Source organism: Zootoca vivipara, chromosome 7 (assembly GCF_965207765.1).
Source record: "Zootoca vivipara chromosome 7, rZooViv2.hap1.1, whole genome shotgun sequence".
Classification (NCBI taxonomy): Eukaryota; Metazoa; Chordata; class Lepidosauria; order Squamata; family Lacertidae; genus Zootoca; species Zootoca vivipara.
The window spans coordinates 74,684,600-74,738,333 of NC_142590.1; the positions used below are offsets into that span (position 1 = coordinate 74,684,600).

The window sequence follows — 53,734 nt, forward strand, 5'->3', positions numbered from 1 at the left end:
TCCGCGCTGCCCAGGGCGGGCACGCTCCTGAGCAGGGCCGTCTTAAGCCCATCCAGCGCCCTGGCGCTAAGGTCCCTCCAGCGCCCCCCTCCAGAGCCCCTACAAGGACCCAGGAGTGCCAAGCGGACCACGGCAGCAGCGGGAGGCCACCTCCGAGGACTCCGCACTGCGCCTCCTTCTCGTTTCCCCAGCGCTGGGTTCCGCTCAGTTAAGCTTCGCCACCAGCGCGCGCACCGCGGGACCAGCAAGAGCTGCTTGGGCGCTGTGCGCGCGCTGGTGGCGAAGCTCGACTGAGCGGAACCCAGCGCTGGGGAAACGAGAAGGAGGCGCAGTGCGGAGTCCTCGGAGAAGGAGAGAGACGCGGCGCAGCCTCTCATCTCGTGGAGCGCAGTCCTGGCCAGATCGCTGGAACCCTGCGCTCACTTGGCGCCCTTCCAGCACCCTCCAGTGCCGCGGTTCTCCACACCACTAGCCTCTATGGCTAGAACGGGCCTGCTCCCGTGGGGGGCATGGCGTAGAAGGTGCCCTCCCAGGTGCAGGATAGCCGCTCAGGTGCTATTTGGCATGCCGCCCACCCACAACTCCCAAGCCTCCCTCAAGCTGTCAAAATGAAGGGGGAAGGCCGCCGGCAAAGCGGTGCAGCTCCCCACCCTTACCCCGACGACTCGGGGTAGGCTTGAGAGTCACAGGCGTGTGGCGCACCAAATGTCACCCCCATCAGTGACGGCACCCGGGGCGATCCGCCCCCACCCCCTATCCTATGCCCCTGGTTGGTGGTTCATCTGCTCTCAAAGGCACTACAAAACAACAGCAACTGACTTTTTGCAGTTAGGGAAGTGGCATGATCACATCCACACCATATGTTAAAAGCACTTAGCTTCTACCAAAGAATCCCAGAAACCATAGTTTGTTAAGAGTACTGGAAATTGTTGCCCTGTGAAGGGAAAACCACAGTTCCCAGGATTTGGGCGACAGCAGAGGGGGGCAGGAGAGAGAGCCATGGCTGTTAAAGTGGTATAAATGTGCTTTCAATGTATGGTATGGATGTGACCCATGGAAATACATGGAAAAGTGGGGGACACAGATGAATGATTATGGGCAACATGTATAAACACTCTGCAAGCGACTAGGGATCAATGCAGGGTGAATGCTTATGGTCATATAACTGCCCTACAAACAAATCGGAATGAATGCTCAATAAAGAGCATTCCCCATGCAATCTAACCCCTGTGTAAGGTTTCTGCAAGCAAACCAACAAGAATGCTTAATAAATAGGTTGCCTGGAAGAGCACTGAAGTAGAGGAAAAAACACACATCTCTTCGTTAATACAGTCCTACCTTGGAAGTCAAACAGAATCCATTCCGGAAGTCCGTTTGACTTCCAAAACATTCGGAAACCAAAGCATGGATTCTGATGGGCTGCAGGAAGCCTCTGCAGCCAATTGGAAGCCGCGGAAGCCCCGTCAGATGTTTGACTTCCAAAAATAGTTTTCAAGCCAGAACAGTCACTTCTAGGTTTGCGGCAGTCGGGAGCCAAAACATTCGAGAACTAAGCTGTTTGAAAACCAAGGTACGACTGTACTTCCTATTCGTGGAGTAAATCATGGCAAATTCTGAGGCTAAGCCAACCCCTGACTACTGTACATTAAAGTAGAAAAAGGCACAGTGTGTGCAGACACATTTACTCCTGGAAATGAGTCAACCGATGCTAAACACATTTAGAAATGTAAAGCCATTACTCCTCCCATATGGTTTATTTAGGTTCTCAGAGGGATTTTAAGCATGAGTAGCAGTGATGCCCATTACTCTTTCCAACATGCAAAAGGCACAAGAAAGTGAGAAAGGTGATTTTCTGTGCAAAGTGTTTCTAAGAAAATACACAGCAAAAAAGTGACTTAAAAAAAATGCTCCTCAAGGAAGGAATGATGGGGGGAAAGGAAGAAAGAAATGAAGACACATCCTTTGGAAATGGCTTGAAACTTATGAAAACAGTCATGTTGTTAGAGTCCGGCAAGGCTCCTTTGGTGAACGATGCTTGGCAAATTCATGAAAGGAACTCGAGGCAAACACCTCAGTAAGACAGAAATTCATCTGTGAAATCAAGGATACAATCAGAAGAAACCCACTGGCTGTCAACAATTAAAAAAAGCAAATCAAAAAAATATAGAAGTAGAAAGTGGATACATTCTAAGCGCAAGTCGATTGAAAATGCTTGATTGAATGGAAATGATGGTATACAAAGAGAGAAAGAGACACAAATAATTCATTTCCACCTTAAGCTAGAACTTCACAAACTACTGTGGTCTGACTGACTGTGTTCATTCTATTCCTGTTGTGTGCGTGTCTGTGTTTTGTTAAAAAATAAGCCTATGTCGTCATCAACACAACCACAACAGCTCTTAGGAGAGAAAAGTCCCCGCAATTTGCACCTGTGGGAAAAATGTGCTATGTGGCCAACAAACATTGGAAAAAATGTAAAGGTGCAGAAGATCTTCCCATTTTGCGTTGCTGGGGGCATTTGCTGCTTCTCTTCAAATGGCGCTTTCCTGTGCTAGAGGGCAGTTTTGCTCCACAGCGGTTGTGTAAGCATTAACACAACCACTGTTTACAGTTGTATAATACTTAAACCTAAAAAAAACGGCATTGTACAAGTTGAATTTTTGTTGTCGTCGTTGATTCGCTTTCCTTGCAGTATAGGTTTCTCTACTTCTAGACTATGGAATGTTACATTAATAGTATAGTTATTCATATTGGTTTCAAATTTCATTACAGTTACTGAAGATTCATCATGGTTTCACACAGCACAGAGACACCAAACTAAACACCAGAACAGCCAGCGTTAGATGTATTTTTTCTTTAGATACCAATACGCAAAGTACCCCATCCCCCCTAGAGATCCCATGAGGAAGGAGGCTCCGAAAAAGGACGGTGGTTTCCGCTTGACCAGCCTAAAGGCATTGGGTACCACTGCCGAGAGGAGGGTGGTGTGTATGTCTCCCAAAACTTTCCTGAAGGCAAAGCGTTTTTGTATCCTTTCAAAGAAGTTCTGTAGGTTGGGTCTACTGCCATCTTCCCAGTATTTCTTAGAGAGTCCTAGAAACTTGAGGCGATGCAGCGTGGCTCCCAACAAGATGTCAGCCAAGGTGAAGACGCACCCACATAGCCAGAGTTCACACTTCTGCCCTGGAGAGCAAAGACAACACAGAAGCAATATATCAGAACAGTTTCGTCTCACCTAAAAAACTTAGGGATGGAGACAAAGTCCAATCTCGGAGCTTACTGACTTCCATTTTTGGCTGAAATAATGCATACCCTCCAGTTTTGTAGTTTATGCATTGGATCAACTCTACTCTTGTTTCCCGCTGGATAGTCTTGTGTCCTACTTTACAGAGGACAGTCCTCTGGAAGGGTGGCCAAGGGGCAGTTCTCCATGCCAAGGTCCGTCTGCTACAAGGCAACTATAAGGAGGCAGAGCAGCGGCCAAATCAACAGGTAGCATACTGAGCAGGCACCTAGGGCACCCAGTTATGGTTAGTTATGGTATTTCTATCTGAATTACTCATATAGGCATATCAATTAACACAGATATTTTATGTAAATTGGCACCCACTTTTGTCTTCTTTTTGGCCAAGCCTAACTGGCCAAATTTCACCAAATTTGGTACAGAGAAAGAGAAAACCAGCCGTTCCTTGCAGCCTACATGGTGGGCAGCTCTTGAGTTTTGGGCCAGTTGAAAAATGCAGGGGAAGAGACAGGGGGATTTTAATTTGCCATTTAAATTTAAATTGAATCAGGGGTCATTTGTCTGCTGTGAAAACTCCTTTAACCTGTAGTACCAGAACAAGAAGAAAGGAAGGCAGGGCAAGGCTTCCCTTTCCTGCTGTGCTGCCTCTTCCCCTGCTGATCTTAGCAGAATTTGATGAATCTACCGTGAATGAAAAACCTATAGCAACAGCAATTGCAGGAGACTTTGAAACTGTGAAGTCATCCATCATCAAAATCTTTGTGGCATCCAGTAGCAACTCTGAAGGTTATGGGCCTTCCTAATCTCCCCAAAAGTGGGATGTAATTTCAAACCATTGCAACACCTTGCTTGTTTGTTTTGGTTCTCTGAGCTAATCTTCAGCCCAAAGAGAAACCTGCAGTGAGGCAGTGGAGAGGGAAGCCTTCAGGGTGAGTCATATGAGGACTCAATAACGTTTCCTCTCTTTGGAATGGAGCAATTAACCCCACTGTGCTGGCGAATTTGTTGGGCTCTTTTCTCCCAGCCCAACCTTGGCAGCTGGAATCCAAGCTCTCTATTGGTTGACAATTAGCTCCCCACCCCCTGCAAAAGTGAATACTAGCCTACTGCCTGCACAGTGAAGCCTTGTTGTCAGGTTTCATTCCCAAAGGGAGAAAAGTCGCCATGTGATACACAGACACCCCACTTCCTGAGATTAAGGGTACCTCCGTACTGTACTGTACTTTAAAGCAAGTCACTTTCCCCAAATAAACCTTAGCATCCTTAACAAGCTGCACTTTCCTTCTGTTTCAATTTACAGTGGTGCCTCGCAAGACGAAATTAATTCGTTCCGCGAGTCGTTTCGTATTGCGAAAATGTCGTCTTGCGAAGCGCGACGGAAACCAAGGAAACCAAAACAAAAACATTTTTAGAAAAAAGGTTGTCTTGCGAAACACGGCCATAGAAAAATTCGTCTTGCGAGTCACCAAAAATCGCAAACCCCTTTCGTCTTGCGAGTTTTTCGCTGTGCGAGGCATTCATCTTGCGAGGTACCACTGTATTAATTTTTTGCAATTTACATAAATGTCTCTAGAAAGGAGATACTGTACAGTCATACCTTGGTTTAAGTACGCTTCGGTTTGAGTACTTTCAGTTTAAATACTCCGCGGACCCGTCTGGAACAGATTAATCCACTTTCCATTACTTTCAATGGGAAAGTTCGCTTCAGGTTAAGTACGCTTCAGGTTAAGTACGGACTTCCAGAACCAATTACACTCATACTTCGGGTTAAGTACGCTTCAGGTTGAGTACTGTGCGGACCCGTCTGGAATGGATTAATCCACTTTCCATTACTTTCAATGGGAAAGTTTGCTTCAGGTTAAGTACGCTTCAGTTTAAGTACTCCGCAGACCGTCTGGAATGGATTCATCCACGTTCCATTACTTTCATTGGGAAAGTTCGCTTCAGGTTAAGTACGCTGCAGGTTAAGTACAGTACAGACTTCCGGAACCAATTGTGTACTTAAACTGAGGTAAAGGTAAAGGTAAAGGGACCCCTGACCATTAGGTCCAGTCGTGACCGACTCTGGGGTTGCGCGCTCATCTCGCATTATTGGCCGAGGGAGCCGGCGTATAGCTTCCAGGTCATGTGGCCAGCATGACAAAGCCGCTTCTGGCAATTCAGAGCAGCACATGGAAACGCCGTTTACCTCCCCGCTATAGCGGTTCCTATTTATCTACTTGCACTTTGATGTGCTTTCGAACTGCTGGTACCACTGTATAAATACATGATGATGATGATGATGATGATGATGATGATGATGATGATACTAATAATGTTATGAGTTTGGTGTGGGGAGAAAGCTGAATGCCCAGACTCTTAATTCCTGGATCCAGCAACTGTGAAAATTTAAGCAAGGATTCAAATTCCAGGAAGAGCCGGACTAGCTTCCTAGTGGAGGTGGTAGCCTGGGTAATGGGCCATTAAGGAAACAAAGGGAGTGGCTCGGTGCCATGAGAAAAATGGGTGGAGCCCCCTTCCTCAACTGGCTGGGAGCTAGAAAGACAAAGGTCAGAGTTGAGAGTGGAGTGATGTGAGCTAGAAGCAAGGAAGTAGCAGGCTGGGAAGCCAGAGAGACAGAGCGATGCTTGATTTCTTATTGAATCCAGCTATGGGGGAATCACCTCTTTGGGTGATTATGCTGCGAACCCCTCCATTGTGGGCTCAGGTTATATATATGTGTGTAAATAAAGCATATGTCATAAAGACGCCACAGTCTCCGCTGTGCCTCATTCCAAAAGGAAACACGAACCTTGATTCGCTCGTGGCAGGAGAGGGCCTGTGGGGGGGGGGGGTAGGAAAAGATGGAATATGTCTAAGAAGAAAAAGAGATAAGGTTTAGGAATAAGGATTAGCTGTAAGAGTGTTTATGTTAAAGAAAATGAGTTGAAATTGGGTCATATGGAAACTGTTATGAAAATATAATTTGGTCAAAAATGAAAATCAGTTGGGAGGTATCTGGGGAAGTCATCAAAGCAATGTTAAGCAAATTATGAATCTGAAAATGGGATATGTTTGTTTTTCTTGTGTTTTTTGTGTTTTAATCAATAATGTTTGTTTAGATAGATAGTTGGGTGGACACTCGCCTGTATCTCTCCCTGTCATACTGGAGCCTCTTGGTGGCAGGAGGAGGTTCTGGGGGGGGAGTGGGGGGGACAAACCCAATTATAAAATGGACCACCTTCGACTGCCCACTTTTCATGGGACTCTCTCGTGGCAGGAGAGGGCTCGTGGAGGGGGGGGTTAGAAGAAGGGGGATAATATGTTCTGTATGTTTTTTCTTTCTTATGTAAAATCAATAAACATTTATTATAAAAGAAAAATAAGAAACACGAACCTTGAATGTTTGCCTGGAATCTCGCACCACTTGGAGATTGGGTGGCAAGCCACAACAAGGATAAACAGTCAGCTGGCACAGGTGGCAACCCTAGTTCTCTGCCACCTTTTTCTAAGGAACCTTTCAAACAACCCTCTAGGTCTAATGCCCCACATTCACACAACGCATATGCAGGTAATGGAAATAGCTGCACATTCTTTCCCAGTTTACTCCTGCCTGCACGTCTCACTGCTTCTTCTGTAAAGTCCACGCATTAACACGGATGCTCACTGCACACAACATTTATCCACCGCCCACTCCGGGATCTAACTTCTAGAGACAATGAGGAGGAAGCTGGACACTGAAGAATGAAAACATGAGCAGCTCTCGTTATTATAACAATGGCACATTTTTAATGCATAAAATGTGGTATCCAAAAATAGCTCTTGAGACCATGATCCTCTCTTTCTCCGCCTCCTACTTTGCAGCATATTGCACTCATAATTACTGGGTGCCTCTCACTGCGATGTCTGTCACCTTGGCACTTTTGCATGTAGCTCGACCAAGCCTGCTAGGATATATATATTTTTTCTTTCCAAGCATAGCCTCTGAGAGAATAAGAAGTGGCTTAAGAGATCAGAACCTGGCTGACTTTCAAAGCCAAAGAGAAAAAAACCCTCTGCAGGCCAACCCTGGGATACATTGGCAGGTGGCGCAATTATTAGAAATGTCAGGCTTCTGCAGAGAAGGACTTGTTTTTAATAGACCTAGCCATTCTCTCTACCGGAAAGGCTGTTAAAAAATGTCTCTCCTGTGTGAAAAGTTCCCTGCTGCTATTTATTGGGCAGATATCTATTCACAAACTCTCTTCAGCTCAAATCTACCCATATCTTTTTCCCCAGTGGGAGCAAAAGCAGCAGGGGGTGGGTGGGGTTTTCAACAGAAAAACTGTGCTGATCTTTAACCTCAAACTGCAAGCTCAGTGAGTACATTGTGTTTTGCCATAAACTGTAAGATTCTAGGAGTGTGAAGGGAGCTGGCAGAGATCATTTTTGTTTCAGAACTTTTGTTTTCGCTTGGTTTGGGTGCTGTTTTTTCTCGATCTGAAGTCACTTGCTGTATTCATATGAATAATCCCTGCCCCAATAGTCCTCTTAAACCCAGTGCTTTGTTCTTCCTCTTCCTCTCTCTTTTCTGTTTTTTTTCTGCCTCTTTTGATGCCTTTGATTCTCCAAAGATGCCCGTTTCTTACTGCAAGTGAGTCAGTTGTCAGGCCCTAAATTTACACAGCTGTCTATGACATCAGAGAATCAATGCTAGGGTTGTCATACATCTGAGATTTCCCAGACATATCTTGTTTCGGGGGGGGGGCAGCATCCTCATCTGGGTGGATTTTTGCATTTTGGATTAAATGTCCAGGTTTGGGTTTTTTTTCTGTTTTCGTTTTTTTGTGGGGCACCTGCATGCTCAGACCAGGGCGCTGTGCCCCAGAACAGGAAGCAAGCTTGCTGGGGGTCGCGCTATGCCTGGTGTTGTTCCTGGTGGTCGCCTGGCCTTGCATGACCTTCCTGGGGCCACTCAGCCTCCCATTGTGAACAGGAGACTGAAGACAGCAAAGGTAAGAGGGGAAGGAAGACGGGAGGAACAGGTGGGCAAGGAAAGGGTTAATGGCAGGGAGGGGGTGAGCAGTGGAGATGCAGGATGGTGAGGGGAGTGCCCCAATGATGGGGTAGGGTGTCTGGGTTTCGATCCCCAGAATATGGCAACCTTAGTCAATGCTGCACTAAGGTGTGAATACATCTTTGACTTCAATTGGCTCAGGTGACATGACATACTGTAACATCACAGCCACCAGTGCTTTGATGTCATATGGGACCCTGCAACTTTGGACCTGAAGTGAACAGAGGCAGGGGGCAGAAAGTTAGATTGATTTTAAAAAAACCACAAAAAACCCCAAACCTTACAAGTACCACCTGTTTCATGAGGTTCTTCCTGTCCCTCTAGTAATATGAATTTTGGAAATGATGCGTGCAAGCTCCCTAACATTCTGATTAAATTGGAAGAATCACTAAGTAAATAACCACCCATAAAACGTTCATGTTGTAAATCATAGTATAAACTCCTGGCTGAGTATATATCACTGTTTTTTATCCAGATCAAGGTCTCATTGAAATCAACAGAACAAGTTAGTCACAACCAGCATTTCAAACTGATTTCGTTGCAACTAAAGTGTGACTAACTGGGTGTGGATTCAGCAGTATGGCAGGCACAGCTGACATTAACTTAGCACTTGGGATGGGTAGATCTATCAATTCTGGCTTCTCATTTTTTTCCAGTGTTAAGTACAGTTCTCCATATTTCCATATCAGTTTGCAATGTATTTTTCTTAAGTCTTCATGAAAATTCTTCACGAAATTTATCCTAATATACAATTTTTGCAAAGAAATATAGGAAAATGTGCAGGTTTTTTGCAAAGCAATTTTGCCTAATATAACTTTGTTTTTTTTTTTACAATCAAGCAGTGTGTGAATTTTATGAAATAAAATGAATAAAAACAATATGATGCATTTTTGTAGTTTTCACCAACATAGGCATTTTTATGCACCTTTTACCCTAGTATATGCATTTGTATACACCACAATATTTGGTGAACTGTGAAAATTCTGAAGGACAGTTGTTCCAGTTCATATATGCTTTTGTAAAGTGCAATTAAGATAGTTTTGCCTTTAAATGTGAATTGAATCAAACTTATCCGTGTCCTTACTTAGCACATTAACAGAAGTGTACATTTGTACAGGAAACTCTCACGATGTGCCTTCCATCTCTGGGCTTGAGCCTTTAGCTGGTTCACTATGTTAGGGTTGCCATATTTCAAAAAGTAAAAAACAGGACACCCAAAAAGCACTGCTCTTTGGAAATCCCCCCCGGACATGAATTCCACCTTGTAGTGTCTGGTAGTGTCTGGTAAAATCTGGACGTATGGGAGCCCTAACTAAGTATTATAGGTGCCCTCTTTGAAGCATGATATGACAATGTGTTAAAGAGTTGCTGCAGTCAGTGCAACAATCAAGATTCATCTGGGAAATGCAGGAGGACCCTTGACAGAACATGGAACCCTTCTGAGCCATTCTCACCAGGAGATTTCCAAAGCATACTCATTGCGTTTTCTCTCTCTCTCTCTCTCTCTCTCTCTCTCTCTCTCGTTCCTAATGTATTTTTCTTGGCATGAATACACAGTCAAACCTGACTCACAGCTGGACACTCACAGCATTGGAAACAAAACAAATGCCTGCTGGTCTTGATCGAAGGAAATGTGGACCTGAACTGAGGAAGAGGCTTCACATGGTTTTGATGGGGCGGGGGAAGCAGTGCTAGCTTAATGCAGCTATATTGTCCTTGAGATGTCTACACCAGAGGCGGATTTCGGGCAGCATGACTGGTTCCCCCAGATCGGGCACCAAGCCTAGGGGGCGCTGCAAGGTGTTGAACTATGATGTAGTGCAGGGATGTCCAACAGGTCGATCGGGATTGACTGGTCGATCCCCGGGAGGTTCCAGTTGATTGCTGTCGATTGCGGGCTCCTTTTCCTTTGCTATTGCCTAAGAGCACCCCCTCTCCCCTACCTGCATGTTCTCCTGATCTCTGGAACGTAAGACGGAGATTTTGCTGTGAGGCAGATTGCTCCCACAGCGATCTTTTGGTGAGTAGCAAATCCCCTTCCCCCTTAAATTTAGCCCGAATCCCCCCCCCATGGAACTTTCCTCCCTGAATCCCAATAAAACGGGACATAAAATGGGGCATTCCCCCCCTCAACAACTTAGTCCTGAACCCCAACAAAATGGGGCTTACCCCCTCTCTTAAAAAAGCTCAACAACTCTTTGACCTGAACCCCAATAAAATGGGGTAGATCACTTCCAGATTTTAACTCTGTGAGTAGATCACAGTCTCCTGGAAGTTGGCCACCCCTGGTGTAGTGAATTGAACAGAACGGAAGGAGAGACGCGGCGGAGCGGAGCCGAATTTTGGCCTCGCACAGGGCACCACACACACACACACACACACACACACACACACACCCTCCATCCAGGCAAGCAAAAGCCATGGTTCAATTATATTTTCCAACCAGACAAAAGTACTAAAGAAGGGCACAAAGCAAGGTGGTGAGGGGAATGACCTGGGGAGAGAGGGTGCAGCCTGGAAAACTCCAAGCGTGGGATCTGAGGAAACAGCATTTAGCCACAGGGTCTGAGGTTCCCAGCCGCTACCTTCAGTCTTTCTTTAGATGCAGCCACTGCACTTCCTGTTTCTTTGTTCCGTGAGTCACTTTGTCCAGTCGTCTGCTATGGCCAGCTGGACTTGCCAAGCCTTAGTGATGATAACATCACAGCAGATAATGATACTACTGTACTGCTACTAATCATCATTAATAGTTGACAGCAAAATATCATTTTCATATAACATCCTTCTGATAATGGATTATATCTCATCTAACAAAATCTGCTCTAGCTTTACCTGCCAAATAAGGTTTGCTCTCCAACAGTCTATCACAGCAGACTTAGAAAACAATGTCCGCCACAGCATGATGCCTACCTTGGTATTCAATTTTTCTTTTCTCCAGCTCGGCTTCAATCTGATCTAGCACCATTCCCAGATCACCCAGGATTTTCTTCAAGTAGTTCACGTTGTCATGTTCCAGGATCTTGGCCTAGATATAAACAGTAAATGTTTACATCAAAATCGAACAAGAAGAATGTGTTTTCTTGCAAAAAAAACAAAAACAAAAAACCCCTTCCTTATAAACCAACATTCACACAATTTGAAAGCAGTGGATTTTATTTTACAAACAAATGACTTTGAAAAGCCTCATCGTTGTTTTGATCAATCTGCCATGAGAAGAGGTTCTCGGAAGGCCAAATATTCAGGGATGTGTTCATAAAAGCCACTTCCAACCTCTGCCAGGACTGTGCTAACAGAGGCATTGTGTCTAGGTCATGAGAAGCAATATTTCCATTTTTTTATTATGTGCTGGTCAGGTGCTATCTAGAGCACTGGGCCCAGTTAAGGGCACCACATGTTAAGGAGGATATTGGCAAGCTGGAGCGTGTCCAGAGGAAGACAACTGGGATGGTGAGGGTTCTGGAAATGGAAGTCCTATGAGGAATGGTTGTATGAGCTGGGTGTGTTTAGCTTGGAAAAGAGAATATCAGGGCAGGAGAGCTGTCTTCAAATATCTGAAGGGCTGCCAAAGATGGAGCAGACTTGTTTGGTGTTGCTCCAAAAAGCAGAACTAGAACCAGTGGGTGGAAATTGCAGGGAAACAGATTTCAGCCCAACCTTAGAAGGAGTTTCCTAATGGCAAAAGCTGTTCTACAGGGCAGCAAACTGCCTTGGGAGGTGGGGGGTGGGCTCTCCTTCACTGGAAGTATTTAAGTAAAAGCTGGTCAACCACCTGTCAGAGATGCTGCAGTCGCATCCTGTGTTGTAGATCCTGCATTAAGAAGGTAGCTGGACTAGACCTCCAAGGTCCCTTCCTTCCAACTCTAAAATTCCTTCTTACATGCATCAGAAATCCCCCCTTCTGTACAGCTGTTAAAGGTGTCGGAGCCTTGTCCTCTTTTGAATCTGCTCCCTCTGTTAGGGCAGCGATGGCAGGCAAAATGACAAGCAGCAGCACTGGTAATGCATCTGAACTGACAACCCCATTTGCGAAACTTTAGTTTGCTAGAAAACACTCAACTCCAGCACAACTGGATTCAGCTAAACATCTGTCATCTTCAGTACCAATAGCCATCCAAAATCCACATGCCACTTTGTTGTTTAAAAACCCCCAATACACCTCATAGACGTTTATGAAAACAATAAAAGTATCATTAAAAACAGTTATTTAAAACACTCAAAAAAGAATTAAAAACAATGATAAACTAAAAACAGATTGAAACAGATTAAATGTTGTGCGTGTGCTGCTATGCTATGAGCATCTCACCATGAGCTTCTTCTGTTTGGAAAGGTATGGCTCTGTTAGCTGTGGCTCCTCTTCATGGTCTAATTTCATCAGGTCTGAGCTGGCATTAACTAAATGTCCTGCGGAAGTTGGAGAGAATGGATTGGAGTTAATTAGTGACCTCTCTTTGCTAGACCCATGGTTCCCAAAATTCCCCTTCCCAGCGGACCACATGAAAATTGCTGAGGGTCTCGGTAGACCACTTAATGATTTTGTTTCTGCCTATTGCAGCAATTGTAATGCGCTGTGCCAGATAATCTTCAAATTGGTTTTTGTGTGTGTTTTTCTTCTTCTTTTATTTCTTGTATGGAATTGCATGCATTTTATTGTGTTACAATTTGATTTCTACAGAATTCAAATTGTAAGCATTCTTCACAAACACGCTGTGGGCCACCTGCATGAAACTCACGTTGTCTGCAGACCACAGTTTGGGAACCTCTGCTCTAGAGACATGGCTAACAAAAATGTCAAGTGTCTAAAAACGTCTCACCCTTCTAAGAATCTGCCTTACTGACTTTAATTATGATCTTCAGACCACAATATGGTCTGAAGGCACATGGGACTACCACCTTTCTAAAGCTAAGCAGATCTGGGATATAAATATATTTGATTTCATGCAGTATTTTCACTGTCAAGGGGTGGGAGAAGTGCTTGTGGGATTTTCTGCCCCAGCGGGTTCCCAAAGTAACTTCACCAGCCTTGAAGAGCAGGGTTCGTGTATAGTTTTGGAAAGTGCAAATCTGGTAGATTTGCCTTTAAATGCAGACAGAAACAAATTTCTTCCACAATACCATTCAGATGAAAAACTTAAAAGTTACAGAAAGAATCTCCAGGTTGGGACCTGGTAGCTCTACCTCTAATAAGTGCAAAAGCAGAGATGTGTCCTGATTTTTGTTTGTTTGATATTTATAAGCAGCAAACACCAGTATAGCGCGTTGCCTCAGCCTAAATCCTTGTGACTGGGTTCCACACTCAGGACTGGGAGGGCTATTGCAGTGTTTCTCAACCAGTGTGCCTCCAGATGTTTTGGGACTACAACTCCCATCATTCCTGACCACTGGTCTTGCTAGCTAGGGATGATGGGAGTTGTAGTCCCAAAACATCTGGAGGCACACTGGTTGAGAAACACTGGGCTATTGCACTATGACTAGGCTATGGTTGGAGATTCACTCATCACCTTAGAAAAGTCCTTTGCATATGAATTTTTTTTAAAAAAAATCTTGAGACCTACCCTCTTCTTTCCAAAGTCTTTATTTTTTCATTGTGAATGAATATACAGTATATTAATAGCTGCTACCATTATGCAGAAGCCCTCATTGCTTACTGTGACCTTATCCCAGACTCAGAAAAGCATTGGTGGGCCGCAGGTTAGCCAATGTGTTTGTGCCAACATAGGGCACCATTTTAAACTGTCATTCGCAGCAGCTAAATGAAACTATGGTGGCCTTGGCTTAATGATACCCACCCTGGCTGGATGCCATTGCAGGTCAGAACAGGAGGGAGAGAGAGACAGAGAGTTCATGCTCGGTTGGTTCAGCCAAGAATCGAGAAATTTATGTTCATTTCCCAGCACATTACTCTGGCCTTCTCTTTATCTTTCCTATGTTCCTTATTAATCTTCTTTCTTTACTCCAGCTACCAAGTGTCTCACTTAAGCACCTCTCCATTCTGTTCGGCTGGTTACTTAAACAAGGACATGAAGGAATCTTATTGTCTAATTCCCCATCCATTTTTTTTTTTATAATAATTTTTATTAATTTTATAAAAAGGACACATACAAAGCATACAACATAAACTCTGTCCCTTCATTTTCCCTCCACCCACAGGCCCCCTTCTGCCACCAGTGAGACCCATGGGCATTGGGAAACAAAGGGGTCCATTCCAAGCTGGGTTTGACCTCCCCCCTCCTTCCTCCCCCCTCATCCCCCCCCCTGCCACTGAGAGGATAAAGACGGAGGATCTCTGGGGTTTGGCTTGTCCCCCAGCTATTTCTTCGCTATATTGAAAAAAAGGGAAAAAAATAAAAAGAAAAAAGAAAAAAAATATAAAAAGGGAGAAAAAAGAGGGGGGAAAATATAAAAAAGAAAATATTAGTGGCTTCCACGACTCTCCTCCTCCTGGATTTCCCAACTTCATTACATAATTATGGCGGGTTTTCTACTCCAATACAAAATCTTATTCTTACAATATTAACACAATCCTCCTCCTTCTTCATGCTGTCCCCCCCTGAGTCCCCCCCCCTGCCACCGGGGCAGCCCGAGGGGCCCAGCAGTCAAAAGGTTCCATTTTTGTGTCTGGGTTTCCCTCCACCCCTCCCTCTCTCCCCAAAGCACCCCCTGCCACTGGGTACTAAGAGTAAGGAGAGGGAGACAAGCAGTTCTCCACCCAAACAACTTCTGATCACCAAAGTTACTAAAAAAAACAAACTCTAAGCATGTTTCCTCAGCCATTCTTCTACTCCCTCCAGAAAACTCTTAACCCTAAACTTTTTAAAAAAATCTCTCCTTCCCCCCCCCAATGTCCCTCCTCCCAATTGGATCAGCATATCCTTTAACAGGCCAAGACTCCGACAACGTTATTCATAAGCCAAAAGTATACCTTAAACTAAATTTTTTACCCCACACCAATTCTATCCCACTTCCACTTCCAGGCCTTTGCTCCCCCCTCTTTCTGCCTTTCCCTCCCTTCACTAACACCATTCAACATTTCAGTCTCTCCAGGAATTTCACTTCCATCAATCTTCTCTTCACTTTGCTTCTCCTTGTCGGCCTCGTCTCCTTGTTCAGATCTTTGTTTTTCATCATCCAACACATATTTTTTTTGGTCTAAATCAGTCTCCAAATTGTCCTCAAGTTGTTGCTTCTCACACACAGTCTCGTATTCAAAATTGTCCTCTAAATCTTGCTCTTGCACCTCATTCTCCTTTTCTGTTGGATTCAAACATTGCCTTTCCTTGTAGATATCTTCCCATATTTGTAGGTAGCTCCGCACAGCCTCCTGGAAAGCTCGAGAGAACTTTGTTTTCATAACTCACTTAACCACAGGCAGACTAGAGATAAGGGCCGAAGGGTACTGGAAAATTCCTCTCTACCACGTTGTCGGCTCCATCTTGGCTGTTCTTATCCTTTGTCTTTAACCTCATCAGATTTCAAATTTACAATCCACTTAAATCCTTTTAAAACCTTTTGAATCAATTTTTCCAATTCACAGGAATAAAATCGTCTTTCTTAGTCCTTTAGCAATTTGACAGCTTTTGACAGCTGTCAAAGCATCCTCCCCCTTGTTGCTGCTGAACCTCAAGGGGCAACGACACCGGGGGCTGGGGAGGTTTGGAAAAGTCTTTCTTTCTCTCGGGTCCGCAATCTTGAAAGAAGTTTTCCCTTTTCGGCTTGGGAATGTTTAATGCGCCTCCCGATTGTCCATTTGGAAGAGATCGGCTTCCGTTACTTTAGAATCTCTTCCTATCTTCAAATTTAAAATTTTTAAGATCCGAATGGAGATTTGACTTACTTTGAAGAAGTCTTTTATTTCCTTGGAAGAATCCGCCACTTGCAGGCTGAGGACTCGGAGCTTCACTTCAAGGAGGTAAGATGAAACCCAAAAATGGCTCCCGCGACTCCACTCCGCTGGCTCTCGATTGCTCTACTGAGCTCTCGGGCAGCAGAGGATTCGCGTCCGGAGCAAACAGCTGGGCACTATGTCACCGGGACTCTCTACCCGGTGTTTTTTCGGGGAGTCCGCTCGCTCTGCGGACTTCCCCCCCCCTCCACGAAGCCAGGGACCTCGGAGCACGAAGTCCCTGCATCCAACTTCACCAGCGCGACGGACCGGAAGCCCTAATTCCCCATCCAGCTGGTTATGCAAGAAGCTGGAACCCATGATGCAGTGTTGTTGTTTAGTTGTTTAGTCGTGTCCGACTCTTCGTGACCCCATGGACCAGAGCACATCAGGCACTCCTGTCTTCCACTGCCTCCTGCGGTTTGGTCAAACTCATGTTCGTAGCTTCAAGAACACTGTCCAACCATCTCGTCCTCTGTCGTCCCCTTCTCCTTGTGCCCTCCATCTTTCCCAACATCAGGGTCTTTTCCAGGGAGTCTTCTCTTCTCATGAGGTGGCCAAAGTATTGGAGCTTCAGCTTCAGGATCTGTCCTTCCAGTGAGCACTCAGGGCTGATTTCCTTAAGAATGATAGGTTTGATCTTCTTGCAGTCCATGGGACTCTCAAGAGTCTCCTCCAGCACCATAATTCAAAAGCATCAATTCTTCGGCGATCAGCCTTCTTTATGGTCCAGCTCTCACTTCCATACATCACTACTGGGAAAACCATAGCTTTAACTATACGGACCTTTGTCGGCAAGGTGATGTCTCTGCTTTTTAAGATGCTGTCTAGGTTTGTCATTGCTTTTCTCCCAAGAAGCAGGCGTCTTATAATTTTGTGACTGCTGTATGTTACTTGGGAGTAGCAATGTAAGAGAAAGTTTATTCCGTGTGCATTTTAACGCATATCTACCTAATCCCAATCAATATTTCAACTGAAAATCAGCTATCCTTTCAAAATTCACCCTTCCACAAATTTCTTGATGCAGATACCTGACCATATGTGTACAAAAATGCATGTATTAATGTAATAAATACCTGTAATATTAGTGAAAATAACATGCAAAAATATGGTGCAAAAAGCGAATTGCTTGCAAAACTTCAGACTCGCCAGAATTTCATCCAAAAACATGTATATTTGACTGCTAAATATGTGCTAAAATACTGATGGGGAGCTCTGAGGAGACTGGCTATGTTATGGAATATGGATAGGAGTTAAGATTAAATTTTCATGCCAGGGGATTATGTCCATATCTGTCTAGAGTGGGTGCACTGCTTTGCCAAGAAGAGACAGCACAAAATGTACCTCAGTTCTGATCCAGTCTGGCACTGCAGAAATTCAGCAGAACTTTAAGAGACAGCATGATAAGGTTGGCCCTGAAGTTACAGGGAAATCTTTTTGCAAAAGACCTACCATCAAAGACACTTGTGACAAAATAAGAAACAGATTGAAGGACCTCTGATTATAACAATTTATTACCTCCCACTCTAATTCTGAACTGGGAAAGGATGTGGTATACCAGTAGTTATTTGCAGTCCTGGCTGAGCATTCATTTGCTTGGCTCCATGTGGATATTCACAGGGAAGAGGAGCTGCAATTTATGTTTGATATGGACAAGGCAAATGAGAGGGTAGTCTATCTAGAGCAGGGGTCAGCACACTTTTTCAGCAGGGGGCCAGTCCACTGTCCCTCAGACCTTGTGGAGGGCCAGACTATTTTTGAAGGGGGAAAAAATTGAATGAATTCCTATGCTCCACAAATAACCCAGAGATGCATTTTAAATAAAAGAACACATTCTACTCATGTAAAAACACGCTGATTCCCGGATCGTCTGCAGGCAGGATTTTGAAGGCGATTGGGCCAGATCCGGCCCATACCTACCAAGTTCCTGTGGGAGAAATAAGGGACCGGACCGGAAGTAGCAGACCGGAAGTAGCGCTGCAGACATTTTGGAACTGGGTGGAGCATGCTCAGAAGCGACTTTTGATGCTGCTTTGCCCAGTTCCAAAATGGCCCCGCGCCAGAAGTCGCACTGCAGCCATTTTGGAACTGGGCAGAGCTGCATCAAAAGTCGCTTACGAGCATGCTCTGCCCAATTCCAAAATGGCCGCCGCACCAGAATAAACCGGGGAAAAACAAAAAAATCCTTTTTTTCAGCTGAGAACAGCTAGAAAAACGGGGGTTTCCCGGGGAATACGGGAGACTTGGCAGCTATGATCTGGCCCCCGGGCCTTAGTTTGCCTACCCATGGTCTAGACTCTAGAGCAGTGCTTCCCAACCTTTCTCCAGCTGTTTCAAGACTACAATTCCCATCATCCCTGACCACTGATCTTGCTAGCCAGGATCATGCTAGCTAGGATCATGGGAGTTGTAGTCCAAAAAGAGCTGGAGATCCAGAGTTGGGAAACACTGGTCTAGAGAATCCAGTTTGCATTCTTGCTTTGCTGTGGGTGAAGTTCCCCCTGTCAAAATGACCTGTGGGGTTTGGGCAGGGGCACCCACTTGCCCCTCTACATTGAGGGGGCATGGTCATCGCATGATTCTGGCCGGTGTGTAGAGGGTGATCTCCGCACTTGCTTGACCTAGCCCCTGCCTTGCTCCTGGGCTGCAGCTGGGAAGAGCAAAGCAAATATCTCCTGTGCTTGTCCCAACAGCAGCCTGGCTCCTGGGCTGCTGGGTGGAGCCTGAGGCTGGGTTGTGTAGAGCAGTGTTTCCCAACCTTGTGCCTCCAGCTGTTTTCAGACTACAATTCCCATCATTCCTGACCACTGGTCTTGCTAGCTAGGGATGGTGGGAGTTGTAGTCCCAAAACATCTGGAGGCACAAGGTTGGGAAACACTGGTGTAGAGGACGCCTGGCGGTGGTGGTGGGTGGCAACTCCCTCAATATTGGGAGAGCTGAAGCCCCCTCCACCCCCTATACCTGCTGCCGCTGGGTTTTGGTATCCTAATCATCTGGCCTGCTACCTGGAAATGGTTCCCCAACCCTGGTATACACAACACTTTCAGAATGGGGTAAAGGTAAAGGACCCCTGACAGTTAAGTCCAGTTGCAGACGACTCTGGGGTTGCGTTGCTCATCTCGCTTTCAGGCCGAGGGAGCTGGCATTTGTCCACAGACAGTTTTTCCGGGTCATGTGGCCAGCATGACTATGCCGCTTCTGGCGCAACAGAACACCGAAACCAGAGCAGCGCACGGAAACAGCATTTACCTTCCTGCCAGAGCGGTACCTATTTATCTACTTGCACTTTTTGGCATGTTTTTGAACTGCTAGGTTGACAGGAGCTGGGACCGAGCAATGGGAGCTCACCCTGTGGCGGGGATTCGAACCGCCAACCTTCTGATTGGCAAGCCCAGTGGTTTAGACCACAGTGCCACCCACGTCTCAGAATGGGTTAAGGGAACACAAATAGGCATAAAGTTGACACCTGGGCAGTATTTAGCTGTATTCACACTACTGTGGCAAAGTGGAGTCTTCTTGCCATAATGAATGAGAGGTAGATCAGAGCAACTTTTGGCTTCTCGGGGCTATCTTCTTTTCTCCAGCAGCTATGATAGATTCTCAAAATAAACACCCCAAATTGATCAACTACAACTCACCTGAATGATTTTAACTTGCACAGAGACACTAGCTTTTATGATACATGTCTTATTTTCGGAGAAACAGGCTATATCTCAAGAATGTTTTAAGGTCAGAGGAGTTACAAATGTTGCGTTTAAAATTTGCTTTCATGTTTATTGTTAGCCCATAGATACCATACTTTTGTATAGTGCGAAGGTGATTGCTTCACTTCCCCCTGGCAATAGATGTTTTCAGGCATAGCATCCCCTCCTTAGGTCCTGCAGTCAGTCAGATTCAGTAACTGACCAGATCATCAAGGTTTCCTATCACGCAACAGCAGCTCAGTTGAGATGTTATCCCTATAGCCTCGAGCTTCTCCTGACACCAAAGCTACAGTTCCTACACATGCCACTATCAACTATCATTCTCATTCTCTCTCTCTTTAAAAAAGCCCATTGACCTCATCTGTGAAAATTGCAAGGCTAAATTGGAAAAGCTGTGTTCTCTGGCCTGATTCAATCAAGTTCACCGTGGAGGAAAAGAGAGAGCAACGGAGCTGCTGTAGTCCTTAATTACTTTGGCAACGCTGAGAAATAAAGGGCAACTAGGAGGCTGATTTATAGCCCAGTCCTTGGTTTTGCTGAGCCAATGATGCTGTGATAATTAAAACTGATTACTTAAGGGAGGTACAATGCCAGGACAGGAGAAGGATAAACATTGGTCATTATTGGCCTAATTTGTCTGCTCTTTAGCCTGGAGAGAAGACCCTTGCAAATGCATTCACCCACTGCTCACTGAGCAGTTTCCTTTGTCTAGAACTAGACATTGCTGTACACTTGTTGACCACTGCAATTGCACCGTACATGGGACTACCCTTGAAGCCTCCTCTGAAAAATGAAAGCAAATGCAAATTACATCTGCCTGTTTCCTAAAGGAAAGGGCAGCTAAGATCACATGACACCAGCAGAGGTATTGCTAGTAATTAAAATACTTGGTGCACAGGCCCATGATGCTAATTTGCATATAAGGGCTGGGAACAACTTTGGTGGGTAGGGGCCTTCTCGGTAGTGGCACCCTCCCTGTGGAACGCCCTCCCATCAGATGTCAAGGAAATAAACAACTATCTGACTTTTAGAAGATACCTGAAGGCAGCCCTGTTTGGGGAAGTTTTTAATGTTTGATGTTTTATTGTATTTACTGGGGAAACCCAATAAGATGGGCGAGGTATACATTATTATTATTATTATTATTATTATTATTATTATTATTATTACTATTATTGCTGCTGCTGCTGCTGCTACTACTACTACTAATGATCACTCGTAGCTGAGTAAGATTGTCTTCCATGAACACGGTCTTAACAGTGAGTTCGTAAGTGACTGTGGAGGCCAATTCTGGATCCACACATCCTTCCACAGAGAGGACATAGGTTTCCGGGCGGGAGTTGATCGCGGTGAGGGTTTGCCAAGCGTGCCTTCTTCTTAACACATTTCTCCCTTTCATCCTGAGTTCGAGTGTCTTCAAAGCCTATGACACCTTTGGTAAAGGCTGTTCTCCAACTGAAGCGCTCGCAGGCCAGTGTTTCCCTGTTGTCAGTGTTTATACTACATTTTTAAATATTTGCCTTGAGGCAGTCTTTAAACCCCTTTTGCTGACCACCAGTATTACGCTTTCCATTTTTAAGTTTGGAATAGAGTAATTGTTTTGGAAGACAATTATCGGGCATCCCCCCCCCCAACATGACCAGTCCAACGAAGTTGATGTTGAAGAATCATTGCTTCAACTCTGGTGATCTTTGCTTCTTCTAATACTCTGGCACAAAATCAAACTATACTGTGTATAGCCCCACTGTTGCAGCAAGATTAAATGTGGAAGAAGCCTCCTGTGCTTCTTGCACCATGGCACAAAGGCATGCATCTTATTTTATTTTATTTTATTGGCCCTTCCTCGTCGCCTTGCCTTCACTCTGGATGCTTCAAATACCTAGGCCATGTAAAATGTAGTAAATTCAAATGTGGCTATTGTAGTAAAGTGCCTTTTTTCAGGGGGTGGGGTGGTGTCACCGATACAGCTCCTTATCAAGGGCACAAGGGACCCTAGGTACACCTCTGTTTATCAGTAGCAGGCGATGACCACTGGACTTGATGGTTTGACCAATCTGAGGCAGAGCCAATTTTTTTTCTAGTTTTCTGTCCCCGCTCTCCTCCTCCCTTTCAAAGGTTCTGTGGACACGGAAGCAATAAAGTGCTAGCACAATTACTTAGCGTCTAACAGAACTTAATCCTGGGAGGTAGGTTAGATTGAGGGAGTCTGTTTCGAGAATCCTCAGCTTTTAAATATATTGTGGTACATTTGTGCCCACATTCTTGTGGGCTTCAGGAGGCACTATCTGGTCCTGTGGGGAACAGGGAATTGTACCCAGGCCCAGAACAGGTGACTAACTGGTAACGAAAGGCATTCTCATGGAAAATCTGGTTTAGGTATAAGGCAAGCCTAGTTTCATTTTCAAATCTCAAGCCAAGTTTAGGGACATTTTTTAAAAATGCAGCTGTAAATTGAGCAGTTGGATCCAGAGTTATCTGGAGCCACTAAAGTGCAAGACCTGCGGTGACATTGTGACAAAGTCACTGTCTAGAGCAGAAGTGCATATTTAAAGAGACGTCCTTGTGGAGGAGTTATATTAGGCATTGTCAATGTTTCATGAATGCTTGTAGGTCAAGTACAGAGTCTGATGCCAATTCGTCCTGTCTCTGAAACCTAATCTGCATAAATTTTAGTGCCAGAGAGGCCAAAAATCCAGTCAAAGACCCTCAGCCCAGCCCTCGTATAGGGAATGATCTATTTAAGTATCTTACAAGTCCAATTGATTTTACAGAGATAAAATCATAGCGTTGTAGAGTTGGAAGGGACCACAAGGGAATCTTTTGCTCAATTTGGGGCTCGGGCCCACGGCCCTGAGATTAAGAATGTCATGCTCTACTGACTAAACTATCTATACAGTAATTGGATGGGGGGGGCAGAACAGCTGTAAGGTGGGGGGGAAATCTGGCCACCTGCAATACCAAGGAGCAGTGCAAGAGCATTTCCTCACAGGAACACTGGGCAACACCTTGGTGTCATAAGAGACTTAATTCCAGAAAAGTACCACAGTGTGGTTTCTTGTACAAGAAGGAATACAGTCTTGTACGACTATTGCATACTGGGAAAAGGTTACTTCCGCCATCATTTATAATAAAATGGAGGTTTTCCACCCAGGGGCAGCACATCCTTTTTCACTGCTTGGTGAAATTGGAAGTACTACCCAACCCTGCTTCTGCTGCTGCCATGCCAACTAGCCCTCTTCCTCTGCTGCCAGGCTAACTGCCCCAATTACCATTTCCACACAGTCCTATTCTCTTGTAACAGTTGAGAAGATAGCCGGGAACTATCTCAACCACAACTAGACACATTTTACTTAATTCCCCCATTTCCCCCAGAAAACAAGCCTTATGAGACATATTAAAACCAAAGCAATATTCAAACATCACATCACAAACCACCTGCACTCTACCAATATTTGTAGATTTCTATTCGCCTCAAAGAACTATGATTTCCAGAGTCTTCCCTTGGAATTGCTGCTCTTTTTTGGGGGGGGGGATAGGGATATCCTAACAACTCGAGACGCGGGTGGCGCTGTGGTCTAAACCACTGAGTCTCTCGGGCTTGCCCATCAGGAGGTCGGCAGTTCGAATCCCCGCGATGGGGTGAGCTCCCATTGCTCGGTCCCAGCTCCTGCCAACCTAGCAGTCCGAAAGCAAGAAGTGCAAGTAGATAAATATGTACCACTCTGGCAGGAAGGTAAACGGCATTTCCATGCGCTGCTCTGGTTTTTCCAGAAGCAGCTTAGTCATGCTGGCCACATGACCCGGAAAAACTGTGGACAAATGTCGGCTCCCTTGGCCAGTAAAGCAAGATGAGCGCCGCAACCCCAGAGTCGTTCATGACTGGACTTACTGTAACTGTCAGGGGTCTCCTTTACCTTTTAACAATTCTCAGCACCCTTAACAAACTACAGTTTCCATATTTCTTTTGGAGAAGCCAGGACTGTTTAAAATGGTATGATACTGCTATAAATATATAGTGCAGATGGGGCCAAATATACATTACATGCATCTATCATGCAAGCTCAGCTGAACGCTTTTTTCTCCGGTAACATCCATTGGGTTAGAAATTACTTTTTAGGAGCGCCTACTATTCACCAATATTATTCTTACACTATTAACTTAATCCTCCTCCTTCTTCGTGCCGGCCTCCCACGAGCCCTCTTCTGCCACAAGAGGGGCTCGCGGGGCCCAGCACTTCAAAGGTTCCATTTTTTGTGTCTGGGTTTCCCTCTACCCCCTCCCCTCCCCCCAGGGCACCCCCCTGTGCCAAATTCTTATTCAGTGAAGCTGTCAACTGCGCATGTGCTGCCATCTGCACGTGCAATAGCTGTCTCAAATGCGCATACCTCAAGCTTAACCTTGGCACACGTTTTCAAATTGGATGGAAGCTGGTTTGAGGGGAAACGCCTCAAATAGCAGTATTTCTTAAGAAACTATACGACACATATGGGTTGTGGCTAATGCAATGTATATGTTAAAACTTCAAACACCAGCGGTGGAAGCATGCTGGAGCCGGAATAAACGGGAATGTGTACACAGCCTAATATTTCCTACTAGCCATGGTGCTTGCATGCAGAAAACTGCACGTATGCTTTGTTGGAAATGACAAATGTATACATGCTGATTACTTTATGCAACAATTGTATTTCCTGTGTGTGTGTATGCGCTTTCCATGACGGTGATGCTCACTGCTGGCGATGCTCACTGCTCATATGTCACCACTGGGCAGTTGTTCAAGAGCAAATGTGGTCCTAGGCTGAAAACATTTCCCAACCCCTGCTCTATTTATTATTATTTACAGTGGAACCTCGGTTTACGAATTTTCGGTTTACGAACGCCGCGGACCCATCTGGAACGGATTAATTCACTTTCCATTACTTTCAATGGGAAAGTTCGCTTCAGTTTATGAACGTTCAGTTTATGAACAGACTTCCGGAACCAATTACACCCATGCTTCGGGTTAAGTATGCTTCAGGTAGAGTACTCTGCGGACACATCTGGAACTGATTAATTCACTTTCCATTACTTTCAATGGGAAAGTTCGCTTCAGTTTATGAACGCTTCAGTTTATGAACAGACCAATTGTGTTCATAAACCGAGGTACCACTGTATTATATTTATATACCACCTTTATCTTCCAAGGATCTCAAGATGGTGCATGTGGTTTTCGTCCTTCCCATTTCGTCCTCACAGCAAGGTAGGTTAGGCTAAGAGGTGGTGCCTGGCCCAAGGGCACACAGAGAGCTTCATGGCTGAGTGGGGGGGATTTGAACCCTGCTCTCCCAGGTCCTAGTCCAATGCTCTAACCATTACGCAAACACTGCTCTACTCCATCTCTTCCATTTAATATGCCCGCTCATAATTTTGTAAGCAATTTATGCTGCTGGGTGCTAAGGGGGATCTTGCAAAATTTCAAATGAATCAACAGATGCAACACGTCAGCACACTTATCTTGTGCAAAGGCCACTTACTTCGGATCTCGGTTGTAGCATACTTTGGAATCATAGAGTCCATGGTGAGCTCTGGGTGGAGAATGCATCCGTGGGTATAGGCATCCATGGGCAAGGAATCCAGGATCTCTCTGTACTGCATTACTCTGGAATGAAGGAGACTCCCCGCCTCTGGAATTAGCTGGGTAACGTGCTCTGAAATGTAGCAAGAAAAACTAAAATAAATGCATTCTTTAGTTACATGCAGTGCTTATATGAGGGTTTTCTCTTTTACTTCAGATTTTCTATTCTTAAAAAATAGAGGACACAATTTGAGTACAGACGTACCTCGGAAGTCAAACAGAATCCGTTATGGAAGGAGTGGCTTCCAATTGGCTGCAGGAAACTCCTACAGCCAATCGGAAGCCACAGAAGCCGCATTGGACGTTCGGGTTCTAAAGAACGTTTGCAAACTGGAACACTCATTTCCAGGTTTGCGGCGTTCAGGAGCCAAAACGTACAACTCACAAGGCGTTCGCAATCCAAGGTCGACTGTATACATTTGTTGCATTTGCTTAGTTCTTACGGGTTGTTTTGCATCCAATATTTAAAATGTCAAGGAACTGGGACTTTTGGCAATGACTAAGAAGATAAGGGACGCAGGTGGCGCTGTGGGTTAAATCACAGAGCCTAGGGCTTGCTGATCAGAAGGACAGCAGTTTGAATCCCTGCGACGGGGTGAGCTCCCATTGCTCAGTCCCAGCTCCTGCCCACCTAGCAGTTCAAAAGCATGTCAAGTTCAAGTAGATAAATAGGTACTGCTCTGGCGGGAAGGTAAATGGCGTTTCCGTATGCTGCTCTGGTTCGCCGGAAGCTGTTTGCGGACAAACGCCGGCTCCCTCAGCCTATAGAGCGAGATGAGAGTGCAACCCCAGAGTTGTCCGCGACTGGACCTAACAGTCAGGGGTACCTTTACCTTTACCTTTTTGAAGGTAACATAGAAGAAACAGGCAGCACAGAGATAGTAGTCATATGTGGGATAGCTTAGTCGGTAGAGCAGGAGACTATAATCTCAGGGTTGTTGGTTCGAGTCCCATGTTGGGCAAAATGATTCCTGCATTCACCTTTGCGGTCCCTTCCAACTCTACAATTCTAAACCTCTGTTTTTATTGTATCATCTAAATCCGGCACCAACAGCCTGAAATCATAACCTTCAATAATGGTGGTACCTAAATTTGAAATTGAATAAATAGGCCTAAATAATGATGGTGATGTGCTTGAACCCAGCCAGGGACGCTATAACATTACAAGGATTTCAACTAGGCCGGAAAAAAATTAATACAAGTTAGAAATGCAAGACACTATCTGCATTTGTGTATATGTTCACTGCAGAATGGTCTTGGATAATTTTTTATGCCCAGGGTTTGGGCTGCAATGAGTCTGATTTTTAACACTACAAAGCTTGGGAAAGAATTTTTTTTTAATTTAACATATAAAACACCTACATTTACATTTACACAATACACATACACAACACACTACCTTATTTTTGTAACATAAAACATACCTACATTACTCTATATAATACAGTACCTACCTATACTATACATATCAACATACCCACACACCTACCCCACACGGACACCCACCAAGTGACTTGACTTCCAGCCGTTCTTGTTACGCTACTTCCTTTTTCCAACTAGCTTAAACGCATTTCATTATTTCTTTAATCTCTTTTTCTATCTAGACTTTACTCTCCTTTCACTCCAATCATTTTCTGGATTCACTCAATATCTGTCAGAAATTCTTTTTCCACATAAATTTTGATGTATTCCTTAAAGATAAAAGGTAAAGGGACCCCTGACCATTAGGTCCAGTCGTGACCGACTCTGGGGTTGTGCGCTCATCTTGCGTTATTGGCTGAGGGAGCTGGCGTACAGCTTCCAGGTCATGTGGCCAGCATGACAAAGCCGCTTCTGGCGAACCAGAGCAGCACACGGAAATGCCGTTTACCTTCCTGCCGGAGCGGTACCTATTTATCTACTTGCACTTTGAGGTGCTTTCAAACTGCTAGGTTGGCAGGAACTGGGACCGAGGAACGGGAGCTCACCCCGTCGCGGGGATTCAAACCGCCGACCTTCTGATTGGCAAGCCCTAGGTTTAACCCACAGTGCCACCCGTGTCCCTCCTTAAAGATAGCCCACTCCTTATTCACTTTTTGTACCGTATCTCCTCTTATCCTCCCTGTTAGTTTGGCAATATGGAAGTAATCATTTTAGATAGCCAGTCTGTTTTAGTTGGGACGCTGCTGCTTTTCCAATTTTTGGCAATCAATAACCTTGCCACCGTAGTCACATACATAAATATTGGTCTGACCATTCTTTTTATTTCCTCTGACATGATACCTAGGAGAAAGGATTCTGGGTTTTTTTCAAATGAAAATCTAAACATCTTTTTCAATTCGTTATAGATATTTTCCCAGAATCCCACTATCTCTATGCACTCCCACCACATATGTAGAAAGGTTCCTGCCCCGTTGTTGCATCTCCAACAGACATCACTACAGTTTTTATACATTTTTGCCAGTCTGACCAGGGTCAGGTACCATCTGTATTGCATTTTCATTACATTCTCTCTTAAATTATAGCATGCCATAAATTTGATATCTCTTTTCCACAGCCCTTCCCATTGGCTCATCATAATATTTTTCCCTAAATCCTGGGCCCACTTTACCATCACTGTCTTCACTTGCTCCTCCTTTACCTCCCATTCTAGGAGCAAATCATATAATTTGGAAATATGTTTACTTTTAGATTGGATTAAGTACTCATCCAATCTTGAAATTTCTTTCTCAAATCCTTTTTGTTTATCTTTTGCTAGTCTCTGATTAATTTGAAAAATATGGCAGCCAATCGTTCAATTTTTTTTTAACTTCCTTATATTCTTTCAATTTAAGTTTGTTATTTTCCTCTTCCAGTAATACCTTATATGTTGCCTAATTTATTATTCATATTCTTTCTCTTTATGGTCATGATTTCTAAGGGTGAGGTTCCACCCTTGGTGGAAAAGAAATCTAACATTTTTGGGGGGGAGAAGGGATTCAAATCTAACTAACTGTGAGTTTCTTGAGTATAAGCCCTATAATTCAGTACTTTTAAGTGTCTGTATTAATTACATGATTCGGGATTGCTCATTTGATTTGGCAATGAAAGACTTGTTACAATTCAACACAAATTTGAGTCCAGGTCTCCACTGCTCAGATTTATCTTTTGCTGCCTCGCATCCAAGACCTGCAGAGTTCCTGCATCAACTTGTCACTTGCAAGGTCTTCTTTGTCAGGTTTGTACATACATTGTCTCTGTGTCTCATCCATTCAGCCCTTGTTTGGATGTCAATTCCCCCTACAGTTGCTGGCCTTATTTCTCCCAAGTCATTCCACGACAGCAGGCATCCATCTTTCAATTACAGTTACTTCTAAAAACGCAGTGGGGACAATGCTGGAAGAAGGAAGATGGTATTTCTCTTCAGAATATCTGGGCCGTGTTTTATAGAGGCATTCACTTTTATCGGCTGGACAGTGAGTAAATTTACTGGCATGGTTCAGTGGTGCAATGTTTTTTGGGTGGGGGTGGTTACATCTTGTTGTTGTTTGCCAGGGCCCAAGCATGGAGGGAGCAGTTTGAAGGCGCAGGGAAGAAAGGGGATTATTATTTCTTTCTAGACCTGAAGGTCAGTGGCATCTGATCTGGGCTGTAAGCTCATTACTGCGAGCAAGAGAATGCGGCTAAATCATACAGCATGCTTTTTGGTATGTTTATGCAGACACGGTTTCCTGCATCTATATGGGGTGTGCAGACTTTGTGAGCTTTGCTGGAGCCAACAGCCCCCTTAATACATTCTACATGTGAAGGGAGCTCTGTCATGTGGTCAAGGGGCAGTGGAGAATTGCTGGCCACGCCCCTGGGCTCACATGGCTTTTGACAACTGGGTGCCAAGCACAAATTTGGCTGAAGATGCTTCTGTGAGTCTGCAAGGGAAAGCATTCCCCTCTGAATTTCTGCTTGTGATGCATCTTCTGAAGGCAGAGAAGTAGAGCAGCTTTGGGGAGCTCTCTCATGCACCCAGACCTGCTGTCTTTGGCTCCACACACAAGGTACTGCTAATGGGAAGGTTTGGGGTTTTTGTGGGTTTTTTTGAGATATTTCCTCCCTTAAATATTTCTTTCGGGTTAGCACATGCAGAATATCAAGGCATACCTTAACTGATAAACAACTACTGAGCATTTAATTGGGCAGAAAACCCCTGTTTATTTTCTCTTGTTATACCTTTCAAGTTTAGAGATCTGGCTCTAATCCTAATAGAATATTGTAATTCCTCACCCTAAGCCTCTTGATTGAATTGGCCCATATAAGGCTTATTCAACGCCAAAATCATTTAAAAGACTGCTGATAGCAAATGAAGTGTCTCAGTTGTAAATAATACCAATATAACAAGAGCTTTTTCTTTTCCATCTTTCCCTTTTTCTCATTAAAAGAGAGTGCTCAGTTTACCAAAATAAGAAGTTAAATAAGGGCATCTCTTTGCTAATAGGAGAAGGGGAGCATTTGAAAAATGGCTGTGTACACACTCCCATTTACTCTACATCCAGTGAGCTCTACACCACAGGTTTGGGAAGACCACACCACATTATGTTAACCCCAATCCATATATCTATCCTGTTATTTCTTGTGAATATTGCATTTTGATGTGTGTGTGTCCCCAAACTAGCTTTGTTCCAAATTGAGAACAACAACAACAACAACAACAACAACAACCTAGGTGTGTGAGGCCAATAAGGTGTACATTGACTTTGAAGTGGTAGGAAACAGTCCATTCTTAACACCTTAGGGCAGGGGTAGGCAACCTAAGGCCCAGGGGCTGGATGCAGCCCAATCGCCTTCTCAATCCGGCCCGTGGATGGTCCGGGAATCAGCATGTTTTTACATGAGTAGAATGTGTCCTTTTATTTAAAATACCTCTGTGTTATTTGTGGGGTATAGAAATTAGTTCATATTTTTTTCCAAAATATAGTCCGGCCCACCACATGGTCTGAGGGATGGTGGACCGGCCCACGGCTGAAAAAGGTTGTTGACCCCTGCCTTAGGGTCATATCATGCCATTCTGCTACAATGTGCACAGGCTTTGGTGGGGGTTTGGTGGGGGACCTCTAGGTGTTGCTGGACAACCATTCCCACCCTCCCTGACCTGGAGCTCGCTGGATGGGGCAAATGGAAGCCCAAGGAAACCTAGTGGAGGGTCAAAGGTCAGTCATCACTACTTTAGATACTAAGGTTTAGACCAGGCATCCACAAACTTCGACCCTCCAGATGTTTTGGACTACAATTCCCATCTTCCCCGACCACTGGTCCTGTTAGCTAGGGATCATGGGATTTGTAGGCCAAAACATCTGGAGGGCCGCAGTTTGGGGGTGCCTGGTTTAGACTATGTCTCTGGCCCCCCAGCAGGCCAATAGACTTTACCCTCGTGGACATGGGACTCTGATCCAGTCACCATTTGACATGGTAACACACAGGGAACTTTGACAAACGGATCAGACTGGGTTCTGGACCGCAACACTTGCCTCACAAAAGCAAGGGGAACCACCATTGGTACTGATTAAAGACATAAAATACAACACTCTCCTTAAATTGTGGAGTGTGGTGTGATTAGTCAGTGCAGCCGGCAGAGTTGGTGGTGAAAAACTGTGTTGTTCCACCCTCTGCATTGGCAAGGGACCGTCTTTCGGCTTAAGATACATTTTCACATCCCAACAAACAACTGAAACAGGAAGCACAAGCGTGTTGCGCCTCACTCTTTTACGCTTTTTCTGCAGTAGAGATTTTGCACTCCTCAGGTAGATCAATGTTGGCACCCTTGCGGCATAGAAAGCACATAATTAATCTAAACATGTTTACTTGGAGGTGGGGACGGGGGAGAAATTTTATCAAGGTTGTGTAATTGGTTTTTATGTTTTGTTATGGTTGCCATATTTCAAATAGTGAAAATCCAGACACAAAAGTTGAGGTTTTGGAGCTATTTTAAAGAAAATTTGCCAAGATATAGACATGGGTTGCCATATGTGCAGATTTTTCCAGGCATTTCAGCGAATTCCGCCCGGACACTGTTTACGACTACCATATTCTGGCTGTGTTCAGGAAATTCCGGATATATGACAACTCTAGATTCGTAAATCGCTTGAGAGTTACCTTAGCATTAAGCAGTATATAAAATTATCATTTTTTTAAAAAAAATATTATTATTACCACCACCCACCCTTCACCCTAAGGTTGCCACAACAATAACAAGGAGCACCCAACCTCTGAAGAACTGTTATGTTTCGTGGAAGGGAAAAGCATGTTTTGACTAAATCCCAAACCCCATTTCCAAACTGGTCCCACAATTTTTTATAAAATGTGTCTGTCCTCATGTATATGTACAGGTAAGTATATGTAGAATTGGAGTCTCAGTTGTATTTTTAGGGGGACTTAGCAAAAAGCAACTCATTCTAATAATCCAAGATCTCATATATCATGGGCAATGTTTACTACCTCTGCTCAAATTTGCTGAATGCAATAAACGGCAAGGGAAGTTCATTTGGATGCAAAGTACTTGAACACTGAAGCTGCCAAGGCTCCTTTTTCATGGATCTATTTTAAGGCCATTCTTAAAGCTTCTGCTTGCATGGCTGACAGGATCTGTGATACCAGCTGTAAGACCCCATTGAAATGTCCCTCTTAAGCCTTTGAAGCCTGACAATTCAGAAATAAAAACCGGGAACGAAGGCCATAGTGATGACATTAACACAGAGAAGTAGATCCAACACCCTTGTAAAATCAGCTCTCATGCCCTCCAACATTTCTTTAAAATAGACATCCTATTCCATAATGATGATGGTGGTGGTGGTTTCTACCCCATCCACTTGACTTGCCCCATGCCCCAGTTACTCTGGGTGGCTTTCAACATATATAAAAACCAAAATAAAACTAAATAAATGTCCCTTTTTTGCAGGGCTGCCTTCAGCTGTCTTCTAAAGGTTGTATAGTAACTTATCTCATTGACTTGGGGGTTGCATAACCTCATACCCTCCAATATTTCTTTTATGGAAATAGGGATGTCCTAAGGAAAAGCAGGACTTGCTAGGATCAAATCAGAAACTGTAAATCAGAGACTGTCCCTGGAAAATAGGGACACTTGGAGGGTCTGAGTTCTTCCGCCAAAATTAAAAATGAGACTATGATTGTCACCTTCCTTACACAATGACCTGATTCACAGATAACACAAATCCATGGGTTGCTTGTTTTAACTAACCACAAGCTGTCTCACAGACGATTAAACAAACTATGGCTTGTTTCTCCAAAGTTGGTTGGTTTCCCAGCTGCTCTTGCCTCGTGCCTTTGTAGATCAGTGAGCATTTAAGGTGAGGTGGCCCAAGAAACTGTGCTTAAGGAAGTGTACTGGGCTTGCATGTTATGCCAAGAGATAGGAAAAGCAAAACAATGTCTATAAATCAGTAGCAAACCATGTGGCTTGTTGGTATTAGAATTATCAAAAGGGAATTCTAGCCGGAAAAGATTTCTAGAATGTTTTACCTCCTGTGAAGTTCTTCTCCATGTAATCGATGATCTGATTATAGTCACTGATGATGTTGTCTCCGTGGATGATCACAGGTACCTCTTCCCCAAGATTGAGACGCATAAACCATGGCTCTTTGTGCTCAGTCAGTGGCATGCTCACATCCCGCTCTTCGCAGGGTATCCCCTTTTCTGCGATGACCAGGCGGACCTAGAGCAAGAAATAAGTGGAGATATGACTCAGGGCTGCCTCCCAACCTCCTGCAGCATACGCAACAAAGACTTTGGGCTGCTCCACATCCCCTGTATCTTGAGCATTGTTTGCACAACACTTACATGGAGGTTGGATTATATTGTTGGATAAATTTAAAAGGGGGTTCCTAGATTGGAGGTTACCCTCGCAGAAACCCAAAAGAAAAGGATGCAGGCTCCAAGGGAAAAGATGGGCATTTATTGAACTATAAATGCACATAGGGACAACCTCAAAAATAAGGAAAAGGCTGCAAAGAACCACATCCAAAGCAATGTTATTGATACACTTCCAGATCACACACTCATCACTTCATTTCACCAATCAAAGGATCACAACAATCTTAATAACTGCAACCCAATGTCATCATCCTGAACCAATCAAAGTTATTTAGCTCTTCAGATCAGCCCTCATCATAACATCATATGATTACATACAGTATAACCATTTCTTCAGTATCTTCCTTTAAGGTACACAACCCATTAAGTCTTTGACTAATTTTCTTGTTCATTAAAAGTCTTCCAATGTCCTCTTCTACCTTCATTTTTTTTTTTTGCCCAAGTGTAGTAATTTACATTTCTCCCTGTTAAAATTCATCTTGTTTGCTTTGGCCCAGTTGTCTAATCTGTTAAGGTCATTTTGAAGGGTGATCCTGTCCTCTCCAACAATGTATCTCATCTCATCTTGTGCATTTGTTCTGATTTGTTTTGTTTGCATGGCGGTTATACTTATAACTTTTCCCCTACATTTATCCTGATTTGCTTGTGGGGTGCTTATACACTGTCCTGTTAATCATTTGTTCATTGCACACTTTTTAAAATGCATTGCCCCGTTAATCATTTGTTCATTGCACACTTTTTAAAATGCATTGCCCCGTCACTTTCAAAAAGGCAAAAGGTCCAGTTCTTATCTAAAGTGAATTTATTGTGCTAGGGCCACAGAGCCCTTTAATACTTTTAGCTGTGCAAACCTAGGCTTGTATCCAATGTGGCACTATATAAGCATCCCATCAGCACAGGGATTCCCGCTTCTGCAATGGGACTCCTTCCTCTCTTCTCCCAGTGCAGTCCCTAAAACTGTTTTGGGTCCCCCACCCCACCCTCTGGAACAGGCTCCCTTATCCATTGGGGAACACTGATTTACGCCATTAAGCATTTTTGTTTGTTGGGATTTTAGGGTAAAGAGTGAGTAAATAACAATAACAGTAATAATTATTTAAAAAAACCTTTAAGTCCCTTATACCCCCAGTCATTTTGTGTGTTGTTGATGCAACTACAGTAGTATTTTTTTAATTGTTCATAGTTGTGCATCATACATTAACCATGATCTCAGTTCTCTGAGTGCCAAACTCAGAATGATGTATCAGTGGAGTTTGCAGAAGTACAAAAAAGCAATAGGAAAAAAGCCTAAGGAGGGTGGGGGGAGGTTGACCCAAAAACAGCCAGTGGAGACTGAAGAGAAAACAGAAAAGAGGGAATGGAATGGAGTGTCCTAAAAACACCGCTGTGTTTGATTGCAAGTCACGAGACCCCCAAAGGATTTCAAAGGAATAAAAATGGAGTAAAAATATATACGTGCCATAAAATTTTAATGAAACACAGCAAAATATAAATACAAAATCAACACAAACAATGATTCAATTTTTAGCAAAAGGAGAAAAAAGTCATTTCAACTCAACTGCTATAGAGGAAAATTAAGCTTCTTATGAAGCTAGTATTATTCAGATTTTTCTGCAGATAGGGGAGCAATAAGCTAGCCTAGAGACAAAGGGTTATATTCAGCATAGCGCTAACATTAAGGTTCCATTAGTGCAGGGATTTTCCTTGTGTGACAGAACCTTATATCACTCTCCTCACCCCATGCACCCCCTAAATCTGTTCCAGGGGTTCTCTGAACCCTTCAGAGCAGATCTGAGGATGGCACAGGTCATGCATGTGGGGAGGAGAGAAGAGAATTACATTAGTGGGAATCCTTGCATTGGCTTCTACTATTGTAATGATTTAGGTGAATGGGGATCAAAGGTTTTGAAAATGCTTTGAGAAAGCTCTCATTTTAGGGTGGTCATCCGTAGGGCGGAGCTGGGCATGATGGTATCACAGAGGCAGAGGCGGGAGTCGGTAGGGAGGGCAGCGCAGTGGAAGGAGTGTCGGATTAGCTCTGCCGCTGTGCCCACACTGCCCCAACCTCTCCATCACTTTCCTACTCCTCCTCTCCGTTACCAGCAGTGACCCCTGTGCTGGGAAGCCAAAAACGCCACCCCACTCCACGAGCTGCTATTGGTGGCCCCATGCAGAGGACAATACTTTATTTTTAAGGGCTATCAGAGGGCAGTCTTTTCCTTTGAAGGGCTGTCTGGTTGGTCCACATCCAGTTTAGAGATAAAGAACCATAATAGCAAGGGCACTGGAATCACCCATTAGCTGCTAGACCTGGGCAGCAGACCGAGAAAGCACACAGGTGACCCATCCACAGCCTTCCCCACTATGGCAAGAGGTATTTTATTTCTATTTAAATTGTCATCGTTATTTCTATATTGGCACCAAGACCTGGCAGAGAGGGAGGTGCTATTTTGTGGATGGGTGATTCTAAAAGAGAATGCTCCCCCAAGACTGAAATCCCTACAGTGGATAATTAGTACACCGAGGTTAAGGCTTAGGCTAGAATCCAGTGCAAGAAGATCAAACTATCCATTCTTAAGGAAATCAGCCCTGAGTGCTCACTGGAAGGACAGATCGTGAAGCTGAGGCTCCAATACTTTGGCCACCTCATGAGAAGAGAAGAATCCTTGGAAAAGACCCTGATGTTGGGAAAGATTGAGGGCACTAGGAGAAGGGGACAACAGAGGACAAGATAGTTGGACAGTGTTCTTGAAGCTATGAAGATGAGTTTGACCAAACTGCGGGAGGCAGTGCAAGACAGGAGTGCCTGGCGTGCTATGATCCATGGGGTCACGAAGAGTCGGACACGACTAAACGACTAAACAACAACAGAATCCAGTGTGGTGTAGTGGTTAAGAGTGGTAGACTCGTAATCTGGGGAACCAGGTTCGCATCTCCGCTCCTCCACAGGTAGCTGCTGGGTGACCTTGGGCTAGTCACACTTCTCTGAAGTCTCTCAGCCCCACTCACCTCACAGGGTGTCTGTTGTGGGGGAGGAAGGGAAAGGAGAATGTTAGCCGCTTTGAGACTCCTTCGGGTAGTGATAAAGCGGGATATCAAATCCAAACTACTCTTCTATGGACCCCATGGACCATAGCACGAAGGACTGTACCACATGATTTTTCCAATTCATCCTTCTGTTCCTAGAACTGATGAAACCTGGCACCAGGTTGAGATAATCTAGATGCATAGATGGCTCTCAATAAGAAACGTGTGGGGAGGGGAAGGGTTTGTAGATGAGATGTGCAGGGAATTGCATTATATAGAGCAAGTACCTTGCTGAGATCCATATTCGCTCTGTTTAATGCCTTCATTGGCTCTCTCTGTTTCCTGATCTGTTTTTATTCCAACCATGGCTGGTTTGCTGCCTTTAGCTGACAAAAGCCAAAAATATGCTTAAGACCCTTAAGCTTCCATCTGATTGGATTGACGGCCTCAATGCCAGATTATCTAGCTGCAGGACAGTGAGAGAGGCAGTTACTTTGGCTTAGCCGGATGGTGAATCCCTCCAGCAGGTGCTAGGATCTGCTGAGGGAAGGAAGATATAGCATGCAGTCCTTCATCGCCCACGCTGCTCAGAGGGAGTGGGTAGGAAGCACAACTTGGCTGCCTCAGCAAGACCCCTCCTCCCCCTCCCTCTTCTCGAGTATGTAAGAGTCAGAGAGTCACTAGCAAGAGCAAGCACAACTCAGGCTTTCTGACTTGCAGATGCTGTTCAGTCTCAAAGTGCTGGCCCAAAACATTTTGCTGCCCAAGGCAAAAGGACACAGTGGCCTTCTCCATTCTATGCACTAGAACAGCAATTGTACCTGGCAACAGGACATCATCTTCCACCACACCTGAGGGCAGCAGGCTAGTTAAGGGTATGCAATGATAGCCTGTGCACTGATCTCCATCAGAAGGGAGTGGCCAGTGACTCGGGAAGAAAATCAAAGTTACTGAGCTTTTTTTGGGGGGGGGGGTAAATTCTCTCAAAAGAGGACATTACGGCAGTAACCGGGGCAGGTTTATCTGGGGGGAATGAGCAGAACCTCCGTCAACTGAGTACTTTCAATGCTTTTTTAATAATTTTTGTGGATCTAATTTAGTAATTTTTATCCGTCCCCAACTTGGCTACACCCATGGAAAGATATGCACGTCCTGATTTAAAATCTCTGCTGGGATGAAGACCCCACAATCCCTCAACACAACTGATTGCCAACCAATGGGACCAATTGAAATGCACTACAGCTCATTCCTTCCCACCCCCTCACATCAAGCGCTACAGCAAAAGCTGCATTATTTTGGTGCTGTTGGTGTCTCACAGCTCTTGAGGCACACGGAACAAAAAGCCAATTATGGGGAGTTGAGCGAAAGGTAATGAACCGAAAGAGAGGAGCTTGCAAGCAACGTTTTGGCAGAGCACTTTGCACACATCCCGGCGACACCACTGGTTTCAGACCTGCATTGGCCACAGGCATGTTTGGAAAGATAACGGCATAATATTGGCTTTCCCATTTTTTCTGGGGAAAAAGCTCATCAAAACAGGCTGGCTATATTTTGTCTTTTTCTGAACCTTCAAACATTTAGCTTCACTGGATGTCCCTAAGTTCTAGTGCTACGAGAAATGGAGAAAAACTTCCTTCTATCCCCTTTCTCCACACTGTGCAAAATTTTATATGCCTCTATCATGTTTCCTCTTGCTCACGCTTTGAAAATGCTGAGGTGTTACAGCCAGTCAAGAGGAAGAAGCCCCTTTCAAGCCTGAGAGAGGACTTAAACCCTCCAAGATAATGTAAGGAAGGGCCAGTTCAGATAGGGAGCAGAAATGTGATTCTCATTTCATGTCCGCATCTCATTTGACACGCTGAAAAAAGCAGGTAATTCTCTAGGGGAGATTTTCCTCCTCCTGTGGGCAATTTGTATCTCCCTGGGGAAAACACACGTGTCTCACGCTCTGGCACTTCAACTGTGCTGCAGAAGCACAGCTAGAGGATGCGTGAGTCACAAAAGCTTCCACTCATATATTATAAGTCTGAAACTAACAGTGGAGTCACCTCACAGCTTCACGACACAATTTGCCCGTTAATATGTTATTGATAGCCCTAAAGGGGGGGGGGGAGCCAGTCAAATGGATGGGGAGGGAAAGAGATCTAATTCTTCTGAATATGAAGGATGAAAAGCCCTACAGATATGGAAAAGGCATACATTGAAACTGGACTTCATAAAGGGATCAGTTGGGGAGTGTGAACACTCACCCCTTACACCATAGGGCTCCAATGAGACCTTCTATTGGGTAGGGGGGCATTTATTCTGTATAACGTCCCCCATTTAGTATCAATAGTTCTCTCATTTGTCTATATTGGGTGCCTTTTAAGACACAGAAAATCAAGAGACACACTACTAACATTAATAAAATAAAATAAAATCCTACAACACAAATAGCATCAGTACTACTATTCCCAGGGCTGGCCCAAGGCATTTTGGCACCTGAGCAAAACCACTAAATGTGGCTCCTGCCAGGGAAGAAGAGGACAGTGAGGTTCTGCATCAGGATTGGAGTGGGGAAATAAAGATCAACATCAGGAATGGGGGGTGGGGGTGGGAGGACACCAGCAATGCCTCTACAGTGGTACCTCTAGTTACGAACTTAATTCGTTCCGGAGGTCTGTTCTTAACCTGAGGTGAGCTTTCGCTAATGGGGCCTCTTGCTGCCGCTGCGCCGCCGGCACACTTTTTCCCGTTCTCATCCTGGGGCAAAGTTCTCAACTCGAGGTAACCCTTCCAGGTTAGCGGAGTTTGTAACCTGAAGCGTTTGTAACTCGGGGTACCACTGTATTCACTGAGAGGCTGCCGTGGTGGCAGGTTTAGGCAGTGGGCTGTTGAGGAGGCTGCAGATCTGGCTTCCAAGGACTGTGCTGTAGCTGCTGCCGACACTGTGGCGGCAGCAGTGGGTGATGCGTCCCTTGGAGGCTGGATTTGCCACCCCTGTGGATCCTGCCACCTGAGGCGGTCACCTCATCTTTCCTCATTGGTGGGCCGGCCCTCACTACTACTTCTACTACTGTTATTGTTGTTATTATTGAACACCACAAATTTTCTATGTTCTGTGTATATTTTAAAAGGTAACTTGGTATCTGCCCACATGCTTACAATCTAATACAGTACAAAAGGAAAGCAGAAAGTATTGCAGCAGCTGCTCCTTTACTGAAATGGGTAGGGTGATGTTGGTCTCCCTCTTGCCAGGATGTTGCTGCTGAGAGGCAAGAGGTGCAGCCCTAGGCCTCTTGGTACATAAATCACAATGCACTCCAAGTGTCAACAGCTGCAACATAAATCTGTATGTCAGCTGGAGGTACTGCATTTGTGGTGATTCTGTTCCTATCAGGTGGGCAGTGCACAGAAGGTGCTGGAAGCTCGAGGCCCTCTGCTCCACCTCATGATGGGTTCTATCTTGCCATCTGTGCTGTTCAAAACATCTACTTTGATGTAGTCAAGGGATTTTGAGTGGCATATTTTGACACCCAGCTCGGCTTCTCCTTTTCATCTGAATTAGTTGAAATGCTAAACCAATGCCTAGTGATGGACCGGATGAGAACAAATAAAGGTCACATCGGCACACCACACATTTAAAGCACATGGCTTCTCTCTAAGAATCCTGGGAGCTGTAGTTTATCCCTCACAGAGCTGCGATTCCCAGCAGCCTTAATGAACCCTAAATGTATGGTGTGGATGTGACCAAAGTGAGAATCAAAATAAAAGACAATACAGTAGCCAAATGTAGGTGGGGAAGCAACTGACTCTGGAGTAGGGATAAGCAAGGTTCCCTGGGCTCTATCTAGAATAGGTCCACCTAATATAGGCTAATCTGGCCTTGATTTGGATTGGTCTTGAATTAATTGCTTTAAGATCAGGCTCATATCATAATCCAGGTCTTGCCATGTCCCTGAAGTAACAGGGGACATGAAGAGGTCTGGGTGCCTCACCTCCCTAATACATAGCTGCCAAGTTCTCCCTTTTTTTAAGGGAAATTCCCTTATGCTGAATAGGCTTCCTCGCGAGAAAAGGGAAAACTTGGCAGCTATGCCCTAATATTCTTATAAGCTGCCCCCCACCGAAGAACATAATGAGGCAGGAAGGCCTCTCCAGCTCGTGCCACTGCCCCCTAAACTTGCATGATGGAGGAAATGAAAAGAATGTTGCAATGCATGTGACAGACATACAGTCATACCTCGGGTTACGGCCGCTTCAGGTTGCGTGTTTTCGGGTTGCGCACTGCGCCGAACCCGAAAGTCGTGGAATGGGTTACTTCCGGGTTTCGGCGCTCACGCATGCGCAGAAGCACTAAATCACGACCCGCGTGTGCACAGATGCGGCGCTGCGGGTTGCGAACATGCCTCCCGCACGGATTACGTTTGCAACCCGAGCGTCCACTGTATTATTTGATTCAAGACAGCATTTCACGGTGCCCTGGGTTAGTCACAGCTGAGTCCATTCCAGGACATATGCTAGGCTGTGGAAGACATTATGTTATCAGCAGTTTTATTTTCACTTCCTTTCGTAATGTTCCCCAGCATGAAATTTTCCTTTTTTTCACAGCTGCTATGAAAACACCACAACAGAGGAGGCCTAAGAGGAGAGAGTAGGAGACAGGGATGATGACCACATTGGGCCTGCTCCAGTTGGATTTTCCATTTCCTGCTCCTCCTCATGCAAATGATTGATTGATAATATTTCTATGCCGCATTTCATCCACATGAACCGCAAAGTGGCTTACAAACAATAAATAACAATAACAGAACAGAGCATCGCAAATACAACATAAACCATATAGAATAATTACCAAGCCATCATAAAATCACTACAATCTATAAAACACTGTTAGGAAAACAACTGCAAAAATAAGCTGAACAACACAATGGCAACAAAAGTCATATTACAGGATTCACTAAGTACTACAACAGTAATGATGTAGAAAACAATCTTAACAACATTAACAAAATAGCAACCAAAAAAAATAAGCTAAGCACTGTTGAATTCATGAACACACTCTCCCTACCTCCATCCTATATAATAAAGTCCCTATGTCTCTGCATCCAGATTCCCTGTGTCCCGTTTTCCGTGCTACTGAGCATGTGCCCCAGGGACACAGGGATTGGACGCAGAGACTGCACGCACACACACATGCTCTCCCCACCCCACCCCCCACCCTGCACTGGCTCAATAAGCAGTTAAAACAGAGGCCACCAGGTGGAAGGCAGGAGCAGGCAGCAAGGCCCCTAAGCAGGGCAGGCCCTCTCTCAACGTGCCCAAGGGCCTGAGGAGGAAGCCGGGATGACCAAAAATCGAGGCCCCGGCCTCTCCTCACCAACAGGCCCAAAATGGAGGCCCAAGCAGCGCAAGATAAAGCAGGCCACCAGTGGAAGGCAGGAGCAGGCAGCAAGGCCCCTAAGCAGGGCAGGCCCTCTCTCAACGTGCCCAAGGGCCTGAGGAGGAAGCCGGGACAACCAAAAATCGAGGCCCCGGCCTCTCCTCACCAACAGGCCCAAAATGGAGGCCCAAGCAGCGCAAGATAAAGCAGGCCACCAGTGGAAGGCAGGAGCAGGCAGCAAGGCCCCTAAGCAGGGCAGGCCCTCTCTCAACGTGCCCAAGGGCCTGAGGAGGAAGCCGGGATGACCAAAAAATCGAGGCCCCGGCTTCTCCTCACTAACAGGCCCGAAATTGAGGCCCAAACAGCGCAAACAACCGGGAGACCCCCGCTGGGCCGGAACGGCCAGGAAAGGCGCGGGGAGGCCACCGAATGCTCAGCGCCAACCGTGGGACCCTCAGAAAGCGCCGGGGTGGGCGCAAGCCCCCTGGACGGCAAAGCTCCCTCCCGGATGCAGCAGGTGACTGAAAAACAGCCGCGGAGGCCAACAAAAGTAGCGGGAGCCACCCCCACCCCCGAAAAACTGGGCGTACACCCCGGAGCAGCCACCCGGGCCATCCAGGAGCCAGAATTCGGCCACTGGGCCCTGGCAGCAGCAGCGCTATTGACGGAGAAAAATTAGGAACCAAACGGCAGGCGCAAAAAGTGCGCGAAAACAGGGTGGGAAGGGATCTGCACTCCAAACACAAGCTTCGGAGGGGGTAAAGGAAGAAATACCCCCCGCACCCCCCAGCCGAGCCCGGGCTGTAAAGGTAAAAAAAGGGGGTGACTTTGGCTTCGGGTTTGGGAACGGGGGGGGGGGAATTAGGGATAAATTAAGGATCAAAGGGAGGGGGGAAGGAACAATCAATTAGACAAGGAATAAAAGCCCCCCACGCGCTGCTGCCACCGAAAAAGGCCGAATGTTCTAGCGCCCGTTTATTTTATAAGTTGACTCTGTATTTCGGTTGGAAAGTTTTTGTATTTCTTCTTTTTTGAATTTATAATTTGAAATAAATTGCTAATGTAATGCTGAGCTAATGCAAGAGCCCCCAAACCTGTTGGGGCTATCAATGGTCCCTTGATCTTTAATGGCACAGCTGCCCTCGCACTTCTGGTGAAACTCTTCTAGAAATCAATGCTGCCTAGGAACACAAGAACTGCTGCAAAAGGTCAGACCAAGGGTCCCACCGCCGACAGCAAGGACAGGTCCCAGGGTTCGGAGAAGCGCTGCGCAAGCGCTTCTCCGAACCCCGGGATGTTCTAGCGCCCGTTATTGAACGGGCTGAAATACACTAGTCCTATATAATAAAGTGCAAGTGTCTCTGCGTCCAAGTTTTCCGTGTGTCCCTGGGTTATTGCGCATGTGCCCCAGGAACACAGGGATTGGACAGCAGAGACTACACGCGCGCACTCCCCCCCTCTGCCTCCTCCAACCGCCGCTCCCGGCTGGACACCGCCTCACTGCAGGGCACGTCAGGGAAGCGAGGGTGGAGGCCGGCGGAGGCCTCCTCCTCACAACCCTCCCTGGCCTGTGAGAGGAGCGGCGGGAGGCCGCGAAGCAGCGGCGGCGAGGTAGGTGTTTGTGTCCCGCGTCCTTCCTGTCGGTGGCTGGGGGAGAGGAAGGAAGGACAGGACAGCAGTGCTTTCTCCTCCTCCGTTCCTGTCCCCCTGCCGCCGACAGCAAGGACAGGTCCCAGGGTTCGGAGAAGCGCTGTGCAAGCGCTTCTCTGAACCCCAGGATGTTCTAGCGCCCGTTATTGAACGGGCTGAAATTCCCCAGTGACTCATAATCTTCCACTCAACTGTCCTGTGGGAAGCATTCTTGGAAAAGGAGACAGGCAGGCAAATACCACTTCAAGGCCTACTTAGGCCAGACTTCTCTCCCACTCCTGCAATGGTTGTTGGTGTCCATTGGGTAGGAGGCAAGGAGACCAACAGTAGGTAGAGGCAGAGCCAATGAAAGGCAGTGCCACCCCCTGGAAATAAAGAAAGGAGGCAGGTGGGGACTGACTGAAGTTGGTGGGGTTGTGCCCCAATTGCCCTTATTGACCAAGATCCACTGCACCCCTGTGAGAAGGATCCGTGCACATTTTAAAAATATGTACTGTAATTCAATGTTACTTCTCCACCTTAGAACTAGTCCTATCCTCAGGGCTGACGCGGTCATTAGGCAGGGTGAGGCACCGCCTCAGGGGTCAGAAGACTCCGAGGTGGCACTGCTTGAGGTTACCTTTACCTTGAAATGGGAAGTGCTGCCCTGCCATTGCTGCTGTCGCCTGCACCACCCACCACCTCTGGCCACCTCAGAGCTGATTTCCAACAAGATCCTGCCGAACTCGCATAAGATCTTGCAGAGTGTATGAGCTCTTGCCTGAAATGGGTGTGATCTTGCCCAAAATTGGCACTGACGCTGGTGTGGCAGTGGTGGTAGGGCAGGTAGCTGTGGCAGTGGCAGACAGGACAGCACTTCTCGTTTTACCTCAAGCTGTGAAACGGGACATGCCTCCGCTGTCTATCCTGGAAAGCAGGATAGAAATAGTTGTAATAAATACAGGCCAAAATAGAAATTACACTTCAAACATGTGAAACCGTCTCCTGAGACAGAATGAAATTCCAGAGACTGCAATTCTGCGAGAGGCATTGTTTCTAAGCTTCTGAACATAGATTCAGGAGCTCCATCTAAAGAGTTAAAAAACAGCACACATTATGCAGCAGGTGGCTAACAAGCAACTCTTAATATCACATTATGTTCTTAAAATTCCAGCCTGCTAAAACGAAATAATAAATATGTTTACAAGAGAACCCCTAAAACAAAATTAGCCATATGAGATTAGCAGTTAATTTATACATGGGGTTGTCAATTTAGATTATAATGAAATGTAAACAAGGCAAACCAACTAATTAAACAAAGAGGTGGCAATTGCCCTGAAGAAGTGATACTTATATCCAATAGGCATGCTAGTTTTATCCACATCCAGTCAATGAGCTGTGAACTTCACAGCCACAGATGGAAGTCAACAGAACTCATGAAAAGGTTTATGCTGATCCTACTATCAGCTGAGGTGCTTCCCAATCAAAGGCCTGGTCATTCCTTTTAACAATACAGTGGTGTCTCAACTTATGAATTTAATTCGTTCTGAAGGCACCTTCGTAAGTCGAAAAATTAGTAAGTCGAAAAACGCCATTGGAAACGCGATTTCCCATAGGAATGCATTGGAAACAGAAAAATTCGTAAGTCGAAGCAACCCTATCTAAAAATTCGTAAGTCGAAAAATTCCTATCTAAAACCGCCACGGTTTTTTTCCGGATGTTGAGACATTCGTAAGCGCGCGGTCATTACCCCCATTCGTAAGTCGAAAAATTTGGTTGTCGAGTCGTTCGTAAGTCGAGGTACCACTGTACTGGCAGTAGATTTGGAAAAGTCAAAAGAAAGGTCTTCTTCACATAGTATAACATTTTATGGAATAATAATAATAACAATAATAATCACCTGCCCTTTACCAACAAGTCCCAGGGTGGGTTACAACAATTTAAAATTTAGAATTAAGTTAAATCAGGAAGAAGAAGAAGAAGAAGAAGAAGAAGAAGAAGAAGAAGAAGAAGAAGAAGAAGAAGAAGAAGAAGAAGAAGAGGAGGAGGAGGAGGAGGAGGAGGAGGAGGAGGAGGAGGAGGAGGAGGAGGAGGAGGAGGAGGAGGAGGAGGAGTTGTTTGGATTTGATATCCTGCTTTATCACTACCCAAAGGAGTCTCAAAGCGGCTAACATTCTCCTTTCCCTTCCTCCCCCACAACAAACACTCTGTGAGGTGAGTGGGGCTGAGAAAATTCAAATAAGTGTGACTAGCCCAAGGTCACCCAGCAGCTGCATGTGGAGGAGCAGAGACGCAAACCCGGTTCCCCAGATTACGAGTTTACTGCTCTTAACCACTATACCACACTGGCTCTCAGGAATAGGGTGGGCCCTGAAAACACACATCTCAGTTGTCAAAGGCCAAGGTAAAGGGGTGTATTAAGTATTCACTGAAAGCAGTATAGTGAACAAGTCAGACACACCTCTGTAATGAGGGAATGCCACAATTTAGAGGTTTCCACAGAGAAGGACCTCCCCAGAACCCCCCCCCCAAGAAAATTTATGTGGGATGATGCAAGCTGTGGTGATAGCTGCTGGCTTTAGAAGATTTTGAAAAGGGAGCAGACAAATTCACAAAGGTTATTAGCCACAGCAGCTTAAATTAGCCTTTGCCAGCTTGATGGACTACAGCAGCTGCCATCAGGCCCAGCTGCCATCAGGCCAGGGTTGGTGGGAGCTGTAGTGCAAAGCAGCTGGAGGCAGTGCCAGATTTACGTATAAGCTAAACAAGCTATAGCTTAGGGCCCCACTCTCTTGGGGGCCCCAAAAACATTTAAAGGGGGAAAACCTGGATGTACATTTCCAAAATATAAGATAGGAAAAAAATAAAATAAAACCTACATACAGCAACAGAGTTTTGTGTTGTGTAGGCTCTTATGATGCAAGTAATGGGCACCACCTGCTCCCTAAAATATCACTGGTTTGCTCATTTCTATATATAGGGTACCTACATTCTGCATGTGCAACTGGCTTTAGATACCTATTAGGTCCATAAATTACCATATAGCATATATTCCACACAAAATACAACGACAATTTATTGTTGACAGCTGGGCATATAAAGGGCCCCATTACTTTCAGTAACTTAGGGTCTCATCAAACCTAAACCCGGCCCAGACTGGAGGGCACTAGGTAGGGCTGCCATATGTCCGGAATTTCCTGGACATGGCCGGGATTCAGCAACCAGAAACAGTGTCCGGATGGAAATCACTTAAATGTCTGGGGAAATCCGGACATTAGGCAGCCCATATCGGAAGTGTAGATTTTGGTGAATTTCCTTAAAAACTTCATATTATTATTATCATTATTATTGATTTTGCAACAACAACTTTGGACAAAACCAGATTTTCACTTTTTGAAATATGGCAACCCTACACTAGGTGAGTGAAGCCTGTCTTAAACGGACCTCTCTGAATACCAATTGCTAGGTGCCGTACAATGGAGGAAGACTATGGCCTTCATTTCCCGCTTGCAGGCTTCTTGGAAGCATCTGCCTGGAAATGGTTCGAAAACAATGACCAGCCTGCATCAGGAGTGGGGACCCTCTAGCCCAGGCATGTCAAACCTGCGGCCCTCCAGATGTTTTGGCCTACAACTCCCATGATCCCTAGCTCTAGCACATGGGCCACATGAGCAGAGCTCCTCCCCTCTGGCTCCCTTCCCATACGTAAAGGTAAAGGGACCCCTGACCATTAGGTCCAGTCGTGACCGACTCTGGGGTTGCAGTGCTCATCTCACGTTATTGGCCAAGGGAGCCGGCGTACAGCTTCCAGGTCATGTGGCCAGCATGAAAAAGCTGCTTCTGGCGAACCAGAGCAGTGTACGGAAACGCTGTTTACCTTCCCGCTTGGAGTGGGACCTATTTATCTACTTGCACTTTGACGTGCTGGGACCGAGCAACGGGAGCTCACCCCATCGCGGGGATTCAAACCGCCGACTTTCTGATCCGCAAGCCCTAGGCTCTGTGGTTTAACCCACAGCGCCACCTGCGTCCCCTCTTTTGTCCTCACATCTACTTTTGTCCTCACACATACCATGACATGTAGGCCCCGATTCCATCTTTTCCCCATTCCCAGTTTCAATCCTCCTTCTTCCCAGGACTCTGCAACCGCCCTTTATGTTCAGGTGACATCACAGTAACACTGCCACAGACTCGCGGAATGACTGGTAACAGACGACCTCTCTCTATTACCTATTAGCTTCTAATGAAATGGAAGGTATCACACATAAGGAGGACCAAAACTCTTCTGGTCTGAAACTCTACAGAGAGAAGCGGTTATGACTTGAAAGTAGGGCTAGCATCCCAGAAGCTGAGGGCCTAGCACTGACCTGCCCAAATTAAGACGGGCATGCACACACTCAATGGAGCATTTCCCTCACAATCCTTTCAGGAGTAAATAGATTTCTACGTATACTTTGGTGTTGTAATTACTGAATGGAGGAAGTTTTATTTGGAGGTGGGAAATAAATGGAGGAGGAAGTTTTATGTATTGAATGTGGCCTCCAATTTTGGCCCATGTGCATTTTTCTGTGAATCAGAATGCCAAACATTTTCAGCCAAAACAACTTCCCCTGGGACTACATCTTTATACTTATTTGTTCAATCTAGCTGGAATTTCTTAAATAAAAATAGGAAGTGAAAATCAGGAATGGATGAGTCAGCAGTGTGATGCAGCAGCTAAAAAAGCCAATGCAATTCTGGGCTGCATCAATAGGAGTATAGCATCTAGATCAAGGGAAGTAATAGTACCACTGTATTCTGCTCTGGTCAGACCTCACCTGGAGTACTGTGTCCAGTTCTGGGCACCACAGTTCAAGAAGGATACTGACAAGCTGGAACGTGTCCAGAAGAGGGCAACGAAAATGGTCAAAGGCCTGGAAACAATGCCTTATGAGGAACGGCTTAGGGAGCTGGGTATGTTTAGCCTGGAGAAGAGAAGGTTAAGGGGTGATATGATAGCCATGTTCAAATATATAAAAGGATGTCATATAGAGGAGGGAGAGAGGTTGTTTTCTGCTGCTCCAGAGAAGCGGACACGGAGCAATGGATTCAAACTACAAGAAAGAAGATTCCACCTAAACATTAGAAAGAACTTCCTGACAGTAAGAGCTGTTCGGCAGTGGAATTTGCTACCAAGGAGTGTGGTGGAGTCTCCTTCTTTGGAGGTCTTTAAGCAGAGGCTTGACAGGCATATGTCAAGAATGCTTTGATGTTGTTTCCTGCTCGGCAGGGGGTTGGACTGGAAGGCCCTTGTGGTCTCTTCCAACTCTACGATTCTAGGAATGGGCAAGATTTTGCAAAAAAAAAAAAAATCAGGCTTAAAAAAATTCACATCACAATTAATGCATTGACTAGGGAATGTGAAACATGTCATTAATGTGAAATTTATAACCCTGAGTATCACACATTTCCTTTTTAAAAATAAAGGTTCTAGTTCCCTTGAGAAACTCAAAACAGTGTTGCTAGTTTCTGCTGTTAGAAAATGGGTGGCAGTTTTAGCCCTCTTTAGCTGCCACAGACCACTTTCAGTTGTTTCTTTTGTCTTCTAGCTCTTTTTTCACATATGGTTTATAAGTTGTAGCATTCTATCTTTCCTAGACATGTTTTTTGCCAGGTAGGAAAATAATATTTTTTAAAAGTGGATATTGCATTTACAGAGATAGCATAAAAGACTATGATTAATGTTATGGAAGCAAATTTTCATTTGAATATTTTATTCCTCTCACAGAAGTTGTACTTTATGGTTGCAGAATTTAGGGCAGAATTCCAGGCGTCCTGTATATAATTTATGGAGTATAAGAAAAAAGGTCCAGAGCTTTGTTTTGGAGCCTGTAAGACCATTTATCTCTGGCGTTTTTGGTTTATACAAGAAGTGGAATTGACTCCTTAGTTTGCAATGGTTTTTCTCTTCTCTATTTGTTGAGAGAAAACTGGCTTTCGGAGAATATTGGCATATTCATTGTATGCTCTGGCCATGGTACTGAAAGAAAAGGAAGAAAAGCTACAAGTCTCTCCATTAGTGACATCCTGATCCACTGTGGCATCTCAGCCCTGTACATGCTCTGTTTTTGCATGCACCAGCCCCTTTGGGTAACAAAGTGAGGGGGCAATTAAAACCAAAAATGTTCTGACTGCATGAGGATTTGAGTTTTGATCCCTATTCTGATATACAGTAATATAGGGGGTGGAGCTTTTTTTTTTTTTTACATGCATGGAGGCTGAATTCTTATTGCTTCTACAGCAGGGATGAGGAACCTTTGTTTCTCCATATGTTGCTGGACTACAACTCCCATCATCCTTGACCATTGACTTTGCTGGCTGGTGTTGATGGGAGTTGCGGGCATGAGTTCCCCAACCTTGTGCTAGAGGAATAAAACTATTAGAATGAGGGTGTTCTGCTCTTAAACACACCTTGAATTATTTTTCTTCTACCCTTTGCCACACTGAGCATTCCTCATAAGCTCTGCTTATGCACTTGCAACACCAGATTTCACCAGGAAGCAGGCACATACAAGGAGTGGGGGGAACCCTTCCTTCTCTGCAATCAACTAAACAACAACAACACCAAGTGGGGGGACTTAGACAGGAATGGCACATTTGTGTGCTGTCACTTTAAGGGTTCATTCTGCTGCCCCGTGGAGTCCCATCAATTATGGCAGAGGTGGGGCTAGCACTGGATTAGTTGTAGAAAAGCATGTATGTGTAGCTGTTTAACTGTTTCCTTGCCCGAGCAGAGAGACAGAGATAAAGACACAAAGAAAATCCCTGAATGGGGGTGTTACCAGGAGATAAAATAAAAGGGGAAGAGCTGAGTTAGCTTGTTTCTCAGGCAGAGCAATTACAGAGCAACTAACCTTATGTCTGACTCACCTATCCAAAAGAAAGAGAGTACTGTATTTGCCTCCATTCTTCCCTGGTGTTTTTTTTTTGTGTGTGTTTTTTTAGATGGCTGAAATAGATTTCTTTCTTTCCGAAACATTCCAGATTCCCTGTTGCTGGGGTTGCTTTGAGCTTGCAGGTGTACTCCACCTAGCTTTCTGCTCCTGGAGAAATGAAAGGCCCTCCCGCCTTGAGGAAACCTGCCCATTCACCATCTTCCCCATGCATAATTCAACCCCCATGTATAATGAATGCTGAAAGAAATGGCTGTGTGTGTATGTGTACCTAAGAAAGATAAAGGTCAGGTGTGTTTCATCCTTTGTTCACAACTGCCCTGAGCTGCCCAGGAAGCATGGGGGGTGGGGGGGTGCCACTTGCTCTTAGTTTGAAAGACAAAAGCTGACAGCATCTGTGCACTGACTCAAAGAGTCCAGGAAGCAGGATTTCAATCCTAGTGCTGCAGTGTCAGAAGTCAATGGATTGTTTGGTACAGGTTCTTCGGAGACGATATGCCCAGTCCAGCCCTACAGTGAATATACAAGGACCCAGATCCATTTATGTCTCCATGCCTTCTCTCCATCATTACAGGAGACAGATGATCAGGATTCGTTTCCCCCTCCCTCCCTATGCTTCTTCCCTACCTCCATTCATCCCATCTTTGGCCCACAGAAACCAAGAAGCCTCTCCAAACACAACATGCAAATCTGACCCCCAAACCAGACAGAGACAACCAGGGCTCCCCTCCCGCTGCTTTAGGCAAATGCTGTTGGAAAATGCAGAAATGCAGACACAAAGCACACCTCCGCTGAAGCACACCGCTCCCTCGGGCATCCTCAGGGGAAAGCGCCCTGGTCTGCCGTCTCCCCCACCCCCGCTGCCTGCATGATTGTTAGGAGGGCAACATCCAGGAATTTGCCCTGCGATAATATTGGCTGGCGCACAATCCCTCCCTCCCGAGCCCAGCCTAGCGTTTACCTTCTGTGAGCTGAATGACTGGGTCCAATGATACAAAACCAGCCTGTCCTTGGATCTGAACGCAGGGTGTGCCGGGTCCTGGTTCGCCTCGTCCTCCATGGATTTGCCTGCATCGTTCTCCAGTGCTGAAATGGGCCACCAGCTGCAGTTGGTGGGAGTAACATTGTTGGGAGTCGCCATGACAGCCTGTGCTTATGGAAGAGCAGGAGAAGGAGAGAGCTGCAGCTGCTGTACTATCGGAGCATCACATGGGCTCATGGAAACAGCATCACTCCCGGAGCCAAGGGGGTTCGGTTTCATTACTCACCCCAGATTTGCATGGCGAACCCAGAGCAGCTGGATCAGAAGCCGCATCTACGGTAGCTTGAGGAAGAGAAGGAGTGTAGCGCTCTCTCTCTCTCTGTGTGTGTTTGTGTGTGTGTGCGCGCGCGCGCTAAATCACAGCCCCTTTACACCCATGGCAAGCTTGAGAGTGAGGCACATTGCTGCACTGCTCATGCATTGTTCTAATCACAGACACAACACACCGTCGATGCCACCTGACGGCGAACCTGGGACTCCACATCCAACGGGACATCCTGCATCTTATTAGCAATAGAGTGTAGCCTCCTTTATCGGGATGGTTTGTGGAGGGTGCCCGGATAATCCAGGTAAATAGGACTGGCAATGAACTCCTAGGGAAGCATGTTTTTGCTTCTATGAAGAGTCAGATCCTAGAAATCTGATCTCATTCCCCCCCCCCCTCAACCCCACTGGCAGGTTAGGCAAATTGCCGAGACTTTATGCTGAAGATGAATACATTGGTGGCTTTCTAACTTTTGAACTTAAATGTTTCGGCTTCCAGCTTCAAGATCTGGAGAAAGGAGAAGGCAGCTTCCAACTGTGGCTAGGCAGAGAGTCATCATTATTCTCCCTGCAAAACAAGCACCCAGCAGCACTGAGGAGGGTTGGGGCACAGCTGAAGGAGGGAGAACCCTCATTGAAAATATTTTACTCAAGGGTCTATCAAATTCTGGACCTCGCACTTCTGACAAATGGCCTGATTTGGGATCTCTCTTTTCTGATCCTGAAGAGGTCTTTCAGTCCTGAGTACATATACAGTGGTACCTCGGTTTACAAACACAATTGGTTCCGGAAGTCTGTACTTAACCTGAAGCAAACTTTCCCATTAAAAGTAATGGAAAGTGGATTAATCTGTTCCAGACGGGTCCGCGGAGTACTTAAACTGAAAATACTCAAACCGAGGCGTACTTAAACTGAGGTATGACTGTAATCCTATACTTATAGCCTTCTACTTGGGTGGAAGTTCATGTAAAGAGACCATCAGGGTCAATGCAAATTTGCGGTGGTTTTTTAAAAAAGTGGTTGCTCTTATAAAATGCATAGAAACCAATACCCAGAGAGGACCAAGCTTCCACTTTTTGCTTCCTACATTGCTGGAGGAAGCATATGGATCTTCACAGAAAGCTAAACACGTAATAGTTGTATAGAAATGAGTATTGGAAGGTTGAAAATTGGAGGTTCAGGATCTTAAGCGACAAGCGGAATAGTAGTGTGTTCCATTCAACTAAGTCAATGGAAAGTTGCTTTAGCATCTACCGGTATATTTAGTGTTTCTTTAGATTTAAAATTGAGATTGAACAAAAATTGATGTTTGGAGTCTAATATACCCAGAACATCAAGTATCTTTATAGGAAGGAATTGGCTAGTTCAGATAGAGAATGGTGGTGATGATGATGATGATAATAATAATTTATTATTTATACCCCACCCATCTGGCTGGGTTCCCCCAACCACTCTTGGTGGCTCCCAACAGAATATTATGGTAATAATATGGTGATGTAATGCATTTGAAGCATATGATGTAGACATATTATCCTGTGGTGTCTTGTTTCTGATCAGAAAGTACAGTTGTACCTTGGAGGTCAAATGAAATCCATTCCGGAAATGTGTTTGACTTCCAAAATGTTCAAAAACCAAATCACAGCTTCTGATTGGCTGCAGGAAGCTCCTACAGCCAATCAGAAGCCCTATCGGACGTTCAGGTTACAAAAGAACATTCGCAAACCGGAACAATCACTTCCGGGTTTGTGGCATTTGAGAACCAAAATATCCAAGTTCCAGGGCGTTTGGGATCCAAGGTACAACTGTATTGCATTTGCTTTGGAGAAATCTTTGATATATGTGGATGTTTACTCCCTTCTCTGGCTATGCTAGCAGGAGCTGCTGGAAGTTCACAAAACCCTAAGCAAATTGGGTTCACCAGAGTCCTTATGCTGCACCTCAACCTCTGGCATCTTCTGATGGGGCACTATTGCTAATCTCCCATGCCCCTGAAGTTCAGTTGGCCTTTACCAGGAACTGAGCCTATAGTGTTGTAGAACCTGCCCTGTGGAACTCCTTGCCAATAGAAGTATTTTAAATGTATTTCTTTTTAAAGCTGCATTGTTCAGGCAGCCTTTTTGAACATTTTTTTTTTAAAAAAACCTGCTAGTTTTTATGCAATATTTTCCA

General features: G+C 45.2%; 1 protein-coding gene across 1 annotated transcript; it reads right to left on the reverse strand.

Annotated features, from left to right (window-relative positions):
* Positions 1–1,969: 1,969 nt before the first annotated feature.
* GDAP1L1 (ganglioside induced differentiation associated protein 1 like 1) lies at positions 1,970–51,745 on the reverse strand. The gene is made up of 6 exons (XM_035123115.3): positions 51,221–51,745; positions 32,959–33,151; positions 25,373–25,546; positions 12,583–12,680; positions 11,190–11,304; positions 1,970–3,183 (listed from the first exon to the last, which is right to left on the reverse strand). Exons 1-6 carry the CDS (start codon positions 51,398–51,400, stop codon positions 2,840–2,842), a joined length of 1,104 nt encoding a protein of 367 aa, XP_034979006.1. The 5' UTR covers positions 51,401–51,745; the 3' UTR covers positions 1,970–2,839.
* Between the last annotated feature and the right edge of the window lie 1,989 nt (positions 51,746–53,734).

What these genes read in the sequence shown, in the direction of transcription:
- GDAP1L1 (XM_035123115.3), bottom strand. Translation starts at nt 51,400, where the DNA reads ATGGCGACTCCCAACAATGTTACTCCCACCAACTGCAGCTGGTGGCCC. An exon ending in TGCTACAACCGAGATCCGAA is followed by an intron (nt 12,681 to 25,372) that starts GTAAGTGGCCTT and finishes CAACTTCCGCAG; the next exon opens with GACATTTAGTTAATGCCAGC. An exon ending in CCAAACAGAAGAAGCTCATG is followed by an intron (nt 11,305 to 12,582) that starts GTGAGATGCTCA and finishes GTTTATATCTAG; the next exon opens with GCCAAGATCCTGGAACATGA.